This window comes from Odontesthes bonariensis, chromosome 13 (assembly GCF_027942865.1).
Source record: "Odontesthes bonariensis isolate fOdoBon6 chromosome 13, fOdoBon6.hap1, whole genome shotgun sequence".
Taxonomy (NCBI): Eukaryota; Metazoa; Chordata; class Actinopteri; order Atheriniformes; family Atherinopsidae; genus Odontesthes; species Odontesthes bonariensis.
The window spans coordinates 33056667-33128755 of NC_134518.1; the positions used below are offsets into that span (position 1 = coordinate 33056667).

Here is a 72089-nt window from a genome sequence, read left to right on the forward strand (position 1 = left end):
GATGTCAGCAGGACAAAAGCTGCAGCCTTGTGTTTCCTTGAATAGAGCAAACAAAACAAGTGCCAAGGCCAAAATTTCAAAAAGACACTTTTGTCATTTCTCCAGCTCTTGTTTGGTTGCTTGGGTCTTAGCATAAATATAAAGCAGCAACTTCTGTGCTCCCTCACAAATTGTTCAGACGTATCTCCATTTAAATCACAATAATTTACATCTTTCGAAGACGAATGTAAGGTTATTTATTTAAATTCCAGTGTGTAGAAGTTAAGAGTATCTATGGGCAGCAAAGACATTATAACCACGTCTTCATTTTTACAAAATGATGTTAAAAAAAAAATTGTTTTGTTTACTTTGTGAGCCTTTTATATGGTCCTCCTCCTGCTCGCAGGGGACAAACCAAACCCCGGCTCAGGTGGGCGTCTTCTTTGTTTTTCACAGCCACTTTGGTCCTCCAACACCCTGAGAAAAAGAGGATGAGGCCAGAAGCATTTGGTCACATGTGCACAACAACTTTTATTTTGTAAAAGTCTGTTGCTCACAGGCTCTTATTTTGTAAAAGTCTGTTGCTCACAGGCTTTTATTTTGTAAAACTCTGTTGCTGTCTGCTGTGGAACAGGAAAAGAAAGTAATCGGCGGATCCACCAAACCTGGAGAAGGGTACGGAACTTTTACTCGGCCATTTTCATTTTAAAGTTCTTCCAGACGGCGGAGTCGACAGAACCAAAGTCATCTGTAAACACTGCCAAGTTGAATTGTCTTCTCAGCGTAGTAGTTCCAGTCTAAAATATCACTTAAAGGCAAAACACACAACTGATAGCAGCAAGTCATTCAAGGAAACAGACAGTGGAGCGAGGCTTCTACATAAAAACTACAGAAAGATGCTGATGTTAAAAGTGTGTTTGCACAACAAATGTTATGGCACTTTCATTCATATGGCAGCACATTTAAAATAAAACTAAATGCTAAAAGCTATACACTACTTTTGAATTCATTTTTGGATTCTGCGTACAAATGCGATTAATCGTGATTAATCAGGGAAATCATGTGATTAATTAGATTAAAGGTGATAGAGAAAGGTTGAATGGGGCATTAATCCTTGTTCTGTGATGTGATATGTAGCCCAAAAAAAAATGGTTGGGTCTGTAATGGCTCAGAACCTCCCTAAAAGGCTCTCTGAAACAGCTGTTACTATGCTGGGTTTAGAATGCGTCTTTTTCCGTCGTTTCAGAGCTTATCTGGCAACCTCATTATGAAATGCAGGTTGCCGTTGCTTGATTGGCTGCCCTTGCTCTCACTGAAAACAGAGCTATAGAGTAATACACTGACTGAAAAGAAAGCTCATCAGAATCAGAATTCGTTTTATTGCCATTGTTAGTGAACAGTGTTCACTAATTAGGAATTTGCTGCGGCGTAAGGTTCAAACATGTAACATAGGATAAAAAATAAAGAATAAAAATATATGAATATAAAATGTACAAGGTGTGTGCAACAATACACAGTATCCAATATACAGAGCAACAACAGTGCAGCTTCATTAGTGCAATTTTAATGATGGTAAAGTGACTGGGGCAGGTTAGGAGGTGATTATGAAGTGTTCATAAGTCCAACTGCACGGGGGAAAAAACTGTTTTTGTGACGGGAGGTTCTGGTCCGAAAGGACCGAAGCCTCATGCAAATAGTCCATGTGCAGCGTGAGAAGGGTCAGCTGTGATCCGACCTGCTCGCCCCATAGTCAGACACAGACTGCAGTGTCTGTCCCTGTCGGAACTGACCATGAGCTGCTCGGAACGGAGCTTTGTGAGACTGTAGTCCGTGAAATGCGCAGCGCAAAGGAAAAGTCGGCGGTTGGGGATGCTGTTAAAAAATAAATAAAAGCCATTGATCGCGAACATTGCTTTCGGGGGGAAGAATATGTAACGATCGTAGTCCGCTTTCACAGCCTTGGAAGGCACACCTGTTCCTGTTTCTCGCCGAAGGGGCGTGTCTAAAACGGAGTGGCTGTGGACTTGGGTGCGGGGGGGGCGATTTCTGAAAAAGTGACGTCACTTTTTCACAAAAACGGATAGGGGGATATATACTATAAAGGGGAGTACTTGAAACAGAGGTTCTGACACTTGCTGGCACTTCGTGTGTACTCCCCACAGCGGGGAGACTCTAGCCTGACTACGTCATACTCACGATTCTAGTCAGAATGTGAGTCTGATACCGTTCAATAGAGTTTTGGGTATGGGGCGTGTTTCAACCGAACCAGGAGAAAAAAATGCCTCTTCGCTCAATTGGATAGACCTACAACCAATCAGAGCAACGTAGTATGTGACGTAGATTAAGCGACACACACTTGTTGTAGGAAGGACGGCAAAAACATCTTTTCTATCGATAAAAGCCTTTATCGCGTTCCTCTGTTCGTCTTTCAAAATGAATGCAATGTGGAGATCCTGTAGAACAGACTCGATGGCAGAATCTACACGCCCTAGCTCTCCAGCGGCAGCCGTGTTCAGCTCTTTAGTGACGTAGTCGATAATGTCCCTGTTGATCATCTGTCCATCATCGTATAAAGCCCGCCCTGGCAATCTGATTGGTCCGACCAATTCTTGGTCGGGCATAATGATTTCCCAACTGAGCAGAGCCAGACCGAACTTCCCGACCAAAACTTTTATGGCGGGGCTAAGTTCGGCTGGCACCCAGGCTAGGGAGACTCAGGACTAACACCAAAAACGGGAAAAAGACGATTTTGATTCTCTATCCCCTTTAAACATTTTAATCGTTGCCCAGCCCTATTTTTGAACGCATATTGTTTTGAGAAGAAAAACGCTTTATTTTTTAAACCCCAGCCAACTAGCCGGACTACCTTCATCAACGCCAAAATGAGGCTGGAACTCGGCTCACAGGACGCAGCAGGGGGTAAGAAAATGTTCATAAATGATGTTGCTGATATGGGATGTTATACAGCTTCATGTCAAAAGAGGCGAACTATCCCTTTAACATTGTTGCTCTGCTTCTTCTGTTCCTCATCTGATGGATCACAGCTGACTCGTCCCCTGAGGAGGACACTGCATCCTTCCTCCCTCTCCTTGCTGTTCTCAGCTTGATGTTGGCATCCCAGCTGCTCCTTTCTTGCTCTTCTCTTCTGTTTGGTCCTGGCAGCTGTATCGGTCCACTAACTGTTTCTAAAACCGTCACATTGGGGGCTTCCTAGGCTGCCCTTGTGTTTCTCCCACTGCACAAAAACAGCTGCTTTTTTGGGTTTAGCGAGGTTGAGGGGCATCTCACAGCCGATTGGCCCCTCGGAGCGGAGAGAGGAAGGACGATCCCCGCCCTGCTGGAGCTGATGGATCACCTGTATGGGGGACGACCTGCTGTGTTCAGGACGTTGATGCTGGCTGCTGGAGGACAAAAACTCTCTCTGTTCGGATCACACCGCAGCAAATGTTTGGATTTTCAAAAGAAGCACATATTTTCTAACAAATTAAAGAAAATAAACTTTTTAAAAATGGGGGAAAAAATGAAACGAGTGACAGAAGTCCTTCTCCCTGACAGTCTCTGTGATCCTTAGCTGTTGGCATCTCCTCAGAGGTGGGGTAGGGGGAGGTGTGAAGGAGGCGTGAAGTCCAACACTTTAACACTTCGGAGGATTCAGCAGGAGCGAGAGGGGGAGCTTTTCTGACTGGCTTGGACTACAAACTGTGCAGATATCAATAAAATATATATTCAGTTTGGAAAGGTTGGCTAATCTGTGCACATTTTCTGCTCAGGTGGTTCTGCATCTCAGCAGATAGATGGTTCTAAAAGTAGTTGTGAGTTAGTAGTTAGTTGAAGTAAAAGGCAGCGGTTCCACAGAAATACAAAGTGTTCCACCTTTTATGTATAAGTACTAGGGCTGGGCAACGATTAAATTTTTTATCTAATTAATCTTTTTCTGGTTCAATCTAGTTTCCCCCCTCTCTTGGCCATTTTTTTTTTATTTTTAATTAAAAAATATAATTGTAATTTGAAAAAAATAATAATAAAAATTTAAATAAATAAATAAAACCCGCGTTAATGCGCGATAAAATATTTATCGGCGTTAAATAATTAACGAGTTAACACAGCGTTAATCCTGCACCGTAGAATATTTAGATTAATCATAATTGGATTATAATTTTGATGCATTAATGTGGTCAATACTTTGTAGTTTACCAGCTTTGATTCACATGCTGCCACTCAGATACACCCTGGATATAAGCAGTCATCCATAAAATGACATAATGAACTTGTTGACTTGTCTCGCTTCTCCAAAGTAAGTTGCGACAGGTGAGAATGTGTCCTCGGCTTAGTTTGTAATCCTGTCACGTGTCGGAGGGACGTTAATCTGAACATTATTCCTGTTTACACAAGGAATCTGCATCTCATTTCGTGAGATTTAAGGTGAATTTTAAAACCTTGTTGCCTCTTCATTCAGCACTGTGACAAAAGACTCAAGGATGTTTAATGCAAAGCTCTGCACTGACAAACCTGACATGACAGTAAAATGAGCCTTTTCCCGAGCCTCGTCAGCCCTGCAGAGATTTGAATAGAACAAAACAGCAGCCTTGAAACAAACAGGATAATTATGGCCTCAAGTGCCAAGTGCCTCTCTGTCTTCCTGTTGCTTTTATTCCACAAACACCGAACAGGAAAGAGTCGCCTCTTGTTGCAGAGCGGCGCCTCGAAGAGTGAAGCAGATGTTAAGAGCATGATGAATATGAATATTTTGCTGCACTCCTAAAAAAAAGTAAGACAACAGAAGATTGTGAGTTACGTAACTGCCTGTAAACGTTCGAGCTGCCAGAAAAAAACAGGCTTAGATGCTAAAAATCTGCATTTAAATGAGGATTGTTGAGTCGTTTTGTTCAGAGCATGTAATACCAACTTATCTGAAAACTACACACCGTGTGCTGACCCTGACTTTTTTCATTTCTTAGACCATACTTTTACTGATTTGTAATAAATATGTGACTAAAGGAAGTCAGACTTTTCAGTTTATCTGTAATTTTGTAAATGATGAGAACTTTTCACAAATAGAAATAGCAGATTTGCCTGTTTTTTTTTTGGTTCTTTCTTGTTTTTAAGCAGCTCCTCAAGCAGATGTTTTTTATTGATGTAAGTTCTGCCACAAAAACCCAAAGCTTTTATTTTACCCGCTGATATTTTTACCTGAACATCGCAGCTGTTTCATAAACAGTATCACTGGGACTGGGGAAGAACCCCTAATAGAAAGAAAAAAACATCTCCATCAGTGTGGTGGGTTTCTAACAGTAAAAGGCAGGGGAACATTACTGCTGAACCCTTTTTTCCTCTTTTTACAATGGCGGCTTTTTGAGGATTCAGACCCCAAATCCACCAATGAGAGAGACACAATGGCCCTCATTTATCAAACTTGCGTAAGACGAAAAACGTGCGTAGGTCGTGTGTACGTTCTTTTCTGCGCAGGAAAGATGAAATCGCCACGACAGGTCTGAGGCCGTGTACGCACTTTTCCATTTTGACTTGCGGTGACTGCAATAGCATACATAAACAGCAGCGTCACTAGTGCGTGCCTCATGAGTCGCAACAAATCCCTAGGTTAAAATTACAGACTTATCACTTCAAAGAAGGCCCATGTTTTATTTGACTTCAACATAAATATAAACATAAACGCAAATTAAATAAATTAAACAAGTACAACTCCGTAATTGGAAGAGTGATGGCTCATTATTCAACCGCGCACCCTCACACCGAACAGGAGAGGCGCTTTAACACTGCGCACTGTGGAGAGGTTAGGGCTCCTAAAGGGCAGGTGGATCTGTCTCTCGGCTGCGGGGGGAACCCTTCTATATACGCCCGAAAAGGTATGCAATATTATTATTGCATGCGGGGTTCTCCATACATTGCCCAAAAAAATGGAGTGCCATTTCAAGATGTACATCCAGAGGACCCCGTACCCAGAGATCCCTTCCACCAGCCTGCACAGCCAAGAGCGCTCAGGAGGAGAGAAGAACTTATTCAGCGATTCTGACTTTTGGTAAGCATTCTGTTATTCAAGGAAAAAAGACGTAGCTCCGATCAGGCCAGCCACCCTCTCCTCCAAGGCACTCAAATCCAAACCTGGATCAGAGCTACCTCCACTGCTGTTTGCACTACAACATGCAATATTGTATATTGTTAATCTAATGTTTCTAGGTTAGTATAGGTCTTAGATTAGCATAGGCTATTATGTGTATTATATGTTCAGTATAGCTCTAGTAATTAGCGTAAAATGTATATTTTGCAGTATCCATATTGCCTATTTATTGTTATTGTCAGAGTACTTATGTCATGTCAGGTTACGGCATGTTATGTCCTGTTATGGTAGTTGCTGTACGGTGTCCTGTCCGACTCTGTTGTTCTGTGCATCTGACAATAAAAGACTTGACTTGACTTGACTTGAAATCCCGGGGACAGTGACTGCAGAGATTTCATTAAACAGCTGCAGCCTAAACGTCATGCATGAACCATTTAGACAGACGAGTTGAATTAACAGGCCAACCGGTCACCGCCCTGCCAGTCCAAACAGCTGCATGGCCTCCCTGATCCTGGGTCCCCTGGAGGTCCGCTCCTCCTAAAAGGGATTTCTCTCAAAAAGCCCCTCATTCGTGCCCAGGAGCTGGAATTGAATAAAACTGAAGATGATTTGTGATCCACCGGGTTCCCTAACGAGACAACATTTAACAAATTGGTTTTATAGAAACAATTACACTGAACTGGATTGAATTTGATTGCATTCACTTTGACATAAGTAAAACGTGTCTTATTGTCTCTTTAATATGCCCCGAGATGATTTCTGTCATAATTAAATCAAAACACTAAGCCTGTGAAAAAAAGGCACATACATCCTAGCAACCGTTAGGGACTCATGAGAAATACATTTCAATGCCTGTAATAGTCACACGGTATACACCTCTGGTCCATCACTGCTGTTGTTGCAGTTAGGGCTATAAATGCAGTGTGTTTTGTTCTGTTTCCCTTATTTTAGAAGGTCTGCATGTTCTTTTACATTTATGCAAATCCGACAAACTGTTTCCACAACTACTCGATAAATTCAAGTTATACAACATGTTAGTCTCACTGGGGGCCCCACTTAAGCAGATGAACTACCGAGCACAGAGGTCTGAATCCTGGCCTACGGCCCTTTGTTGCATGTCACTCCACCACCTCGAGTGGCCTCAGCAACTGAATAGGAAAGCAGCCTCGTCTTATAAAGTGTAGTTATTGTAGGCCAAGTCATGCCGCTCATTATTAAACGTTTTGTAAAAAAAATAGGGCTGGGCAACGATTAGTATTTATAATCTAATTAATCACATGATGTCCCTGATTAATCACGATTAATCGCATTTGTACGCAAAATCCAAAAATGAATCCAAAAGTAGTGTATAGCTTTTAGCATTTAGTTTTATTTTAAATGTGCTGCCATATGAATGAAAGTGCCATAACATTTGTTGTGCAAACACACTTTTAACATCAGCATCTTTCTGTAGTTTTTATGTAGAAGCCTCGCTCCACTGTCTGTTTCCTTGAATGACTTGCTGCTATCAGTTGTGTGTTTTGCCTTTAAGTGATATTTTAGACTGGAACTACTACGCTGAGAAGACAATTCAACTTGGCAGTGTTTACAGATGACTTTGGTTCTGTCGACTCCGCCGTCTGGAAGAACTTTCAAATGAAAAAGTTCCGTACCCTTCTCCAGGTTTGGTGGATCCGCCGATTACTTCCTTTTCCGGTTCCACAGCAGACTTTTACAAAATAAAAGCCTGTGAGCAACAGACTTTTACAATAATAACATAAATAATAAAACAGGGGTGGTCCGTGGCGTAGTGGGTTGAGCAGGCGCCCCATGTACAGAGGCTACAGTCCTCGCTGCAGCATATTTCTATTTCTAATGTTATTCTTTTATGTTATTGTTGAGTGTTGTACTTTGAGAGTGAAGTTTAACCAGAGTCAAATTCCTTGTTTGTTTCTTCAAACCTGGCCAATAAAGTTGATTCTGGTTCTGTCCCCGGTTCGAGTCCCGCATCGGACAGCCTTGTGCTGCGTGTCGTTCCCCCTCTCTCTGCCCCCTGCTTCCTGTCTCTCTGAACTTTCCTGTCCATTAAAGGCACAAAAGCCCCCAAAAAATAGTTTTTTTTTTAAGTTTAAAAAAAAAAGAAAGAAAGAAAACATGCTTTAATGCTCGATAAAATATTTAACAGCGTTAAATAATCAATGCGTTAGCGCGATAATAACAAGTTAACTCGCCCAGCCCTAAAAAAATTAAAGGGTTTCCAGTGTAAATTTACAGCCCAAAATCTGTGTTGAATAAGGGTATAAATGGACTAACATCCTCCAAAATGTCTGCACAATGATCTGGGATTCCCTCAGAAGTAAAGGGGGAAGGGTTAGGATGGAGGGAGCCGTATATTTCTGCAGAAAGCTTGGGAGTAGCAGTACAGAGGGCCCCTTCCCTGACATTTGTTCTGCTGGTTCAGCAACACCTGAACCCGTGAACACTGTTTCAGTGTTTGACTCGGCTAACACCTGTAGCCGCTGGCGTAGCACTGTTAGCAAACTGTGTTTGTGGCTGCTGCCTGACACGAAACCAAACCAGAGGGGACGTCTTGTTTGAAGAGACAACAAACCTGATTGGAACCTCGCAAGGATGTCGCCACTGTAATTATGAATCCGGCACCGCCTGGCACCCGAGCATTGTGGGAATTATCTGCCCGTGTAGCAGTGCATTAAACATTTAGAAGGTGCTGATTGTCTGGGTAGTCAGCAGCAGATTTGTTGTCGTGGAGACGAAAACAATGGCGACAGGAAACGAAATCAGCGCGTTTGAGGCGGCTGAAGTTCATGTAACTGCAGGAGGAAGGTTAGCCGAGTGTTCAATGAATATTCACAGGAGACGTCCCCCGGGGACGACAGACCCAATTAACAAATCCCATTAATTACCAGGCTATCACAACTGATTAGGACATGGCCGCATGCTCCTGCTCACTGTGGCTCACATTTTCTGCTTCATAGAAAACAGTTACAGAAAATATTTAAAGAAATAAAACTGCCACGCGCAATCAGATGCTGCCTGAGTGGCCTCGCTAACACGAGCCCGTTAATTTAGAAACGCCACAGACTGTGATGAGCGAGAGGACAGCAGGAGATTAAAACAAGAGAAAACTCCGTCAGAGGGGCCCCATTCCTTCACCGGTTCACAGGGTTCCTCCAGTAATAAGGCTGCACGTGAAATTTTATCGAACGCAGTGAAAATTAGTCTTAAAATTGCAATATCTTTACCAAAAAATAAACTTCTTTGCTTTCAGGTAAGCAATTAAAAACTGTGAGCCATGAATATGAACTTGTAAAGCATTCCTTCTCTCGTCCCCCGGGCCTCTGGCAGCTTTATTTCTTTGCCGGGTGTGTGTTTAATCACAAAAAATATTTGCACCGCAGCCTCCAACAGCAAAACATGGAGATTAAAGACGGAAAAGCAAAAACTGAAGGGCTGAGTGTTTGACGGCACGGTGGAGAAGATGCTTACAGAGATAAAAAGAGTTAATGTGCTCACTGCAGTGTGGCTGTCGTGTGCAGACAAGAGAGTTAACATCCTTTTATACAGAGGTGGGTAGTAACGAGTTACATTTACTTGAGTAAGTTTTTGAAAAAATTATACTTCTAGGAGTAGTTTTAAATCCCTATACTTTTTACTTTTACTTGAGTAGATGTGTGCAGCAGAAACTGTCCTCTTACTCCGCTACATTAGGCTACAATGAGCTGGTTACTTTTCTTCTTACCTCTTTGGTATTCTACGCCTCATTATTTTTATCCCCCCGCGTACGCCTCATTTTAATGTTTTATTCTGACAGAGAGAGAGACTTCCGCCAAAGGCTCTACCACCTGACTGTGTTCCACCAATCAGACGCAGCCGTGCAGTCTGGTCACGTGACCATACTCAATCTCAGCGGCGGGACGGGTTAGCTTTAGCATTAGCAGTCATAGCAAACAAACAAAGAAACAGATGAAAAATGTCAGAACCAACGGTGGGAAATGAAGACGCAGACGAGGCCTCATACTGAAAGCATGTTTACCTTACAAAGAGTGAGAAACAGCAGCTACATTATGTGTCTTCTGTGTCAACCAAAACAAACGCACATTTCAGCAGAAACTCAACATCTAACTTGAGGAAACATGTAGCGGTAAGTTTCCTAAACTCGTTTTTTCCCCCATGGATAGGTGAATGTTTGTTTTTTAGGTTACATATGGGTTACATATGTTTTAAACATTTCTCTTTTATTTTTTATTGAAGTTCTTGAATTTACCTGGATTATTTTAATTTAAGCTATTTTGTAATGAATTAATTAATTTTAATTAATTTTATCAATTGAATTAACTCTAATTTGCCTAAAGATGATTATTTAGTATTTTTGTCTGTCTGATTGAATGCTTGTGTTAACAAATAAATCAGACGTTACTCAACAGTTACTCAGTACTTGAGTAGTTTTTTCACCAAGCACTTTTTTACTCTTCCTCAAGTAATTATTTGGATGATTACTTTTTACTTATACTTGAGTCATATTATTCTGAAGTAACAGTACTTTTACTTGAGTACAAATTTTGGCTGCTCTACCCACCTCTGCTTTTATAGCAAAAGTAGCTCCAACTTTCAGCGCGTCCGATGGTCGTCTATGAAAGTTGTGCCGAGTGCGTCTTAATATTTAGTCGCCACAGTTTGAAAAAGCACAAACATAAACCTCAGGTTGTTGTAACTGATTTTACATCCACAAATATTCCTTTTATACATGTTTGGAGCAAGTAATTCTTAAACAGATATATCAAAAGTTCAAATCTAATTTTTAGTCCATATTAAAAATCTGTTTTCCGGCTTATCCATCTGGGCTGGTACTATGTGGTGAGACGTATTTCTCAAAGAAAAAAGAAAAAAGATGACAAAATGTGAGATTTATGTAGATTTATTTTGGTTTATCACCTTAAGTCCAAAGTCGGTGCTTGGGGGCCGCCGTCCTGCAGGTTTTAGATGTTTCCCTGCTTCAACACACCTGATTCAGATGAAATGGATCTCTTCAAAAGATAGTTAAGTTCTGCAGCAGCCTGCTGATGACGCATTGATCTGAATCAGGTGAAGCAGAAACATCTAAAACCTGCAGGACGGCGGCCCCCAAGCACCGACTTTGGACTTAAGGTGATAAACCAAAACAGTATTTCTCTTCATGATTGCCGCAGACATACAAAGCTGAACAACATGGAATTAAAGAAAGTCTCATCCAGTCATGTGTGTCGACGATTTTAAAATGCAGAAATCAGATATAGAAATCCAAATTAAATAAAAGGAAAACAGAACAGAAGTGTTTTTTCATCACTTTTAAATAGGCAAAGTGTCTCCAAATGATAAATCAACAACTATAGAGAGCTTCTGCAGCGTGTCTGTTCACATCTCGCTTGTTTTCAAGCTCTGGCTGCTCGACTTGATGCCACAGGGAGCTTCCCTGCCAGATACAGTGTAATCTTTCAACACTTTTTTAATTACATTTATACAAACTGTGATTTTCCACAACAGATGCGCACAAGTTTCTAGATGAATTTTTAAACTTTACAGATGGAAAACTTTGGCAAAATTACAGCTGACTCATAAAGACGAACACATGCGGCCGGGAAGATGGAGGATGGAGGGTTACTGGTGCTGTAACAAAGCTGAACCTCACACAAACAAGCGCTGATCAGTTTGCTTTGGGAGTTATTCAGGTTCTGTCTGAAAAGAGAGCTTTTTTTCTCTCAGCCATGTGATCTGAGCTGATTGTCTGCAAACCCCAGACAGTCGAGACTGTGTTGGACATGATAACTCTGGACCCATCCCAGCATAAATGAGAAAAAAAGTTCAAAAAGTTCAATCACTTAAGATGCAAAAAATAACTATTAGTACAGAACTTATTACCTGAAAGGTTTTGATCCATAAGTTGTTTGTTTAGAAACTTTTCTTAGAGTTTTCACTGATCAGCTTCTTTATATGTAAAAAAAACAGAACCAAATGTAGAATCTGAAGCAGCAACACTCAGTAAAAGCTGTTCCAGACTCGTGTTTCCCATCGTGTTCCATCAGCTTCCTTTAACGACTCTTTTTAACGCTTTGGGAACTGAGGACTCTGATTGTTGCAGTTTTTCAGAGGAATCTGGGTCCATTCCTGCTGAATCCAGGATTCCAGCTGCTCAGCAGTCCCTGGTTGTTGTTGTCTGGTTCTCCTCTTCATGATGCTCCGTACATGTTCAGCAGGAGACAGATGTGGACAGATGTGGGCTGCAGGCAGGAGCTCACACACTCTGTGTGCATGAAGCTGCTGGAGGTCCTGCAGAATGAGGTCTGGCGTCGTCCTGCTGAAATAACCACAGAGCTCCCGGGAACAGACGTCACCTGGATGGCAGCATCTGTCTCTCCAGAACTCCAACATCCAGCTCTGCATCACTGGCACCTTCACACAGATGAAGCCCTCCCTGCCATGGACCCTGAGGCAGCCCCACACCATCACAGACGCTGGCTTTAAACCTTTCTCTGAGAACAGCCTGGATGCTCTTTCTCAGCAGTTTTTCCCAGAAGCAGCTGAAACGTGGACTCGTCTGCCCACAGAACACGTGTCCACTGTCTTTCTGTCCACCTGAGACGAGCTGGTGTCCAGAGAACTGGGCAGTGTTCCATAAACTAAAAGAAAACTCCAGAACTCAAAGAAAACTCCAGAAAACTCAAAGAAAACTCAAAGAAAACTCCAGAAAACTCCAGAAGCACTGTCTTTCTGTCCATCTGAGCTGAGCTGGTGTCCAGAGAACTGGGCCATGTTCCTGCACAGAGCTGATATATGGCTTCCTGCTGGTGTGGTGCAGCTTCAGCTCACATTGGACCGTGTTGAGTGGAAATGGTTCTCCCAGCTCCTCCTGAGTCCATGTGGCTGTATGGATCATGGTGGCCGTATGGATCATGGTGGCCGCATGGATCATGGTGGCCGCATGGATCATGGTGGCCGTATGGATCATGGTGGCCGTATGGATCATGGTGGCCGTATGGATCATGGTGGCCGCATGGATCATGGTGGTTGTATGTATCATGGTGGCCGTATGGATCATGGTGGTTGTATGGATCATGGTGGCCGCATGGATCATGGTGGCCGCATGGATCATGGTGGCCGCATGGATCATGGTGGCCGTATGGATCATGGTGGCCGTATGGATCATGGTGGCCGCATGGATCATGGTGGTTGTATGTATCATGGTGGCCGTATGGATCATGGTGGTTGTATGGATCATGGTGGTTGTATGGATCATGGTGGCCGCATGGATCATGGTGGCCGTATGGATCATGGTGGCCGCATGGATCATGGTGGCCGCATGGATCATGGTGGTTGTATGTATCATGGTGGCCGTATGGATCATGGTGGCCACATGGATCATGGCTGTATGGATCATGGTGGCTGTATGGATCATGGCTGTATGGATCATGGTGGCTGTATGGATCATGGTGGCCGTATGGATCATGGTGGCCGTATGGATCATGGTGGCCGCATGGATCATGGTGGCCGCATGGATCATGGTGGCCGTATGGATCATGGTGGCCGTATGGATCATGGTGGCTGCATGGATCATGGTGGCCGCATGGATCATGGTGGCCGTATGGATCATGGTGGCCGTATGGATCATGGTGGTTGTATGTATCATGGTGGCCGTATGGATCATGGTGGCCGTATGGATCATGGTGGCTGTATGGATCATGGTGGTTGTATGGATCATGGTGGCCGTATGGATCATGGTGGCCGTATGGATCATGGTGGCCGTATGGATCATGGTGGCTGTATGGATCATGGTGGTTGTATGGATCATGGTGGCCGTATGGATCATGGTGGCCGTATGGATCATGGTGGCCGTATGGATCATGGTGGCCGTATGGATCATGGTGGCCACATGGATCATGGCTGTATGGATCATGGTGGCCGTATGGATCATGGTGGCCGCATGGATCATGGTGGCCGCATGGATCATGGTGGCCGTATGGATCATGGTGGCCGTATGGATCATGGTGGCCGCATGGATCATGGTGGTTGTATGTATCATGGTGGCCGTATGGATCATGGTGGCCGCATGGATCATGGTGGCCGTATGGATCATGGTGGCCGCATGGATCATGGTGGCCGCATGGATCATGGTGGCCGTATGGATCATGGTGGCCGTATGGATCATGGTGGCCGCATGGATCATGGTGGCCGCATGGATCATGGTGGCCGCATGGATCATGGTGGCCGTATGGATCATGGTGGCCGCATGGATCATGGTGGCCGTATGGATCATGGTGGCCGTATGGATCATGGTGGTTGTATGTATCATGGTGGCCGTATGGATCATGGTGGCCGTATGGATCATGGTGGCCGTATGGATCATGGTGGCCGCATGGATCATGGTGGCCGTATGGATCATGGTGGCCGTATGGATCATGGTGGCCGCATGGATCATGGTGGTTGTATGGATCATGGTGGCTGTATGGATCATGGTGGCCGCATGGATCATGGTGGTTGTATGGATCATGGCCGTATGGATCATGGTGGCCGTATGGATCATGGTGGCTGTATGGATCATGGTGGCCGTATGGATCATGGTGGCCGTATGGATCATGGTGGCCGTATGGATCATGGTGGCATGATGACGGTTCCTCATGCAGTGATGCCTGAGGGCTCCCAGCTCATCCAGCAGAGGTTTCTGTCCATTTTAAATTTGTTTATATTTTCTAATTGCTCCACTTGGGGAAGGAGCTCATCTTTATCCACTAGATTTAATGGTTACATTCGCCATTTTGTCATATTAACTTCACATCTTCATCTTTTGTTCAGGTCACAGAGCTGCATGGTAACAAGTTCCATCAGTGAAACATGAAAGATAAACTGACAGACATCATCTCTTAAGTATCATTATGTTGAGCACTGTGTATTTAAACAGTCAGGGTTGAAAACAGGCTCATCTCTCACCTTCTTCTCTCTACGGTTTGGGGGCTGATGGAAGCTGATGACCATGATCCAATAGAAATCTCAGCAGCAGGCCTCAGTCGTCACATTTCAGGCCCAGCAGAAACCGTCTGTGCACCAGGGGAGAATATTGGAGGCAGGAAGGGCGTCTTCATACAACAGAACACACAATAATTATCACGTCGGTGAGCCAATAAAAGTCAGAGTGTTTCTTTACTGAAGCTAAATCATTTTCATTATGAAGACACTGGAAATCAATATGTTGTCTGTACACGCACTCACGCGCTGCTGGAAGTCAAATATCCAATTATGCTTATCTTATTGCAGTGATTAACAGAGAGCAGTTTGACCACAGAGAGACTACTGCGCAGTCTGATGAGGCTCGTTCACTGATATGAAAACTCCAGTCAGTCAACAAGACTCAAACAATACGAACAAAACAATGTTATGGATTCACTCGTTTTTCTAACTGACCCGCTGAACTGCTGATATGAAGACTGCTTAAGAAGAAATTAGCTTTAAACGGGGTACTAAAAGTATATTTTCTGGCTTGGAAATGTAATAAAAAGCTGGATTTTTCCCGGTCTGAAACAAAACAAGCAGTAACTGTGTGAATGGTTTTATTCGTTATTAGTTAGAGAACATTTTTTATGAGCAGAGTCCAAGCTTATGAACAACTTAAGAACATATCCAGAATGAAGGGTTTCATGTCCCAAACAGATCAGGAGAATTCAATTCAATTCAATTCAATTCAAAAATACTTTATTTATCCCAGAGGGAAATTAAATGTTGATGTAACTCAATTAAATCAAAGAGTTATCATAGATGCTGATGGCTGTGGGCAGGAAAGATTTCCTGTAGCGGTCCGTTTTGCATCCAAACTGAAGAAGCCTTTGACTGAAGAGACTCTGTTTTCCGATAACAGTCTCGTGGAGAGGATGTTCAGGGTTGTCCATAATTCTCTTGATTTTATGCAAAATCCTTCATTGCATTATCGTCTCCAGAGGTTCCACAGTCGTCCCCAGAACAGAACCAGCCTTCCTTATCAGGTTGTTGAGTCTTTTTAGGTCCCTGGTTCTGATGCTGCTGCCCCAACAGATGACGCCAGAGGAAATGACACTCTCAACAACAGACTTTAGTTTAGTTTAAATCAGTGAAGCTGATTCATGCTACTGTAACGGTCTTCTGACTGGACTCCCCCAAAAGAGTCTCAAACAGCTGCAGCTCATTCAGAACGCTGCAGCCCGAATTTTAACCAGAACAAAGAGATCACATCACATCACCCCAGTTCTCAAGTCTTCACATCGGCTCCTGGTCAGATACAGAATAGATTTTAAAGTTCTGCTACTCTTAGGTCCAGAATACATGAATGACATGCTGGTAGAGTATAAACCCAGCAGAGCTCTGAGATCTGCTGACTCAGGTCAGATAATGGAGCCCAGAGTTCAAACTGGACCCGGTGAAGCAGCTTTTAGCTGTTATGCTGCACACAACTGGAACAAACTACCAGCAGAACCAAAATCAGCCCCAACTGTAAGCACTTTTAAATCCAGGTTAAAAACATTTCTCTTTCTGTGTGCTTGTGGTTGAGTTCCTTTAATTCATTTTAAAGCATAATGTTATTGTTGGAGCTATTTATTCCTTATCTTTCTTTACTTTGAATTTTGTTCAAATTTATTCTTGGGTTACTTTGTATTTTGGGGGGTTATTTACAGAATTTATTTGTAGGTTAATAATTGTTTGTTTTTTGTTTCTTTGTTTTAAGTTAGACAGGAAGAACTGTGGGTTCATTCCCTATAAATATAGGGACTGGTATAGGACCAGGGTGGATTGGGGTGGGGGGCTATGTTTTTTTTACCAGAGCAGGAGAAGCAGCAGAGGACAAATAAAAGTTGTACCTGTATTATTTGCCTGCCAGCTGGAAAATAAACCGTCAAAACGCAATCTTCATGTATTGGACATTGGACTTCTTTTTTGCCTGCGTACGAAACCCAACCCCAGTTCAGTAGTGGCTGGTTTCAACTTGTAGGATGTTTGATTTGAAAACAATCGCAACTACAGCTACAAATAATTGTTTTATATTTTTCTTTTCCCCCTCTTCTTTGATCGCTTTTAACTGTGCTTTAATTTGTATTCTTTTTTTTTCTCTTTAAATTGCTTGTTTTTATGCTGCTTTATGCTGTTCTTTTAAATGCCTTGTCTTTATGTAAAGCACATTGAGTTGCCTGTGGTATGAAATGAGCTATATAAATAAAGATGCCTTGCATTGCATTGCCTTATATCATATATATAGTCACATATGGTTGGAAACTTTCAGAGCGTTTATCTGGGCCTGATAGGAGTTAGTGATTGTACAGTTTTCTCTTAATGAGGATCTTTAAAGGCGACATTAGAAGAAAAAAATATTTTGTGTGTGTGTTTGAGAGCATGTTTGGGTGTCTGAAGTAACTAAAAACTAAAAAAAAAAAAAACGCCAGCATTACACAACCCTGTCAGTTTGTTTGGGGCCACCTGAGTCTGAAGATGTGTAAATCATCGATTCGCCGTTGGATTTGCATTAATCTGCCAAATCACTGCAGCATCTCTGGGTTTAATTACCCAGCCTCCCCATCTTTAACTCCAACCACAACTTCACATCAGGCTGCAGAAGTGGGAAGTCGAAGCTCTTGTTATCAGCATTTATGAGCTTCACTTAGAGCAGTGGTTCCCAACCTTTTTTCTCCCAGGCCCCCCTAATTCACTTCTGATGGAATTCGCGACCCCCCCCCAAAAAAAAGCTATTAAAGGAAAATCATATATTTCTATTTTTGAACACATTTTATTTAACAAATTTTTGAACACATTTTATTTAACAAATTTTTGAACACATTTTATTTAACAAATTTTTGAACACATTTTTTTTCATATCTTACAGTGCATGGCATTAATAGGCCTACATTCATTAATGAGAACCTTGGGCTTGCACAGCCACAGCCAGGGCTGGAATATCAGGAGTGATTTGAGTGACAGCCAGTCTAAAGTCATTGTGCACCTCCAGTCTGTTGCGCGCTTTAGTTTTGATTGCGACAAGAGCGCTGAAGGCCGTCTCTGAAAGATATGTGGTACTGAACGGGAGTATGATCCTTGTTGTGGCATGTAGTGTGAGTCTTGGAGCAATGCTGGGTGCCTTCACAATCCAAAACTTTTTAAATCCGTGTTCCTTGAATGAAATAAATAAAGAATGAATTGAATTATGCTTAAATATGTCCAACACCCCAAGTAGCGCGAGCACAGAGGCTTATTAGACATCGCAAGTGATACAATGTTAAATGCAATACCGTGGGCCTACCTGGAAATATCTCTTTGACAGAGAGTTGGCCTGGATGTCGGTGAGCTCGTCTTCACAATCAAGTATATCGCACATCCTCGACTTTTGCAATAAAGGGATCCAACACCCACGATTCCTTCGATACGTATTCATCTGTGTCGGCAAACCGTGATTTAATCTCCTCTTGCAATGCGTTCATGTGTCTGGTAAACTCACGACGGACAGATACAGGGATCGTTTCAGGATCATTTCTGCATTGTTTCAGCAGTAGTGGGAACTGTTGTAGCTCTCCCCTTTCCATCTTCCCGACCCTATACTCAAGTTTACGCACGAATGCGTCAAGCGCCTCTTTACATTCCATGATGTTGGACTCCGCGCCTTGGAGACGCTTGTTCGTTTCATTGTACAGACTGACGATGTCGGCTAGGTATGCAGTTTTAACCCAGAATGACTCAGTTATCTTCTCTAACAGTGAGGGGCTGTGAGTTTTGAGAAATTCACCTACTTTTTCACCCAATTCCACAAAACGCGCCAGCACTCGGCCCCGTGAGAGCCAGCGCACGTCTGTGTGCAGGAGGAGTGTTTGGTGCGCTTCATCTTCGCATAAATCTGCGAACAGACGCTGTCTGGTGGCGCGACCTTTGATGAAATTCACGACTTTAACTACAGTCGCGAGTGTTTCACTGAGGTCGTCAGACAGTTTTTTGCTGGCCAGTGCCTGGCGGTGTATCATACAGTGAAATATTATACAGTGTGGGGCCTTTTCTTTCAAGCGACTGTTAAAGCCCTTGTTTTTACCCATCATCGAGGCAGCGCCATCTGAACAACATGCAACTAGATTCTCATAGGGAAGCTTTTGGGACGAGAAGTAAGAATCCACTGCTGTAAAAATATCCTCACCCCTGGTAGTGGTGGTAAGGTTGACAGACATAAGAATGTCCTGCTTCAGATCTTCCCCCTCAATAAATTGTACATAAACAATGAGCACAGCCTCGTTTGCTACAGTTGTAGTTTCATCAAGCTGTATGGCGAACTGCCCCTTTCTAAGCTTTTCTACCAGCTGTTGCTCGCAGTTATTTGCCATCTTATCGATTCGGTCCTTCACTGTGTTATTCGAGAGTGGCACAGTTTTTAGTTTCTCTGCCACCTGTGGGCCACACAGTTTCTCAACTAATTTAATGCAAGCTGGTTTGATGAGCTGTTCGCCAATGCTGTGAGGTTTTTTTGCTTTTGCAATTAAAAGCGAACACTCAAAAGAGGCTTCAGTAGCCTTCTGCATATCACTGCCAGCCCTATTAAACGCGGCTCTGATATCCATTGGCTTGTTTGCCTTAAGAAGCTGTTCTTTCCGTAGAAAAAAACTACGATCATTCCCAACCGTTTCAGGATGCTTTGTCGTCTGGTGCCGCTTCATTTTGCTGGGTTTCATGCTATCATTAGCTAACCTTTCACCGCATATCACGCACTCCGGTCGGTTGTCTGTTCCCAGGGTAAACCCCATCATAATATAGCTCTCATTGTAGGTCCTTATTTTCTTTTTCACCCCAGCTGTGCTGTCGGTGTCATTTTTGCGTTTGTCAGCCATAGTTTCAAAAGTATGTCATTTCTTTTACTAACATTAACTTAACGTTAACTGTGCGGGAACAAGTGTGGGTGGGCTCAGTCAGGATTCGAACGTTCTAACTACGGAGGCTGATACAGATAAAAAAATAGTTAAGGTTTTCGTAGCTATTATGATTTGCTTTGATGGGACTGGATTATACAATACGACGTCATGTGTATTACATCGTTTATTAGAGGCTGTGAGATGCAAAACAGGCTTTACGATCTCGAATGATTTGAACCATCGGCAGATAATAGATATGAGCGTATCATTACACAATCCGGCCGTTTAAATGCCTCTAACCCGAAGAGGTCTCGCGCACCCCCTGACCTCTCTGGCGCACCCCCAGGGGGGGCGCGCACCCCAGGTTGGGAATCGCTGACTTAGAGGATACACATGCTAATAATGCTCTATGATAATAATACTGCCAGACATAAAATGTTAATGTTGGAGTGGAAAAACTCTATCAGAGTTTTTACTGACTCTTCCCAGTGGGAAATTTCAAATCTTGAGTACTAATTTGTAATCAAATGAATCATTAAAAGGCAGGTATGTGTGTAACGCTGGAATCCTCCATAACAGAAACAAACTAGTAAACATCGATGAAACATCCCTCCATAGAGGCATCAGTTTTTAATGTTTGCCTCTTAAAAACACAGAGGATCGGAGCTATTGTTAAGCCCAGAGTTTATTGAGTTGATGGGATTTTGACTAAGCTGGCCAACATGTTACTTTATATGTTAGGTCTGTGGTGTTTATACAACTTGGGTCAGCACCAACTGTCCAAGTTCGAACTGTAGATGAGGGAAATGCAATTATATGAGTTTGGTGTGTGCTAGTGTGAGCTCTCAGTCTTAGAACTGTATGTTCTCTCATAGTATAATGAGGTTATAAATAAATAAAGGTTATTGAGTTAAATTGTGGACAAGTTGCATTTACATGGTGGTATAGAGCTGTTCAAACAAAAACAATAAGGAAAGCTTAAAGTGAAAGATTAAACGTTTGGAATGAGGTTTGATGAATAAGATTAAAATCAAGTTTTTGGCAGCGAGACTCTGGTGAACCTTAAAAGCCGACGTGATGTGAAGTATGACAGAGAAGCCTGAAGTCTATGCTGGTGGTGGTCATCGGATGAAGCTCCATCTTGGGCTGAAGACGAGGTTGAAGTTGAGGAGGAGGCGGGATGCACGACAGCAGAACTGAGATTTAAAAAGGAAAGTAAAATGAATGTCAGGGAGGGAAAGGAAGTGGGAAGACTATTGGAGGAAATTGGTGACATCATAATCAATGTGTAAAGTTTGCCCGAGTGAGAAAAAGGGGAGTGGCCAGAGGAAACCTGAGAGATAAGGAGTGAATGAAACGTATCGGATCTTCTTTATTGAACTTTTGCCATAGTTTAATTTGAAAAGCCTGACCAATCTTTATTCTTGCTTTTTGCTTTCATCTTTCCGTAATTCTCTTCATGTTTCCTCATTTTTGACCAGATTGATTCACACGCTCTTCGCCATTCCAACATCACGTGATAAGTAGGGCTGAGCGAGTTAACTCGTTATTATCGCGTTAACTTGTTAATTATTTAACGCCGATAAATATTTTATCGTGCATTAAAGGTGGGGTAGGGGTTCTTTTTCTGGAGCATTTTTTTTACATATTGCTTGAAATACTCTTCACACCCCCATTGCAACCAATTAATTAAAAGTTTTGACACAAAAATGAAAAGTTTTAGTGGCCTCTAGAACGTACAATCCAGGAAAAACACTATCCAATCATACTGAACGGACCGTTAACGATAATTGGATTCTGATGCGTCTATCAAACTGCAATCTGCTCCTCCCTCCCCCTCCTTCCCCCTGTGCGCGTACCCTTCTTCGTGAACGAATTGCGTGTGTCCAGAAGCTTGGCAGGAAGCTAAACTAAAGCCAGCTTGGCTAGCACCTAGCATTATTAAACGGTTCATTATGATGTTGAAAGGTATTTTCTTACCTGTGAATCCGTCATGAGAAAAAGTTAACAAAAGTTAGCCAAACCAATCGATGCTTGCTGTGAGAACAGCGCTCGTGCACCTTCGTGCTCGTGAACAAGCATTGCGCGTTCATGTACTCTAGAGGCGTGGCTTCGGGGGGAATCTGAATAAAAGGGTTGGGACTTTTGACCTGTGTATTTTCAAAATGCAGCTTCGCTGGACTCAAAATCCAGGATCTCCTACCCTACCTTTAACACAGGTTTTATCGTAAAAGTCTGTTGCATTCTGCTGCGGATCCACCAAACATGGAGAAGGGTACGGAACTTTTACTCGGCCATTTTCATTTTAAAGTTGGACATCACCGCTAAAAGGTGCTCCTCGGTCTCTGTGTGAAGCTCTCGGAGCTAACCAGCGCTACTTCCTGTTTTACTTGTTTCAACATTAAAGCACGTATTTCAAAATAAATTTTAAAAAAAACTCCTGCATTTACAGCCAAGTTGAATTGTCTTCTCAGCGTAGTAGCTCCAGTCTAAAATATCACTTAAAGGTCCCATGGCATGAAATTTTCACTTTCAGAGGTTTTTGAGCCTTAAAATGAGTTTCTCTAGCCTCCTTAAGTCACCCCAGTGAGTAGAAATTGCGAAATGTATTCACAGAGCAGTACAGCATTTCCTCCGTGTTTTGAACAGAGCGCCTCGAATTGTCTCGTTGACTCAAGGCTCCTGGTATGACGTCATGCCAGGATAGAGCTCATCAAAATTTCCCACCCCCTCTCTCCGCCACGCCCTCTGTCTCCACCCACTGCTGGTAAACTACCTGTATCTTACCCGCCCAACTCATGTGGCGTAGACCGAGACTCGCCACGACTGAAGACAGTCACAGAAGATACAGCAGTGGCTTCCAAACGACGTTACCATGCGAAATGTACAGTGCCAGGATGTGAAGATGAAGAGAAGAGTCTGTTTGCGCTTCCATCCGCTGTCCCTTTGAAAACGGAATGGCTAATTTCATTTAGAGGGACGGGTGCCCATGCATGTTCCAAAGAGCGTCAGTGTTTGCGCGACACATTTCAGAGGAATGTTTTCACAACCCTACACCTGAAGTTGAAGCCTGGATCAGTGCCAAGCCTTGCCGGTCCATCAGCTACCCACACCGATCAAGTAAGTCATAATTATTTGCTAGCCGCTAGCACTTTATGGGTGACAGGCAGCTAACTAGCCAACATTAGCTGTGGAGGTATTTATCCATGAAACCTACACTGCGCTACAAAACCAATACTCTGTTAAACTGGTTAGATTTGGAAAATTGGTTGTAAAACAAGACATTTGTCTTTTGACCAAGTATCTTACGTGTAGGGGACTACATACAGCATGAATACTTAGGTAAGCAAGTCTAGTTCTGTTCTGCGGCTAGATACGTCTGTTACACGGAAAATGACGCCCGACGATAACAATTCATATTTTGTAAGCCTTTCTTTAGATTGGTGACTTTATATTTTGTAAGCATTTGTTACGGTTTGGTGACTTTTTTTTTTAAACGTCGAGTCGTTTCTGCGTCTTTCGTGTGTGATACGCGATCGGGTGTTGTGGCTGGGTGAAGGATGTTTAGCAAACGTTTGCTGACTTCCCTCGAACATACACCATTACGTATCTGTCAATTCGAACACAATTTTACTTCAAATCTGTCGTGACACGTCAGTTTATCATGAGTGTAATGCTCGGCTTTCGAACCATAGATGTGTGCTCTCTGTCTGCATCAGGTTCACTCTTCACTGGCCAGCACATCAAGTGCTCACGTCCAGACATCCCGGACCAGGGATGCTGCCTGCCAGACTGACCCCATTGTCACTAGGACTGCAGCCACACCGAAGAATGTTGTCTTTCTCTATAGTGGAATGCTTTGCAGGTGAGATGTTTTACCTTGTAGTTGTTGAAAGTTTTTGTTGTCTGAAATGTCATTATTGAGCCGGGTTTCTCCAGCACTATAAGGCACGAAACACCTAGACCAGGTCCCCTGAAAAGATTGTCTTGTGAATGTAATTTATATTTGATTTACCAAAAAATGTATACTTTTAGGGGGTTTTCAGATCATAGTTCCTATGAAACTTCACAATATATGAAAAGCTTTTTCCAAAATGTTTTATACCTACTTTCAAAAATATTGTTTTATTTGTTACTACCATTAAAAGCAGCATTTAAATGTTTCAAATGCTATCTCAGCTGATATCACTTTCCTGATGCTTGAAATCAGATTAAAAAAAAAAAGTAATGAGAACAGCTTCTATAGCATTTTGGAAAAGAGCTTTTCATATGCTCTCCCATGATGATACATGTGTCTCTACCAGCTAACCCCCACCACCATGACAAATGAAAATTCTGTGAGAAACACCGTTTACATTGTTTCTTGTACTTTCAGACTGTACTTGGCAGCGATCCACTTTAATGAAAATGCGAACCGACCACAGGCCCAGACAGCTGACGGTGTACCTCTCTTCAAAATCTCCTTTCCCAAATCCAAGAAGGGAGAGTGCAGTCAAACGTCAAAAGACTAAGCCAACCTTTGGTAAGACCTCAAAAGTTCAAGAATTCAAGTCCAACTACTTTTGCCTGTATCAAATTTACTGAGGTTAATTCCAACAAATAGGAATACAAAAAATGTGAGAAATAGAAATCTAAACAAACATAAATATATATAGAACAAATATAAATATATAAATAAACATTGAAATGTACAAATGACTAACTGAAATATACAAATGTTGTGTGTGTACAGTGTGTATGAATGTTCTGTGTGAAAAGGGAATGTGGATGTCCTGATGGACCTAATTTTTCACACGCGAGGCAGTCTAAACCCGGTGCAGTGTCCTTCATCATCGGGGTAGTCGGCACGGATACGCAGGACCACACAGGCAGGAATGACCACTCTGATCCGGCGACCCAAAAAGCCCCAGCACCACGCCACGAGCTGCCTGTAGGCCAAATACCTGAAGCGCCTGGAAGAACAGATAGAAAAAATGACACTTGCAGAGAATGTTGTTGTTCTTCTGTTATTGCTATGTTGTACATATTTACATATTCCTATGGATTATTCTTGATTGTGTTTTAATAATGTCTTGTAAATAAATCTACAAACACTCTTCATACTGTCTGCATAGTTGAATTATCAGGCTCTGTTGGGTGGGTGTACTGTAAACTCTATGTATGTGGCTATGAGTGATTATTTTACAACGCTTACCGATGCGTTCTTCTCAGGCGTAAACTGCCAAACAGGTAGATCCAAATGTTTACAGTGTTACCTGAGGGATCTCCATGCAGCATCTATTCTCCCTTTCTGTGGGCATTATCTCGCAAATTCCACATTGACACCTATTTTTTAAAAAAAAGGCAGTGTAATGATATTCTGTTTTCAGGTAATGCCGGCAAATATAACAATGAAACATCTTTAGTGGCAAGTAAATGAGTTAACAGGTGAGCATGAGAATAATTACATGCTGGTCAGACTACTATCATGTTTTTTGCATGCCATAGGCTACTGTATAACTACATGGGCAACGCACAGCTGGCTGTTCCCAGTGAAGATAGGCTACTAAAAAGGTGTACACAGAAATATGTGGCATAAGTTTCACTTCGTGTAGTTACACTTTGGATCCAGCACCTGGTCAGGATATGATGAGGTATGTTTTTTTTTTTTTGTATATTACAGCATGTAAACCTTTTTGTCTAGAAGACTTGGTTATAAATCGCTCCCCTTATGTCAACACTGGGTGGAGAATCATTTGCATGTTGGCAATGTGTACTATGGGAAATACTTTGGCAGTGTTACTGTTGTACAATGCAAGGCGACATTGAGAAAGTTACTTGGTGTAGAGACTGGAGATGCCAGCAGCCATACTCACTAATGTTAGCACTGCAAATACGTGCCCACATTGCAAAATAAGTTGGGAACTTATATGTTTTGTAAGCAAAAATAATATTTTAGGTAGTCCTGACGTAGTGACTACAATTTCTGCTCTAATTAGGCTACCGTAGGCTAAGCGACTGCTAGTATCTGCGCACCTCAGTGGTTCGGACCGACCCAACTATAAACGTTTCCAGACATAACATTTCAAACTCACCATTCTGAGACGTTTTGCTGAAGGCGCTGCTGATCTGCAGTTTGTTGCTGAACTGCCTGCGCCTCGCTTCAGGGTCCGATTCCGGGTTGAAGGCGAAAGGTACGATGGTTTGCTCACCTGCCATTTCTATTTTTTTTCCTACTAGCAGGCAGCTAACATGCGCGGAGCCAAAACAGAGAATCAGACACGCCCCCCTTCAGCCATGACACACCCCTCGCGCTCCTCCTTGCTTCTCATTAGGAAAACAGGGCACTGGAGAGAGCTCTGAAATGCGGCTTTCTTCTAAGTGGCCAAATCTGCGTTTTTCGGGTGAATTTTGAGAACGGCTGGGGGTATAACATCCTGAAGCCTCCGAAAGCCCATTTAAAGCGCCGCTACTATACCATGCCATGGGAACTTTAAAGGCAAAACACACAACTGATAGCAGCAAGTCATTCAAGGAAACAGACAGTGGAGCGAGGCTTCTACATAAAAACTACAGAAAGATGCTGATGCTAAAAGTGTGTTTGCACAACAAATGTTATGGCACTTTCATTCATATGGCAGCACATTTAAAATAAAACTAAATGCTAAAGGCTGTACACTACTTTTGAATTAATTTTTGGATTTTGCATACAAATGCGATTAATCGTGATTAACTCGTGTTTATCTGTTCAACAGTCGCCTCAGGCACGCTCAGGCCGGGAGATTGGACCGAAAAAGAAAAAGTTTTCAGTGCGATCTGTTGGTTTCCTTAGCTAAGAAATTGTTTTTGAATTGGCTTTGTATGAACGAATTGGATTATTTTATGAATAATTATGATTACAATTTATTGAATTCCAATTGGCTTGAATTGGACATTATTATCTAAGTGCCTTGAGATGACATTTGTTGTATTTGGCGCCAAATAAATAAAAATGAATTGAATTGAATTAATCAGGGAAATCATGTGATTAATAAGATTAAAAATTTTAATCATTGCCCAGCCCTAGTGATAAGTGATTGTACAGTTGCCAAATGCCTCCAACTAATCACAAAGTAGCATCCACAACCGCTGATTCCTCCCCTTTCTTGACAGCATGAAGCCCTTGAAGAACTGAAGTGGTGGAGAACAGGAAATGTAATCTGTTGATTTAAGTAAGTGGAATTAGCTGGCAGCAAAACAGGAGAACTGGCCGCCCGTGAAAAAAAAAACCTAATGAGGTAACAGAAAAGTCTGGAAACAGGGAAACAGAGCGAGCAGCATATTAGCAGGCTAATGAGAAAACGCAGACAGGACAGTTGCAGTTGCACTTAGAAGAGGCCAACACGGAGCTGGTGGAGCCTCCCACTCTAACATGGTGGTCAGAGGATTATTTCTGGGTCCGATGATGAGGAAAATTCCAGAAACAAACCCCCTGAAGACTGAGTATGAACCTCAGCTACATGCTCAGGTGTATTTCTTTCAGCTTTTCCAGCTAAAAAGGCTTCTGCTCTGGAAACCATGCCGTCTGACCTCCGTTCATGAGCCTGAAGAGGGAATCTGCTCTGTTTTTGATTTTATTTTTCATACAGTTCATTTGCATGTTGGCGGGGGGGTGTTGGACCTGGCTTCTGGCGCGCTTGTGGGGTAAATGGGTAAAATAATGCTAATCAGGCTGGCCAGGATGACCAGCGATCCGGCAGCTCGCTCCAGCCTAACAGGCAGAGAGGTAATACATTTAAATTGCAAGTGTGATTATATGGCGTGAGGAACCTGCACCAGCTGATTAAATGCATTTAGGTTAAGACTGGGGGGCCAATCATTCCCGGTGACAAAGCCTCTGGAGGAGGAAAGGTAATTGCAGCAGGACAATTATAATCCCTCATATTGTAATAACAGAAAATAATGTCCTCCAGGAGGTTTCTTTTTTACTGAGCGAGACAAAAGATAAATGATTGGCTGGGTACTCGTGAGAAAACTGCTGGCAGGAAAAAAAGGCGAGATTCACTGGGAACAATGATTGGATATCTATGAAGTGTGCGCGCACGGTGGTCGTGGCCAACAAATAGTGGGTTAAAGCTGCGTTTGGTTCCAGTTTTTCTGCCTCATGATCAGGTATGTTTCAGCCAAAAGGTTGTGATATGTTCTGTGTTTTAGAAATGAAGGAGTAACGCCTCCTTTAGTTCTCACACAGCTTCTTGCAGGTGGTGCATCGACCAGCTCGAACGGTTCAGACTTCATTGCACATGTAAATACAGGCCAGGGGGGGTCACATATCTGAGAAAAAGGTGACACAGACCATCTCTTTGTGTAATGACTGAAGAGTTGGATCATTTGTTTCAAGCTTAATTCAACACAACCTGTTTTCCTGAACTGGTTAACAATCGGCTTATCAGTTTCCCTCTCAGCCAACGTCTGGCTGTGACTCACTGTTGGACCATCCGGCTCTGTGCTGATCCAGTTCGGTTGGTTAGGCTTCTTTTTTAATTTTTTTAAAGTATTTTTTTGGCCTTTTTATGCCTTTAATGGATAGGAAAGTTCAGAGAGACAGGAAGCAGGGGGCAGAGAGAGGGGGAACAACATGCAGCACAGGGATATTTGATGCGGGACTCTTGTACATGGGGTGCCTGCTCAACCAACTACACCACCGACCATCCCTGGTTACGCTTCTAAAGTAACATGACAAATTATTTGAATGTTGTTGGATGGACCAACTCCACCTTCTCACTAGGGATGGGCGATTCGGTTCCTTATCGATTCTCATCCAGTTATATAGAACAAATGGCTTTGGTTGTAGTAACACTTTAATTCAAGTATGCACCAACATTTTGCACTTAACTTCAACTAAATCAAAGCTGGTTTAAGCTGAAAAAAGGGAACTTTTTTTGAACATTAACATCAACTTTTGCACTTTAACAGTTTAGTGCAGAAAAATTAGTATGTTTTCCTTTTCAGGACTTATCATTATTATTCATACAGTATGTCTCTAACATTATTACAATCAACAGGACTTGGAGGTTTTTACGTTACCTGGGACTTTTGAGACGTTAGACGCTGTGCTCCCTCACGATAGTCGCTTCCATCTCATGGCAGCGTGTCAAAGACTTTACATTCGTGCAAAGAAGCTGCATGCTGTGTGGTCAAATGTTTCAGCATGTTGGAGGTATTTCCCCCTTTGATGTGATCACAGCTCTGCACGTGTTGCAGAGCTGGCCCTAGTTTTGTCCTTTTTGGTGAAATATAACCGAACTTTGGAGCGCTTCTGCCTCGACGCCATGTTGGAAACATTCTGAGCCAAAATACGAAGCGTGCACATGACGTCATCTTTAGCAGAACCTATAAACGGGATCGTTAGACAGGCGGATTAACGATTCCACGGGATCAAACTACTGGGAGCTCGATTCCCATCCCTGCTTCCCACAGATCGCAGTCAGAAGCTACTCGTGGGTTGAAAGCGTGTCCTTATCGATGTAAAATTGCTCTCATATTTCATCTGATAGTGAAAGTAAATCCATCTTAGTGTCGTTCAGGGAGAGTCACTGAATGTTTTCAATGTAAAGGGATGTGAATCAAACGCTGCAGCCTTACAGTCACCACTCTCAGTCGGGTTAAACAACGGTGGGAGATGTTACCTGTTAAAACTCTTCACTGCTTCCATCAGGACACCAAATGAGGGAATATATACTGAAAGAATGGTGTTCAACTCACTGAAAATGTCCAATTCCTTAGTAAAGCCATTTTCAGACTGAAGGCTGTGTGGAGAATTGGTTCTGGATTTCCTTCAGTTCACACATGAACTTCACAGCAGGAGACTCTCTGCTGGAGACGTGTTTTCACAGAAGGAAACATCCCAGGGTGGAACACACAGGAGGCAGGAAAGGATGCAAAAAGTAAACTGTTGAAATCTCAGCGTTCATAAAGTGTTGAGAGGCTCACTACTCATCTGAATTAACCCATCTGAGGGGCCAGGTGTTTCCGGATGAAGCAGCACGGAGCCAAAAGTGCTCCAGAAGATTCTGTATTGACTCATTGGGTTACGATGCGTGGAAGGACACGAATGCGGACTTCAAAAACAAGACTTGATTTATTTTCAAAAAGAGAACAAGGTTAACATAAAGCGCGGCTGAGCCGGATAACAAAAACTAAACCATGAAAACAAAAAATGACTAAGACTAAACAAACCAAACAACATGGCTTGGCAATACATGAAAACACTTGGCGTGGCGTGGCGTGGCGTGGCGGATGAATGGTGAAGGTGCAAGGATCTCACAATGGCTGTGTTCGAAACTGCATACTATATACTGCATACTCATTGATCAGACAGTATGCAGAGCGTTTACCCACAATGCATTTCGCTCCTGCCCGAGCCGAAATCAGTCGGCCTGAAGCTGATTTCTCTTAAGCTCTAAACTCTGTAAACTTTAGCAACATTTGAAACATTTTCAGGCGAGAAAGTAGTCGTTTAGATCCCCAACGTGTTGAAAACCTGACAAAATACCGGCTATTTACAATTTTGTTCCCACAAATTCGGCGCTACTAAAGCTAGCCGCAGTGAGCAACGCACTTCCGGTTATTTTCACAAAATAAAATACCCGTTGCCTTTTATCATAGGGAAAGCCATTACGATACAATTGGTGCTTTTGTTTTGAAAACAGGAAGTGAACCTACCCTCGTTGTAGCTAGCTTGAAACTGCCGTTTTGACAGGAAATGACGATCGGCGACGTCACGTTACGTTGCATCTTGGGTAGTTTGAGTATGAGTAGTAACCTCATGATGCATACCCAACATTTCGGCGAATCTAGTATGCATCCGGGAACTTCTCGCTTACTCAAACTCGCATACTAACTCAAAAAGTTAGTATGAGTAGTAGGGGAAGTATGCGGTTTTGAACACAGCCAATGACTGTGAGAAACCAGAGAGACTAAATACGGTGGGAAGTGATGAGTAAATGGATGCAGCTGGAAGAATCAACAGGTGAAGTGAATGAACTAATGACCTGAACACGGGGACAGAGGAAACAGAAACTGTGGGGTAAACAAAGGCAAAACTAAAAAACTAAACATGAACCTAAAAACTAAGACAAGACATAAACTAAAACACGATAAAACTAAGGACTAAAAACATGGTGAAAAACCCCATGTTCGTGACACATTGGGTCATTTTCAGGATCTTTTTTATAAGGCAGCTGGTGGTAAAAACTCTGCATTAAGTCCAGAGTGAACGTCTCAGACTTTTGTGCGCCTCCTTCTGTGAGTGTTTGCAAGCTGTTGACTCTTCCGTGGGAATACAAACCCGTGTTTGTTTCCTCTCCAGCTGCTGGCTGCTGCATACAGAGGTGGCTTCCTCAGAGACGATTAGCTGATTACACATCCCTAATCCTCTCCCCCACAGATAAGTCCTTCTCTCATCCTTCTTTTTTAAGAGCGAGAGTACTTAAAAAGCATGTAAAAGCCAGGTTACCGCTGTCCACCACCTTACTTTCAGGAACAGGTCATCAGTCCCCTCCTCTGCATGGAGGCAAGGCTCTCTGACCTTGCAGGTCCAGCTGCCTGTATAAAGAAGGAAATCAACTATCCAGCCCATCAGTATTTTACTTATTGAGCCTGAATAATCAGTAGCAGAGCTGAAAGGGTGATCTCCGCTCTGACATCTCCCATTGGCATGGTTCATCTCACACGCATACACAGAAAAGTATTCATTATTAAAGACTAAACTTAAATTAAACAAGGCCCAGCGTGCGGATGATTCCTTCGCTTAATCCTCGGTGTGCCGCCTTTCATCATATGAAAGGAAAAAAAGCCTTTTTCTTCCTGGCATAACATCTTCGCTTTCTTCAGAAGTCGCTGAACATGGAATTCAGGAAATAAAAGACATCCAATTGTAAAATCTTTACAGTATTCACCAGAAGACGTATGTGTAGTATATTTGCCTTGGCCGGCAGTAAAGGTAAAATAACACAGAGACCACATCTGTAACTCGTAGTTCTCATTTTTCACGACTCAGAAAGTAGTTTAAAAGCTTCAAAATGAATAATACATACTGCTTTAATGTTCTGCCATCATTCAAAAGATTGTTGAAGACAGTCAGAAATCATTCAAAAGATTTTTCCTATGAAACAAGATGGTCAGTTATAGTGTTTAGACCAGAAGAAGACAGGAAGGTTATAATAAGATATAACTGTGTAATATAATAAATTACATCTTTACTGGTGGGGTCCACATCATAACATGTATGTGAGCTGTGATATATGCACTTTTTCTTTTAAATGTTACATGTGTTAATAAAAACAAGCCCACTAATTCTTAAATAAGAGCTATTTCTAGTTAAAGGGGGACACTGTCATTATGTTGCCTGATATGCAGCATCATGGGCTCATTTGTTGTGTCCAGCAGTCTAATAACATGTGACGTGACTATCACTCAGTGGGGTTACATGGCACTGAAAGGATCGGATTATTGGCTAAATTACAATAAGAATGAGCTGAGCAAGGGTAATTCTCCTTGGATATATGGCGGTGAATGAATCAAATCAGAGGCACAAAGCGTGTCATACCTCGGTATGATAGGTGGCGCTGTACCCATTCCAGCTGTTGCTAATAGAGCCACTTCCTGTTGACCTCTTCACCACCAACAACAACAACAAACTCAGGTATTGGAGAAAGATGGAGAACGCAGAGCAAGATGAAGCTACGTTCCTCTACATTTGGTCTGTGATGAGCTGCTTGTTGCACAAACTCGATGCCCAACGGAGCATTCTCCATCGCGTTGTTTGTTTCTTTCTGACGGCAACAACAACAGGAATATCGTCTCCTTTCACTTCCGGTTCACGACCCCGGGAAAAAAATCTCGAGCATGCGCAGAACGCAAAGTCTAATTCACCACGTGCTTCACCGTCTACAAGCAGGTTTAATTTGACTTTCAACCGAGTCTCGGGGTCTTAATCCGATCCGATCCAATTTCTTGTCAGATTAAGGTGTCTACGTGCACTTAATAACTCAATCTGATTGTAATTTAGCCAATAATCCGATCCTTTCAGTGCCATGTGACCTCACTGAGTGTTATTAACATGCTATTTCATGAGAGCGGATTGAGGTTTTCTTCTTTGCATAAACATCTTTGGACTTTCTCCTTTTTGTTTTTTTTCAGAAACAAACTTTTTCCATATGTCGCTGTATCTTTTGTACTGTTTTTGAGCCCGATCTATGTGAAAATATTTATGTGTAACATGTGGCAACCAAGCCCACTGACTGGTATGTGATCTAATGAGGATTATCACAAGATTGCAGCTTTAGTGTTCCTTCTGCTCAGGAGGAAAACACAACTATGAACAAGTTTTATTACATAAAATGTTCACCACAGAAGGAAACTGACCACAGAATATGCTGTTACACTTACTCTTGAGCAGGACTGTCAGAACTCCACATGTTAAAGTAAAATCTAACACAGTGACTTGGGCTTGTTTGCTCCAGCTGAGGCGTGTTTGATGATTCAAACATTCAGAAAACACACAGAGAAAACAAAGAAAGCCCTTTCTTTGTCTCTGATGTGATGAGGAGGAGCAGATCTTTCCTCTTCATGTTGAGTAGACAACAGGAGGTTTCTCAGAAGGCGATCGACTTGATGCAGCAACAGCAACGCTGTTGACCTGCGACTCTCTGAAGTCCCATCCGCCGACCCTGTGGTTCGTAGCAACGGTTGCTTAGGAACGGAACCCTGAGACCCGTTGCACGCTCAGCTGAAGGCAGAAAGGTAGCACAGGAAGGAGGCCTCCATCAGCATGTGGAATATCATGCTTCTGTCATAATTGGGCTGCGGGATCGATAACGTCCACAGTTAAACTTTTCCCCGTAATCATCGGGGAGCATCTGGTGCTGATGGGAGTGGCTGCAGTCAAAGCCATTTGAACCTTTTTTCCCCCCCACCTCTGTGTTTTCTGGTCCAATTGTTAATTCAGAACAGATGACAGCCAGCTCTTTTATTCCTGAAGCTCCTGGGAGGTCATTTTAGCAGGAAACATCTTCTTCTGCCTGCTGATCGGGGGAACAGTACAACAACAAACCAGAAAAAAGTCCCGTTAACTTTTACTTTATATTGATTACAGACGGTATGAACTCAGCATATCTAATGTTTTTGTTCTTCAGCTTCATTTCATTTGATAACGTGCATCGATTTTTACATTTAAGACATTTCATGTTTCCATTCCCTCTCACAGCAGGTGATATTTTATATTTTGTCCCATTCCTGAAGACAACACTGAAGATACTGTAAGTACAGGGTCATTGGTGTTGAGTTCTCCATCATTCTCTGTTGGGGACAGGCCAGCACTGCAGGCAGGCAGGCCAGTCCAGTCCAGTCCAGTTGATGCAGCGCCGTCTGAGTGATCAGATATCACAGGTGTCCAGCTTAGGCTTGCTGTAGTATGCGGTTTCAAACACAGACAGGGCTTAATTTGTGCAGGATTCTGCCGGAACAGGATCCGGAACCTCTTGGTTTTGGCCTGCCCCTGTTCCGGGACTTATTGGGCTGATCCGGTAACTCTCGTATAGAAAAAATATTAATATTAAAAAAAAGTTTAAAAAAATGTATAAAATAAAACATATTCCGAACAAATCCCATGATTTTCATGTTGTTTATGAAAATAAAACGACGTCATTTGAAAGACTCGGAGAGCTGTTGTTGATGCACTGAAAACTACTGGTCATCAAACCCCGCTTCGCAGACAAAAACTTTTGAAATTTGCGGCATCTGGGGAGCAAGCAGCAGAGAGGAACAAAGAGTTACCTTCAAACTGTCAAATAGACAGTTGAATTTACTGTCTTTTTTCAAAAAGAAGGAAGAGTTGCATGACGCTTCGAAACGAGTCAGAAAAGCCACGACAAGTGCAGTTGCAGCGGTCATGCTGACGAGCAAAACCGGCTACAGCGCCGCAGCCGCTAGCCAACTTCACCGACAGCTAGCCAAGCCAGGGCAGGAGGCCCGCCAGCCTGTGCTGTGCAGTATAGCCTAAAATAATTGCAAATTATTGTCATAACATTTATACCATGGATATTATTTGAAATTGGGACCTGTGCCCATCTCGTCATCCCTGCGCTGTCACATGTGCTTTGCGTTCCGGCACCTTGTGATTGGTGAGGAGGTGTAAGGTAGGGAGGTGGACCCAGAGAGCCTGGTCTGCATAAGCAGCAGAAGATTGATGGATGGATCTTCAAAGCCTGCTCTGCTTGTGATAATATTAATGAATGTGGGTAAAAAAGGTCAGGGAATTAGAGAGATGGATAATGGGCGAGGAAAAGAAAATCCACATTATAATTGACAACGTCAGCTACCTATAGCAGGGAAGCTCATTTATCGTAACATTAACCTAATTGACTTCAGTTCTTTAGCATCTCTCACATCTCTGTTGGCTCACATGATCCATGAGTTTCTACAATGAATATGTGTATATTCCTAAGTGAATAACAGGAGTTATTAACGGCCCCTTGCTGTTTTACAACGTCTTCTGCCTTCATTTAAATGAGGTGTAAAATACAAGTGAAGGCGACCGCGGTTTCATAAACGAGGCAGAAAGCCTCGCAGCTCTGAGAGGACACGTCACCTCCGAGCCCAGAGCTGCTGATCCGAGCATCCACGCTGTAACTTTAGCAAGTGTTACTCCTACTTTATCGATTTAGATCTTTGACAAATTCATTGGAAACACAATGAAGTGACTGATACTTACCAGCTGTGTAGGGGGTTTGGGGCTAAATTAGGACATTTGGAGAATAACACACTCCGCGGTTAGTGTGTCCAGAAGAGGCTCAATAGATACGCTCACACCATTTCTGGGCTTTGTGCCTGTTGATGGGAAACATGCAGCATCTTCAAGGCCGCCGAAAACAGGCAGATTCTACTTAATGGAAAGCACACCCACAGAAAGGCAGAGATTCGGGCATGAAGGATCCCTCCATCATTCTGTAATTCTGATACAGACAATAAAAGTTTCGGTGTCAGCAGAGTTCTTCCTGCATCATCTGCACATCGGCTGTTTGAAAGCGACCGTCCCCAATACACCACAACAACTGCATGTGAATCTGTCTACTTCCAACAAGATTATCATCTTAAATACCATTACATTCAAGTCAAGTCAACCTCCGCCAAGGAGGTTATGTGATCGCCCGAGTTTGTCTGTTGCTTTGTCTGGATGTTCATTCGTCTGTTCGTTCGTCTGTTCGTTGGTCTGTTCGTGCTGCAATCTTGCGACCTGCCACAAGGTGGCATGACCGCCACAAGGTGGCGCGACCTCAAGGTGCCAAAGCCAAACAGAGCCAAAGCCAGACAGAATGCATAGTGCGCGGATTTACTTGCACGGCAAGCCAGTGTGCATAACTGCATATAGCGTAATAATAATAACGGCGAACACTGCTTCCCGACAAAACATTATAATAATAATAATATTAATAATAATAATAATAATTAATAATAATAACGGCGAACACTGCTGTTCAATAATGAATAGGGAGAAGGGAATGCCTCTTCTGCTGACAGCGCCAAAGAACAAGTAGCCAACATCAGGAACGTATGTCCATACATGGCTCGCTATCCACAGGTAGGCCACACCTTCGCAGCCATCTGTGATTGTTTCAGACCATTCACTACAATATATGGGTGGATAAAAAAAATGCGCTTATAAAACAAAGCTTCCTTGGTGGAGGTCTGCACTCTCTGAGTGCATTTCTAGTTGTCAATGCTGCCATATGTGCAGGACATACACAGAATTGAAATAGTGTTTCCCTCTTATCCCTGGTGCAAAACAGCAGTAAACATGAAGTAAAATAATATATATATATATATATAAAGTAGGAGGTAAAAAAAACATATATATTAAAAAAATACATATACAAGCTAAAAGTTATATAAAAACAGCAGTGGAAAATCTGTATATATATATATATATATATATATATATATATACATACACACCATGGCCAGCGCATTCTAGTGATGGGAAGTTCGTCTCTTTTCCGAGAACAGGCTCCCAAAGAAGAGCCGGCTCTATATTCAGGATCTTTTGTAGCCTAAATTTTACCTTAACTTTGCAAACCAAAAAAATCATGGTTTATGTGTTGAAAACCCTTTGCTTTCAGTGTTTTTATGAGATACCTTATAATTGCCTAATTCTTTGCATTTATTCTGTGACAAAACCACCACCACACACATTTGTTTATTTCAACTAAACTTTTTTATTGCACAAATTAACAATAAACTTCAAACAAATCCACAGAACAGAACCAAACTCAAGCTAACATTAATAATGTCCTCAATTAAACTTTTTTTATTGGACAAATGGACAAAAAAAATTCAAACAAATCCACAGAACAGAACCAAAACCCAGAACCAAACTTCTTAAATCTAAGCAGCGAATGGAAAAAAACTGGGATGCTTGTGCGCATGACCCATCCCCAGCGCATTCCCATGAGTATACATCTGATTGGAGTCGCTCTTTGCCTGTAATATCCACCCGTTTGTTGCCGCGTGTCTCACTGAGCAGATCTGCGTTTTGTCAAACAAATCAGTCCACACACCGACTCTGAAACAGAAGCCCGTAACAGATGCCATCTTTCCATCTCCTGCAATTTTTGAGGCAATCAGCTTTTATTTTCCTCCGCTGCACCGACTGAGGCGTAATCTCCACAAACTGCTGCTCAAATCAGGCAAATCTCCTGCAACGTTTGAATGTATCTGCAGAGCTTGATCAGGACCTTTGTGTCACTGTGTGCTCTGCAGCTTCACCAAATCAATAAGATAATTAAATCTGTACATAAAAGCGAAGGCTTTTTTTTCTGCTGAGACATTTTATTTCAGGTGCTTAGAGAGATTTTTTATTCTATTTATGATTTTACACCGAAAAAGATGGAGAATTTGCTGCATATATCTTTAATTCTATTCATAGCACGGCAGCTAATTTACCAGAAATGACCTTCGTGTTGTGTCCAGCAGATGAACTCAACAGTAGGGTAACTTGATGATTTAAGAAGGTAAAGAGTTTCCAGGGTCAGAGTTTGAATACACATCCCACACTTTGACAGAAGCTGACAGTATGGTCGCGGGCACGGGTGTCCTTGGAGGACGAAAAACCTGTTTGGCCTGCAGAGCAGCTCTGTAAAAGTGACAAAGGGAGAGAGGCGCGCTCTGACACGGGCCGGCTGACCATGCGTGACGCTCACACTCCTCAAGTTGCCAAGGCAGGGAATAATTGGACAAAGTCTTCATGTAAATTTCGCCAGAATTTAAGGTGCGATATGTGCATTCATGCAGGTGACAAGCTGAGCTCCGGGTTTCTCTGGACTCTGCATAATCTGAAGGAGAATGAGACCACGCAGGAAACAGGAAGGTGACAAGAATTAGGGAGCCACATGTTCGGCTGAGAGATAACAGCAAACAGACGGCTTTAGAGGAGAAGCAACTCGAAGACGAGCATTTTTCCAAGCAAATCCGCGTTCAGCCAATAAAAGTCAGACGTGTCCCTGCTGTCTGCGGCAGGCTGACAGGCAGAACAGAGGCGAGGGCTCCCGGAGACGAAAAAGATGAAGGAATAATGTTGAATAAGATATGCAACATAAATGAAAGGGAATAATTAGGCAATCTTCACAAACGGATGATTGAAGATGATTGTTTTGTGAGCCGTGGAAGCTGTGAGACACAGGAAGATGAGAGACTGAAAATGGAAATGTTTGTGACGATCAGATGGAGGCTCGCATGTTGCTGTTCATAATTCACTCTGTCAGAACTCTGCGGTCCACAAAAGAGACTGATTTCTGAGAGTGAAACTGGTTCAAAGTCTTCTGATTTCTTTATTCTCTTAAACGCTCCTCGGAGACAGCAGCCCGCAAAGCGTTAGCAAACCAAAGAGCTACAGCTGTCTGATTCTCCAGCATTAATACACCTGTTTGGCTCTTAATGGAGGCATCCAGTTTGTTACAGCAGGACTCTTATCTGCATAGTTTTATCTATCTGCAGGTGCCAAAAGCATTAAAAAATAAGAGCCAAGTCGAGCAATGTGAGCAGATAACAGTTAAACAATGTTAATTCTTTAGGATGAAATGTCTAAAAATACAGTTTTTAGACAAAAAAAAAGGCTTTAAATGTAACTTCAGATGAATATATTATATTACACTCTATACCTCTATAAAAGCAGAAGTTCTGCAGCATCCAGGTGTGTGTTAACATGATGCCAAGGAGGAAAGACATCAGCAGCTGCTGCTGCCCATCAACCTGGGAAGGGTTATAAGGCCATTTCCAAACTATCTGGAGTCCATCGTTCTACAGAGAGAAAGATTATATACAGGTGGAAAACATTCAGGACAGCTGTCAATCTTCCCAGGAGTGGACGTCCCAGCAAGGTCACCCCAAGGTCAGAAACCCAAAGAGCTACATCTCAGACTCTGCAGGCCTCAGTTAGCATGTTAAAGGTTAAAGGTCACCCCAAGGTCAGAAACCCAAAGAGCTACATCTCAGACTCTGCGGGCCTCAGTTAGCATGTTAAAGGTTAAAGGTCATGACAGCACAGTTAGAAACAGACTGAACAGGTATGGCTTGTGTGGAAGGGCTGCAGGAGAAAGCCTCTTCTCTCTAAAAAGAACATGGCAGCACAGCTTAGGTTTGCAAAGCTGCATCTGAACAAACCACAAGACTTCTGGAACAATGTCCTTTGGACAGAGCAGACCAAAGTGGAGATGTTTGCTCATAATGCACAGCAGCACGTTTGGAGGAAACCAAACATTAGTGCTGCTAAAGGTGGTTTTACAAGCTGTTTCACACACTGCTTCTGTGTTTTGTTTCAGTTTACCTCCTCATTGTTCATATAAAGTTGGATTTACCTCATTTTGAGAGCGGATTGTTTTAACTATGAAACCAGAAAACAGAAGAATTTTTTACTCTTTTGTCCAGCTGCTGCTTTACAAGCTCAAACTGTTCCTTAACTAATGAATCTTGCAGGTGCCCAACTTTTCAGTCGTGTAATGGATAGCTGTCTGCTGTAGGACTCTTGTTGATGCTGTTTCTTGATTCCCTTTGTAATGTTCTCTCTTTGCTTACATTCTTTATTCTGTTTCCCTGTCAGATCTGGACTCACCACCAGGCCCAAGTGAACAGTAAATGCTTCACATATTTGCATGAGCCACATTTCTTGACAATCCAGAGGTGTTTGCTGCCATGTGTAATCTCCCCTTGCGTGCTGAATTTTATCTTTAACATTATCTAAGTCTTTGCCTTAACGAGTGGACAGAGCGGCTCAGGCCTTGTAAACATGAGAACTGGTTTGCTGAGAAACAGCTTTCCCTGGTTCAGTGATGGATTATTTATGGATCTCCATTGGCCTCCGCAGCATATTTTGATTCCATTGTTCCTTCATCTAGTGAGACAGTAACTATAAATGTTTGAGCAGACCTTTAAAAAATCCTGTTAGCTCGTTTGGAACCAGATCTGTCTCCAATTAAAATCAAAATTGATCAGATAGCATACTCTGCTGTCAATCCAACCAGCAGCGTTCCTAAACATCTTCAGCCTGTTGGAGGCTTCTGTGACATGAAAAGCTTTGTTTTTACTGATGCTGGTGGATGAGACACAACAAGTTAACAAGACCATAAAGATGTAACATATAACATTTATATGTTAGCTTACAGCTCTTGTCTCTTTCCATAATTCGTATTGTAAGTGGTGCAAGTGGTGCTTTAGCTTTTCCTGCTGTGTTAAACCACGTTCTTTAGTTACAGACTCCCTGAAAAAGAGAGATAAGATTAGGCTCATAGTCAACCTGTTTCATCAAAGATTTAAGTGTTCTGTTCTTAAAGCGACACAATAGAATGAGACGGAGCGGACGTCCACCTTTTGTTTCGCCTGAAAGCCATCGGCCAATCCCTGGCATCAGTTTCTGTTAAAAGAAAATCATGATGACTTTACTTGGGCTGCTTCACTTTGAGTAAACACAGAATAGATCAGGGGTCGGCAACCTTTAACACTCAAAGAGCTGTTTGGACCCGGTTTCCACAGAAAAGAAAGCACTGGGAGTTTTAAGAAAATACTTTAAATGAAGATATTGTTTATTTTACCTTTCTGCTTTTTATAAACAACTACAGTGTGTTGCTAATGAAATCCAGGAAGTGCTACAGAGAAAATTAAATTTGATTTATGTAATGAACACATTTTGAACTCTCGTCAGAGGAAAATGCAAATGAATCTGCCCAGGCATCATTAAATGTTCCATATTTTTCTTTCCTTACATTTCTCCATACCTGAGAAATGTAAAAAAAATGCCCCTCCAAAAATAAGTAAAAAAAACAACAAATACAAGATGTTTTTGCTTGAAATAAGCAAAAATACATTTCCATACATTTCTCTATACCTGGGGTTGAAAGTCTCAATAAATGCACAGAGTTTTGGCGGGTGTGACGCATAGTTTGAGCAATGAAAAATAATAAAATATCATTTTATTTTAATATTTCAAGACCACAATAATCTTTCAAATTAGAAATACAATAAAAAAAAAAGAACTAACAGAAATAAAATACAATTGGATAGTTTTAAATTTCTTTTTCCACGCGGAGCCGCATCATCAGGATGAAAGAGCCGCGGGTTGCCGACCCCTGGAATAGAACAACAGCAAACCAATGTGCAGATTGTTATTGTAACAAAGAAAGAAAGTAACTCACGGAGGTGGAAAAGATAAAAAGCAGCTGAAAGATAACAAAGCACAGAGTAAATTGAATTGAGAGACGACCTCTGTGTGTTAGGCAGATGAGATGGAAGCCCCAAAGACAGAAGTGGAAGATAATGGCTGGACATAGCTGCAGGACACACAACTAATTGGAGCTCTCTTGTAAATATTGTGTCAGCAGCCAAGAATGTGAAATGAAATGCGCCCCAAGAATTTTTACAGCTGCTGGACGGACAGAGAGGAGGAGGCGGAGCTACGTCCTGCTGCTGTTTTCAGATAAAAAACTGGCCTGCAGGCCGAGACCTGGAGCCTCATCAGGATGATGCACCAAACCGGCCTGCATTTCATCAGGAAAGTAGAGGAGAGAAATGACCCCTGCAGGTGGAGTCCAAACAGCAACTTTGTTCAGGAGGAATTGGCTGTTCAGATTGTAAAAGCAGCAGCTGTTGTTGGACGGAACTCATCTTTGATTTTTATATTTTCCGGTTTTCCCAGGAGATGAATAAACTTTTTTTTTAGGGAGCTCTAAAGAATGAGAATGGTTGATGTAGCTTACAGATATTTCACGGTCACGTGTCTGTATTTCAGCTGCAGGGACGGCTTTAAAGACATGTGGAGATAAGATTTTCTGCAGTTCATCTCACTCATTTTGATGAGTTGTGTTCCTCGTCCTCTGCAGCTCCTCCCGTCTGAGGAGAGCTCAGCTTCATTTCCTGGGTCAACAAAGATAAACACAACATCACTCGATGACAGGTAACAGTGGACGCCGGAGAACGAAAGAATAAACAAAAGTATTTTTCTGTCAGACATCTTCTTTGGGCTGCGTGACACAGATGAAAAAAAGGAGGTTTAATGAGCTGCTCTGATTCAAGTGCTCTGCCTCCAGCTGGGCAGAAACATGGCTTTTTGTTTTAAGACCTCGTGTTCGCCAGCGTTTCTCCACCTGCGTTTCTCCACCTGCGCTTCTCCACCTGCGTTTCTCCCCCAGCGTTTCTCCACCTGCGTTTCTCCACCAGCGTTTCTCCACCTGCGTTTCTCCACCTGCGCTTCTCCACCAGCGTTTCTCCACCTGCGTTTCTCCACCTGCGCTTCTCCACCTGCGTTTCTCCACCAGCGTTTCTCCACCTGCGCTTCTCCACCAGCGTTTCTCCACCAGCGTTTCTCCACCTGCGCTTCTCCACCAGCGTTTCTCCCCCAGCGTTTCTCCACCTGCGTTTCTCCACCTGCGCTTCTCCACCTGCGTTTCTCCCCCAGCGTTTCTCCACCTGCGCTTCTCCACCTGCGTTTCTCCACCAGCGTTTCTCCACCTGCGCTTCTCCACCAGCGTTTCTCCACCAGCGTTTCTCCACCTGCGTTTCTCCACCTGCGTTTCTCCACCTGCGCTTCTCCACCAGCGTTTCTCCACCTGCGTTTCTCCACCTGCGCTTCTCCACCAGCGTTTCTCCACCTGCGTTTCTCCACCTGCGTTTCTCCACCTGCGTTTCTCCACCTGCTCTCTTCCATTGGTGTGCGTTGCTGTGGGGACTTTTGTTTCAGCTCCCTGAAGAGTCGAGGCATTAATGCCAAAACACGGCGACTATCTTTTCCTTCATTTTCCTCCCGCTCCTTAAAGTCCACTGTTGAGATGAGGCAGACTGAGCCCCATTGTTGTTTTTTTCTGCATATTTTCTGTCCTGCATTTTAGGCATTTTATTCCAGCCCAAAAACATTCTCATCATAACCCCATGAAACACTTTAGTGAACCCACTGTGATCATTTGTGTTTTCTCTCAGAGGACTTCACGTTTCTGGAAGTCTGCCTCGTCACGCCGCGTGATTCTGAGCCAGATTACTTCTGTTCTTTCTCTCCATCTTCTTCCTAAACACAGTTGAGTGTATTTTACTTTTAATCTTCTTTAAAGACGGGTCAGGTTTAATGCTGTCGAGGTTTGAAGGGGAACAGATGAGATTTGCAGATGGATGTGGAGCCGAGAGAGGACTGACTCATCAAACGGCAACCTTCATGTAAATGTGGGAATCAAAAAGTAAGGGATTACAGTAAGAAGTCAAAAAGCATTAAGCCCATACAGAGGGGATTTGGCATACAGAGAGGAAGAGAAAGAGATTCAAGTGGTGGTAAAGGAGCGAAAAATGTGAGCGAAGTCAGCAAAAGAAAAAGAATGAAGGTAAAGAAATGACTTTTTAAACATTTTAGAAGAGAAACATAAAGAGTAAAAAAGCCACGACAGCAACGGTTAGAAAATGAGGAAGATGGGAGAAATGAAAAGGCAAAGAGTTTACAGTACTGTGCAGTTCTTTATACAAAAGAGGAAATAGATGCAAAAAAAGGCAACACGGTCAGATATAAATGTAAATACAGTAAATAAAGTTTTAAAGTGAATATCTGCTCTGAGCTCCTTTCTCCTCCAGCACAGCCTGAACCCTCTCAGACGAGCTTTCTGTCCTTTCTTTAAGGAGTCTTCAGGAATAGTTCTCCAGGCTTCTTGAAGGACATCCCAAAGCTCTTCTTTGGATGTGGGCTGCCTTTTGTTGCGTTCTCTGCCAACATGATCCCACACTGCTTCAGTAATGTTGAGCTCCGGGCTCTGGGGAGGATTCATCCCTCCATCAGACCTGCTGCCACTGATTTTCAGCCCACTTCTTGTGTCCTTTGGCACAGCTCAGCCTTTTCTCCCTGTTTCCCTTCCTTAAGAACGGCTTCCTGACAGCCACCCTTCCATGGAGCCCATTTCTGATGAGGCTTGGGCCAACAGCAGGTGGATCAGCTGAAGGTCCAGATGCATCTCTCAGCTCCTGTGTCAGGTCTTTGCTGGATTTTTTCCTCTTTCTTAAGGACATCACTTTCAGATCCTGTTCATCTGCTGTAGATAGTTCTTTAGGCCTGACACTTCTTCTTTTGTCCTCCACTTGTCCAGTTTCCTCAAATGTTTTAAGGACACACTGCACACCATGCTGAGATATGCCAAGTTTTCAGCTAACAGCTCTTTGGGAATCACCTTGTTGCTGCAGAAATCCTGTTTTCTGTCTGTCAGACTGTGTGTATTTTTAATGCTTCTTCCACTCCCTGCTGCAATGCATTTATTTTATGTAAAGCACTTTGAATTGTTCTGTAAATGAAATGTGCTATACAAATAAACTTGATTTGATTTGATTTGATTATCTTTGCTGTTTTTCATAGATGCAGCTAAAGAAATGGGAACAATTTGATGTGTCTCTGTGACAGGCTGCTGGGAACAAAGTGCCTAAAGATCCAGTTTAAAACGGCTTCTTTGCTAAGTTGACACAACACTGGTTAATCCCTTGAGTTAGGAGCCTTTTTTCTGCCTGGATGAGTCAGAGTTCTAAAAAAACATTTTATTCTGAAAATGGTACAAAGACTGGACTGAGTGAAAAAGCAGCCAATGTCCAAAGAAAAACTCTGAAAGACCTTCAGAAAGAACTGTTGCTCAACACCACTTTAAAAGATTAAAAGAAAGTCTGTCTGCTTGGAAGGAATCAGGGCGACGGCACAGTACCTGGTAAGAAAATGAGCACTTAGTCTCTGGAGCTTTTAGCGACGGCACAAGGCTTTCATCAGCAGAGGATTGTGATCAGCGTTAATGTGACTGCAGGTGTTCGAACATCTGTAACGTCACATGGAGGAAGCAGAGACGGCGTGCTGTCTTGATCTGCTGGTGACACCAAATGGCTCTCTGTTCTTTTACCGGCCTCCCTGTCTGAGTCACTGAATCTGAATAAGGTCTTCAGCCCTTTACCATGTCACAATTTAATTTTATTAAAAAAAAAAAAAAAAAAAAAAAAAAATTTTATTCAAGTCACAGAAAGGTTTGATAATGGATATTTTCTGACATCTGACACCCAGTTGGCTGAAGAAGAGAAGAAACTCCACACTCATCCCTCATTTTCGGAGTATATTTGACTTATATTCCCTGCATATTGAAAGAGATGCACAAAACAACAGCAGCAGAGTAGTTTTCTTTCAGCCAAAGGGTGCTTAGTTACTTGTGAATGGCTGCTAGTTGCTAATGTGTTAGAAGTATTCTCTGTGGCTTTGCAGCGCTCGCTGTGGCTTTCTGACTGTTTGCTGGGAAATCAGTAAGTGGTTGCCAGGGAGCTGCTATGGTGTTTAGGGTGGTTGCTAAGATGTTTGTTGTCTTGCTTTTCCAGGCAGCTGCTAAGTGGTTGTTGTTGCTCTCTGGCTGGTTGCCATGTGTTTTCTATGGTATTCAAAATGTTTGCAGCGGTTACCAGTACACCAGCAAATACAATTTTTAATGTTTTAAACACATGAGACATGGACACCATTTTTTTTTTGGCTTCTACAATTTATTTAAAGCAGACCAATAAAGACTGGCAGCATCTTGCAAGCAGTTTTCAAGTCCAGTTCTTTCTAAGTGCCAAAATCCCTTTGCCCATCCCTTAATTTGGAGTGACCATTTGCCTCTTTAAAATAGAGGTACAGAGCATAGTTGATGAGATATATCCATGTTAAACGGGGCATTTCAGGTCTGTATGATAGACTTTAAACAAATGTTGTTGTTCGCCACAGGCTATATAACAGTGATACTCACTATTTTTTTCACAAGAGCCACATTGGCAGAGCAAAATCAAGGGAAGAGAAACTTTTACGCCAACATACTAAAGTCCCCTTTTGCAAATATGCATTTCTACATATAAAACATCCCACAAAAAAACAAACAACACAGCCAATACATTTTAATTAAGACCACATTTATCTTAATACTGGGATGAGCGGAAGCTGGCGTGCATGTCCTTGACTTTCTTCATGTTGTATTTGTAGTTTGTTGTTGTAATCATAGTGAGACATTCAAAATGAGCATGGTTTTTGTGCTGGTTTTTGCCCTTTTTTTAATTAAAAACCGATTCATTGCTCCTGCATCTAGCGGTACACCCGACGTTTGCCTGCTCGTCCCCTCTCTGGCGTCTTCATGCTGATTTTTGTTTGGTTGTTGTGCTGGTTTTTGCCCTTTTTTAATTAAAAACCGATCCATTGTGCCTGCATCTCGCGCTGGCTAAAAGAGCTAGCGTGCTCTGCGGTCAAGTGTGACGGTGGTTTAAGCGGGCTGTGTTGCCAGGTTTAACAGTGCCCCCTTTAGGAAACACCATTAAGCCTTAATAAATACTTAATAAAAATACTTAATACTGTGCAGTATTCGCTGTGTGTTATTTGAAAAAATGTAGTGTTATTGTTACCATATTGTTATAAGCTACTATGCGAGTGCGAGCCACCAATTAAAGCTTGAGGAGCCGCGCAATGGATATCTCTGCTATATAGGCAATTTTACGCGACAAACCCTGGGCGGCACCGTTACCCTCCACAAATGCACTTCATTTCTGCCGGAAGTAGTTTGCGCAGCGTTTGCCAATGTAAACAAATGATGCTAGCTTTGACACTCGCAGATCGTATAGCTAATAATGTCCTTACAATGGGAACAGAGTTTAAATGCGTTAACTGGAGATGGAGTTACTATCCCCCACCAGAATTTGGTGCAGGACTGGGAGGATAACGTGACGACGTGGCCCAACATAACATAGAAGTACCCTACGACCAAGGCTTTGTTCAGGAGTTTATCACAAGGCTGAATACATTTTACTTTTCCCACATGCTCCCGAAAATCGTTGATGATTTTGTTGAGGGAAGGTTACAGTTCTGCAGTAAATATCTCAGCATTTTAAAACCAAAATAAACTGCCCTATGTAGGTGCCCAACGGTGCCAACAGATGTCTGTTGTTTACATAATGTAATATAATGTTGAATATATTGTTGTACAAAATTGAAAATAAAGGTTGATGTAATTTGATTTCATTATTGCACTGAACTATGATCATGAGTGCCCTATCTTCCTTGCTCTAACTCATACTTTACATTAATAACACTGGATTAATTAATTGTTTTGAGGAAATGAAACAAATGGCTTCAACTAGAAAGATCATGTATTTAATCCTAACAAGTACAAAAGTGAAATACAAAACCACCCCACACAATTACATCACTATAATAATAATTTACAATATTAACTGTTAAACATATACTATGCACACAGGGACACAAGGCAAGATTCTAAACCTCATGAAGCATTCTGATCAGTGGACTTCTCAGTCCTCTTTGAGAACAGTTACGTTCACAATCTGGACAGAGAAAAAAGACGGTTTCAGAGTAAAGTTAAGGGAGCAATTTGTGTTAAAAGGGAAAAAACAACCTTAAACAGAGGAGCTGGCCTCGGTTATCGCCTCCCCAGCACTTACAATGCAGCCTTGACTCTCCTATCCAGATTGTTTAATGACCAATCACACCTTTGATCATGTGATTGATTAAAAACTTGCAGGTTACAATGACCTAAATGACCCACAGAATGGGCGGATGGGTCAGTGACCTCAACAACTCCCGTACAACCTTATAAACTCTCCTTATGTCCCAGCTACAGCTTATAAGCCTAAAAAAAAGTGTGAATGGAATGAGTCTTTGGATGAGGGGTGAAAACTCTTCCAGAATTACTCAATCTCTTAGGATCTTGTGAGGAACTGTGTGGAGATGTCTTATAACATTAACTCTAGAAACACGTTAAAAAATGGCGAATGTTTCTGACTTTGACTCCACACTGCTGTCCTTGAAGAAGAGGCTTTTCCTCCTCTAACCAATCAGTGGAGCCCAACGTGTTTCCTTGAATTTAAGGTAGTTTTACAAGTATGTAACCATGCCAACACATCCGTTCTGCCAGGATTATAGGAGCGAAGTATAGCAAAGTAAAACAGTTCAGAATATTCTTTCATTTGTTGTCCAGTAGCCTGTGGGATGCCAAAACAAAAGGCAGCGCCATCCACGTACAATATGTCCCTGTTGCAGTGCCAGCGCAGTCTTCCTAGAATATTTTGGCCATTTTACATTTTTTGGTAACCACAAATTGGAATATTGTGGTCATTTTACATTTTTTGGTAACCACAAATAATCATACAATGTACGTCTGTCAGCCTCCTGAGCCTGGTACCTCTGCCATTAAGAGTCCGACAGCGATGGGTTGTTGGGAACATTTGTTTTTAACACCAAACAGTGTTAAGTTATCCACTTTCTAAGCCTAAAAAGTGGATTTGTAACATAGATGTAAACAAAGTTGATAAAAAAAAGGGGGAAAATTTCCAGTGAATTCACCTTTTTTTCTTGATTGATAAATTGTCCCAAAGGAATAAAGAACATTATTTAAAGAATGATGTGCATTTAGGAGTGTTGTGGCGATTGTTTGTCAAATCAAACATCCTATAAGTTGAAACCAGCCACTACTGAACTGGGGTTGGGTTTCGTACGCAGGCAAAAAAGAAGTCCAATGACCAATACCTGAAGATTGAGTTTTGACGGTTTATTTTTCCAGCTGGCAAGCAAATAATACAGATACAACTTTTATTTGTCCTCTGCTGCTTCTCCTGCTCTGGTAAAAAACCATAGCCCCCCACCCCAATCCATCCTGGTCCTATATCAGTCCCTATATTTATAGGGAATGGACCCACAGTTCTTCCTGTCTAACTTAAAACAAGAAACAAAAAACAAATAATTATAATTACCTGCAATTAATAATTACTCTGTAAATAACCCCCCAAAATATAAAGTAACCCAAGAATAAATTTAAACAAAAATCAAAGTAATGAAGATAAGGAATAAATAGCTTCAACAAGGAGTATGATGGGTTTATTATAAGATGCATTATAGATGCAGCAGTTGCGCTATAGAGAAACCAAATGATGATGATGACTGAGGCTTTGATCTGTGGCTGTGGAAGCGTTTGTGTGTGTATGTGTGTGTGTGTGTGTGTGTGTGTGTGTGTGTGTGTGTGTGTGGGGGGGGGGGGGGGGGGCTCAAAATGTTTCCTGTTGGGTTTCTAATGTTCTACACTTGTTTGGAAATGTTATCACCTGGGTGCAAAACGTTTCCTCTCTTCTAACCATTCTAATGACGAACAGATGAGAAGGCAACAGCTTCATTTGCAGTGTTAAATGTGTCTGTGGGCGGGGTCGCTGACCTTTAAAAGCCCCTTTATAGTTGATATTTTTAAATGAGATCAGATCATCACAATTTGCATATTAAACTTGGCCCAATTAAACGTCTTCAAACAGAAAGCAGCGTGTTGCCTGTGTGTTTCTGTTTGCCTGCAGATGTGTGTGTGTGTGTTTGAGTGGTTGCAGACAGCTGTTAATGCAGATTATTGCCACTGTGAAGCACCGAGAGCGCGGCTACACTGCAGGAGCCAACAGATGCAACTGTGTCTGACCTGCTGAGAGCTGCTGTTCTGGGAACCATCATCACAAAACCAGCAGTCCTGACTGGCAACAGCAAACAAGCTAGTTATTCTGGGTTCAGTGTGTGTGTGTGTGTGTGTGTGTGTGTGTGTGTGTGTGTGTGGTGGCCATAGTGCTGACTGACTGGTGAGTAAGGGACTAAAAGATGGACTGTGTGTGTAAATGACTGTTTTTAATTTGCCTCTGCTTCTGCTTAGCCAGCAGTCAGAGCTACTGCCTGTTTGAATACACAGTGATGGATGAGGGGCTGCTGCTACACACACACACACACACACACACACACACACACACACACACACACACACACACAGAGGAAAATGCACTGAACTTATGAGGACGCTCACTCACAATGCTTAGCTCCCGTGTGGATCATTTTGACCATCTGAGCTCCGCCGCGACCGAAAGCTAATTCGGATATTAAGCTTATTATCGAGTCTTACTCGTCACACAATCTTGTGGGTACTTAAGGAACAGCCACAGGTCAATAGCTCAAGCCGGTCCTCTCAAACACGGAACAAAAATACAGTCTGTTCTCTTATTGTTCAGGCCCTGCACTGCATCGCTTTTTTCAAGGCTACTTTACTGACACACTGGCTCCTATTTGACAATAAACTTAAAGACGCAGCAACTGATTATTTGTATGAATGGGGGCCGATATTTATGTAATTCAGATTTTCTATTTTTCCTTTTCTTCACAGACAAACAGACTCAACTACACAGGTTGCTATGTATTATTATTATCATCTCAAAATGATCGGGGAAAAAGATCGAGCTCCATGAACTTAAACTGGTAAAGGAGCGCAGTTAGTTACAACTTCATCACTTGGTTTCTTCGCTAACTGAAACCTACCTTATCAAACAGCTGGTAAAAGCCCTGCAGCCTGAGGTGACTCATCACTAGTTCTTTCATGTAGTAATGAATAGTACAATAAATGCTAATGCTAATAAATTATCTTCAAAAGTAAGATGCAAGAAAATGAGGAGAAGATGTGTACAACAACACAATAAAAATAAAAATAAAAAGATGTTAATTATAAAACAAGTAAGCTAACGGTCACTTTGATAGCTTATTTAGCTCATATACAGACAATGGGGCGTTTAGCTGTTCATTTTGATGCTAACACAGTTATCTGGAGGTTCTGCTGAGTAGAATCTGCTCAGAAAACTTCACAGTTTTGTGTTATATCAGACACCTGAACTCAACATGAGTCTCATTGGTAGACTAACCAGTTCTGACCATTTTAAACTGTGTCTTTAGTGTAAATTGATCATTTGGTCTTTTCTAAGGAATCATGATTTATCAGGTCAAATGTGATTTTTTATGTCTTGATAAGCAAATTTATCTTTATTCACTGATTAAAAAGGTATCTGTAACTCTAGTCTTATTTTGCTTTATTTAGATTTAACAAAATTACTTATTTCAAGGCTTAATGTGCCATGAAGACAATTTAATAGCCTGATACATCATCTTAGTAAAACTGCGCTGGAAGCTAAATATCTAATATTTGTGGTTGTAATCATAATTACGCTTTCATTTAAAAGATTTGACCATACACAGGACACTAACTTTGCAGTCTGAGTGCAAATTTATGAGGTTCTACTTCGGAATCCATTCATGCATTCATTCGTTTTTCATGTCCGCTTCATCCTATCCCAGCTGCCATTGGGCAAGAGGTACGGTACAGAGACCCTGAACAAGTCTCCAGTCTATCACAGGGCCCATACAGAGAGAAATGGGATAACCAACCATCACTCCTACATTTAAGGAAGAATGTCTTCATCAGTCCCTTTTAGATATTGAAATCATGAGGAAGAACAGTGGTGGATTCACAAGAGCATCTTTTATTTCCTCTTTAAGGTGCAAATGTGAGACAGGCTTTAGGCTATAACAAGCCTTAACTTAGAATCTTAGTCTTACTCTAGTTGGCTCTGGTTCAAACATTGATGCTTGATCAATTTTATTATGGCCTCCTTTGGTTAAGGTGGTAAGGTTATAATACCTGATTATCCCAAGATTTCACCTGCTATCCTCAACCAAATAAAGTTTATCCAACTACTGAATCTAACAAGGGCTAACACTAAAATAGGCATTTAAAAAGCAATTAATATTAAACAAAGACACTTCATTCTCCAGATTCTTATACATACTTACTTCCTCCTATTCTATAATTAATGATTCTAGATCCTCACCTTCTCTTAAAGGGATAGTTTGCCTCTTTTGACATGAAGCTGTATGACATCCCATCTTAGCAATATCATTTATTAAATTTGACTTACCACCCACTGCGTCCTGTGAGCCGAGTTCTGGCCTCGTTTTGGCGTAGATGAAGATAGTCCGGCTAGTTGGCTGGGGTTTAAAAAATAAAGCGTTTTGCTTCTCAAAACAATATGCGTTCAAAAGAGTAATACATTTACATCACAAAATCGTTCATCCAGGAAAAAGTCAGACCTCACAATCGGCATCATGTCAAAAGAGGCGAACTATCCCTTTAATTCTCTTATTATAGGTTACAGATCATCTTTAAGTCCAAACTCTAAGGTTTAAGTGCCCCCTTCCAACGACACAAAAACTAGGGCAATGTATAATATGGGAATAGGGAGCTGAAGCCTTAAGCTAAACCTGACCTCAGTTAGCAACTTAGCTTTAAGAACCATGTGTTCAGAAATTACATTCTGCCATATTCGGACAGGTTTTTGCCCCTGTAAAGACTACAGGTCCCCAGAGGGCAGGTAATTGTAACAGATCGGGTCCTCTAAAGGCCACAAAAAGCAGAACACGCACTCTCAATGATGTTGCTGTCCATGGTGCTGAAGCTCAGACTGCAGCTGAGTCTGAACCACCACAGAAAAACAACACAGCAGATCCGACACAGAGCGGCATCTCTGTGTGGTTATGCTGATGAAGACAATCAAGGTGCTGATGATCATTATGAAGATGATGACAAAGGTGACATTAAAGATAAGAAGTGGTGATGATAGCTGCAGTTCTCATTCAATAATAAAGACAACCACAAAGATAATGATAAACATGGTTGTGTGGTTTGTATTTCATTCAAATATATATTTTCTACCTTTGAACTATTAAGCTTTTACACTTAGTTTTGTTTTTATTTAACTGAATATTCTTTATTTTTCTATTCTCAGAATATGTTTGAAAAAAAGGGAAAACTAAGACCTTTAATCATCTTTTTCCTTTATGAACCATGAGCTGATGAGCACGATTATCAGACTTGTGGTATCGGGGAAAATGGAAGTCTTCTGTGTTTTAGCGAGTGATTATTGTAATCTTGTCAACTTTGTTGCTTTAGTTATTATTGTATATTTTATTCTCTTAAGAAGATTGTGATGAGAACGACACTCATGAATATGATAGTAATGAATAATGATATTTAAATCTCAGATGAGTTATTTCCTCAGCCCTCAGCTGTTGGTGTCAGTTTTCTTCCTCTCTGCTCTCTCACAGGCTTAAATTTCCATCTGACCCCTGACTGAGTTGAGTTGGGCTTCCTGTCGATGCCTTTCCTCCTCCACATTCATCATGGTTTTAATATTAAATTCTCCGACGTGGTTTCCTTTCTGTCAAATCCATTTAGAGCCAACACTTAATATCAGTGGCTCATCCATTCTTAATGTGATCAAATCCAAACAAGGCTGTGCTGAGGAGGAGAACTCTGGTTTCAGCTGGAGAAACTGGGCACTGCAGGTTGGAATGAGGGTTCTTCCTCATTCCTTTGCTTCTTCTTCTGGGCTGAAGACAGCTGTTACACGCAGATGCTGTGTCATCCGGTGCTGGTTGACATGAATGGCAGATAAACTGTGAGGTCAGGGGAGTAGGTTTTTTATTATTATATCTAATTATTTATTAATTATATATTATTATACAATATTATTATTATTATTATATTAAATATATATATAAATATTTATTTATTTATTTATTATTATATTTAATTTATAGTTTACATTATTCTGAATGTACTCATGTTTGTTTACGGGTGGAAAAAAGCTTTCCTGATAGTCCAGCAGTCACAGTGGATCATTAGAATTTAAGAGAAATTATTAAGCAACTCTTAGCAGAAGTAAATTACGTGTGAGTATATTTTTAATTAGCACTGAGACAGCTCTCCTAAGAGTTATTAAGTATTTTCTTATATTCTTAGATTGTGGTAAAATTTCCATTTTAGTTCTGTCAGATTTGTCGGCAGCATTTGATAAAGTTTATAGCACTAAAACGGTTTATAGTTTTTTCCTCTTTCATGCCTCTGACTCACGGGCTTCCTCAGGGATCTATACCTGGGCCTGTTTTATTCTCTTTATTCTCTTTATCTAATGCACCTGAGCTAAGGATTCTTTCTTACTCATGTTGACAACAGCTTAAACATGTATTTAACATTTATTTATTTAATTAAACATTTAACACGATTATCCTCTCAGCGACTACAGCTCCCCTTTGCCTGTCCAAGCTAAAATGCTCGTCTGTTTCAGGGTTCTGCTTTATCCTGTTTTTCTTTTTGTTTTTCTTGCTTCAGATCTTGTATTTTACCCGTTCCTTTTTGCCTGTACTTTCATGTTAACTTTGCACCCATGTTTTAAAAAGACGTGCTATAAATATAAATGTACATACATACACACAGTTTTTGAAATTCCCACCGGAGAAAACATCTAAAAAGTTATCAGTAACAGCCAACAGAAAAAATGTATTTTTACTTCCATTTTTATTCCATTATCAGTTGTCACTGGTTACCATCACTGAATAATATGTCTCTGTGTGGCCCTGAAATGGACTGGTGATCTGTTCAGGGTGTACCCCGCCTCTCGCCCAATGACTACTGCGATAGGCTCCAGCCCCCCCGCGGCCCGACCGACGGATTAAACGGGTATAGAAAATGGATGGAAGGATGGAATAAAGTTTCAAGGCAAGTTTATTTGTACGGCACAATTCAACAACAAGCTGATTCAAAGTGCTTTACAGATACTTTAAAAGAGTAGAAATAAAAAGCACGATTTAAATTTGAAACAAAAAATAAATAAATAAGAACAATAGATAAAATCAGGAGTTAAAATGTGATTAAGTTTTGAAACTCAAGCTTCAGATTTGGAGCTTTATTCAAACGCAGCTGAAAATAGGTGTGTCTTAAACACACTGAGTGTTTCAGCTGATCTGAGGCTTTCTGGGAGTTTGTTCCAGACATGTGGAGCATAGAAGCTGAATGCAGCTTCTCCATGTCTGGTTCTGACTCTGGGAACTGATAGAAGACCGGATCCAGATGACCTGAGGGGTCTGGAAGGTTCATACTGGGTCAGGAGGTCACTGATGCATTCTGGTCCTGGACCATTCAGAGCTTTATAGAGCTGCATCAGAACTTTAAAGTCCAAGTTTATATAACCTCCTATAAGTTGTACTTGTTACACGTCAAGTGTCTCGTGTTTTCTACGTGTTTTCCTTCCTGTTGTGGTCTGGGAAAAAAAAGCTGAAAGTAACATTCGATAAAAGCACTTTATTTGGAAACGTCACAAAGCCATCACTTTAACTGTTTGAAGAAGACAGATTTCCTGAATTAGGACTGAAAGAGGCTTCTGTTGAAGTGGTCATTGAGTTTGACATGAGACATGGGGCTGATTGCTGGTGATCAATGAATCAAGGCCTTCCTTTTGAAAAGGCTTTAAAACCTTCTGCCTCATTTTCCATCCTTTCTTCTGTAGTTCTTCCTCCTCCTCTCACCTGTTTACTCCCCTCCATCATCCTTCACATCAACAGGCCCCTCATCTGCCTCCCCCTCCCCCTCCTCTCCTCCCGATCCTGCGGATAATCATTGAAGCTTTTCTTAGGAACGCCACACAAACACAGTTTAAACGTACACTCCCACACTGCCCAATTACATATTGCCATCTCTACCAAGTGCACACAGCCTGAGGATTAATGATAAGTGTTTAAAGCAGCTAGTGTGGCTGTCTAAACACACTTTTTTACAAAAACACTCTTCGCTCTGCATTTTCTGCAGTTTCTGCCTGGTAAAAACACTTAATTCTCCAAAAAAAAGTAGTGATTAAATAAACACTTAACCACTATGCTGGTGAAGAAAGATCACTTTGAATCTGCTCCTTACCGGTTTACCTGAGTGAGTCTTAATGTTCCCGTTGTGGGAAATCACAGAGCAGCCAAACTAAAGCAGCTTTGTGTTTTCAGTCAAAAACTTCAAAAAAAGAAAAATAAAAATAAATGATGCATGTGAGTGAACGACTGAAGATTAAAACAGCATCCGACAAAAAGGGAGAAAACAAATCAAAAGTAATAATGACTGTGTCACGCGAGAAAAAGCCGAAAAATAAAATATAAGTTATTTATTCCTGTCGCCACATCCACACTCATCTCCCTGCAACACATCACAGGATTCTCAGTGGGAAGTAATGATATATCCTCCGTTTCATATTCAAATTCAGTCTTGTGTATGGTTTAACCAACCTTAGTTGCTGTGATTATCCGTGAAATTGTAAGAATAACTTTCACAGCTGAGATCCGATTAAAGCTTTGTCTGCATCCATCCTGATGGGTTCAACGTGTGTCCCTGAAGTGGACATCCAGTGGACATTTGTCTTCTCACTTAACACCCGTTCCTTGGTTTTGATTTTCACTGGGGCTGAAAAATCAGACGCTAACTTTAAGCATGGCGCGCATGTCTGTCTGCTAAACCCGACACTTTATTTGAATAGAAACCGCTGACCAGTGGCGTCTGACTTTATTGGAAATTTGTGCTAATTTGGATGAGCGTAAAGTTTTAGGAAAATGTTGGTTGTGGGGATTTAGTATGGGGGAAAGTTTTCACTTGCCTTCTTTTAATGTAGCTATAAGTCTTTTTATATTTTTTAAATCTCCTCTAAGAGTCTAGCATCTGTCTGATGACAGAACAGCACATCAGTCGGGCTGTGTTTGATGTAACAGTGATGTTGAAAGCTGCCACAAACACCTCTGGAGTTTCAGACTCTCCACCAACCTGTGTTACATAATGTCTTCATGTAAAAGAATGAGTGATATTTCTGTCTGGTTTGAGTTTTTAAAAAAGTACTGTGAAACAGCTAAATGTGAAGCTTCAGAGCCGGAGAACAAAGAGGAAGTATGTGACCCTGAAGAAGAGCTGCAGTTCAGTCGTACACAGATTATAATGCAGCGTCTGAGCATTAAAACTACAGCAAGCACAAGAAAAAATGTGCCAAAACATGACCAATTATCTGAAAACCAGGTCGCACGTTCAAAACAATCAAAGTTTCAACTAAACCCAACTGCAGTAATGATCCCAACAGATTACATTACATGTAAGATAATATTGTAGATTTATTTTCTGTTATGTAATACATTTTTTTCTTGTGTTTTTGAAATACGGGAGAAAAGAAGATTACAGAAATACTGTGAATTTACTGTGAAATAACATGAAAATACATACAATCCCCCTTTTTAAAGACATTTGAGTTAAAAGATGAATGATATATTTTTGGATTCATCATGATTTCCCTAAAATTTATTTTCTATTTAATAGTTCAACTGTTAAATTTGATGTTAATACCCTTCTAAAATTAAATACAATTAGTGAGACACTGAACTCATCACCCAAAGTGGAAACCAAAGAGAGCAATCACTGGCCACGCCCACCAACCAAAATGCAAACCCAAAGTAACCCCACAAACAAAATCAAAACAAGTAAGACATGACCTTCTCTCTATTTAGATCATGGTGTAATGGTTTCCTGGGTCCAGATGTTTGATTGTACGCTTAAGTCTGCCAGATGTCATCCAAGAGCAGTGGATCAGTTAAACTCCCTCTTGTGGCAGAGAAGAGTATTACAACAACAAACACAAACGAGTGCTACTTTTACATTTTTATTTTATTTTGCCTTTTCAAAAGATATTAATCAGACTTAGAAAACTGATAGCCATGATGTTTTTGTTCCCATCCGATACAGTATACGCTTTTACAATCCAGAATCCTCATCACTGGACACCATTGGATATCATCGATGGCCATGCTGTCACATTGTTTTACAAGTGATGTCATAGCTTCACTGGTCACTTTATATTTTTAAACTGTTTTTTAAATTGTTTTTTAAATTCTTAGATTGTTTTTAAAGTGTTTATAATTGTATAAACATTTTTATTGCATTATTATGTCTTGCAACTGGATGCTTGAATTTCCTTCGGGATCAATAAACTATCTATCTATCATTGAGAGCTCTTTTAATGACGAATGTCACACTAAGAATCAACTTCAGATCCTGTACTTGCTTAAGTGATGGAGAAACAATGAGCATTTGTCAATGAAAAAACTTCTGAGTCAGAATAGATAACCTCCTCCTCCAACTTGGATGTAAATATCTGGGAATGAAAGCTCAGAGGCAGCTTGCATTTATCATATAAGGTTGAGTTTGTTTAAGTCAACAGCTAAAATGAATATTGTGTCACTTTTCAAATATTTCCACAACCAACAACAGCAACTTGGGGGAAAAAAAGTCTTTTTTACACGAGCTATGTTTGAGTCAAACCTAAAGATGTTTGCCTGACAGACTTCTGCTGCCTTTTAGGGAGCACATTCCATTCTGCAGCAGAAATTCAGCTTCATCATCCTTGCTAAATGAGCCAATAAAGATGGTTGATGCAGCAAAAATGGATGTGTAGTTTGTTCTAAAGGCTCCTGCGGCTGAACATGGTAAGGAAAGCATTCACAGTGACTCACACACTGTTGACATTACAAAAAAAACGTCAGAATGTGTGTGATTGTGATTTATGGATGCGAGGCACTCTGAATGTGACTGCTTACATAGCAGATGTATCAGTGTGTGTGGCGGGTAATACATAAGGAGATGTATGAATCTGTGAATATCTGTTGGTGTGTTTGTTCGGCCGCTCTGTGAGCACGACGTGTGTGTGAATAAGATGGTGTGTGTGTCGGAGCGGCACAGCGCCGGGCTGCATTTCAGTGATAAGCGGTGATGAGTGAGTGCAGAGAAAGTGAGGGGGGGTGGCTGAAGTGTGACATCCAGCCAGGGGCTTCCATCTTGGCCCCTTTCAGCCCAACACCCACTGCACCCCCCAACCTCAAACCTCCACCAACCCCACCCTCTCTCTCCATGTCTAAATGGGGAGATGGGAGCTTCTGCACGGTGGCTGACTCTGGCTGATGCCTCACGGCTCGTCGTCGTTGTTGCCGCCGCTGTCGCTCTCCGGCTCCAACAGCACGAGGCTCGCAGAGTCGAACCCGTCATCAGATACGCCTTTTGGCCCCTCTCCGCGCTGGAATTGAACACCTCACGTCTTTGCAGATTGCAGGAGTCTAACTGGAAGGCTGCACGCGTGGCTGGGCCGTCGCTGGATGGATCCACCGTTCGGATTAAGGCGTTAACCTGGTTCCCGCTCCAACGCCACCGCCGAGCCGAGCTGACAGGCCGCAGGCCGGAGCGGCCAGGCGTGTTAGCGCTCCGGACCACCGCCGCCATGTGGATATGGAGTTTAACAGATGGCCGTGTGTCAGCGGCAGCATCTGCGCTCCAGTGGGCTGACGGACTGAGCCTGAGACCAGAACAGGACAGTGGACACAGGTTTAATACTAATAAAGATTAAAGTTGATTCTCTGCAGTTGAATGAGCAGAAACGAACTTTTTTGGAACAGCAGACTTTATACTACTGGTGTTCGATATCAGAAAAGTTGAAAGTAGAAAAGTTGCGTGTCTCTCTTTGACGCTGGTTCATCTGCTGGGTCTGAATAAAATGATGCACATTTCTCATTTCTTTCAAAGGTTTCAGCAGAAGTATAGACATTAGTGGGACATCTACTAACTTAGTACTTAATATGACTTGGTGGATACAAACTTTTTAATGTTTTAAAACATCCTTTGATGCTCTAAAATTAAGTAAAAAAAGTTCAAATAACCCCTTTGACCTTCATCAAGCAAACAGCTACAATGTGACAGATCTCTAATGGAACCGACGGCTTTGTTTTGTATGCACGAGGATAAGCTGTCCTGTTTCAGGAACACTTATCTCCTTTTCTTCTTTCACACAGGTCTGATAGTCTTTAAATCAGATGCTCCATGAGTGAGACTGTAATCTGCATACATTAAAACAGTGTGTCAGCTGGCTGCACCATATATATCCACCTTACAGCTGAGACCAACGTAAAAGGTTTTGTATTCATGCCAAGCTCAATTTCAGTCTTAAAGGGATAGTTCGCCTCTTTTGACATGAAGCTGTATAACATCCCATATTAGCAAAATCATTTATGAACATCTTCTTACCCCCTGCTGCGTCCTGTGAGCAGAGTTCCAGCCTCGTTTTGGTGTTGATGAAGGTAGTCCGGCTAGTTGGCTGGAGTTTAAAAAATAAAGCGTTTTGCTTCTCAGAACAATATACGTTCAAAAGAGTAATACATTTGCATCCTCACAATCGCTTTGCGCTTTTTCTCTTCCTTCATATCATTGCGTGCTGCCGCCTGCCGACAGCTGCGCCTGTTACGGTGTAGACCGTGCAGTTCCCTGCTTCCGAGCTGTAAACACCGGCGAACTATCCCTTTAAATAGGTGGATGAAATCTGTGAATCTGCTGGATGAGTCACATTCCAGGCTGTGCATTGACCAACTGACTATTCCTGGCACATGTTACATACGGTTAATAGTTCATATTCTTAAATGAAACCCGAGTGAGTGTCCACTAAACTAGCGCCCCTACAGGCGGTGAGGGGAATTGCAAATCTCCGAACTTTGTTTTTGTTCCATCAAATGACTCTCATCATTTTTTCCACATCAAAGCAAACTCCGTTCACAAATGTTTTGCTAACAATCCACAGAGTGCTCCTAAGTAGGATTCACACAGACACAATGCTTTTACGCTCAACTGTAGGAGAGCTTGAGACTTGGGCTGTGTTCGAAACCGCATACTACATACTACATACTGCATACTACATACGACATACTTCCATACTGCATACTGCATACTACATACGGCATACTTCCATACTGCATACTTCCATACTGCATACTACATACTTCCATACTGCATACTACATACTTCCATACTGCATACTGCATACTACATACTACATACTGCATACTACATACGACATATTTCCATACTGCATACTTCATACGGCATACTTCCATACTGCATACTTCCATACTGCATACTACATACTTCCATACTGCATACTACATACTGCATACTTCCATACTGCATACTACATACTACATACTTCCATACTGCATACTACATACGGCATACTTCCATACTGCATACTACATACTACATACTGCATACTTCCATACTGCATACTACATACTGCATACTTCCATACTGCATAATACATACTTCCATACTACATACTGCATACTTCCATACTGCATACTACATACTTCCATACTGCATACTACATACTTCCATACTACATACTGCATACTTCCATACTGCATACTGCATCCTTCCATACTGCATACTGCATACTACATACTACATACTGCATACTTCCATACTGCATACTGCATACTTCCGTACTGCATACTGCATACTACATACTACATACTACATACTTCCATACTGCATACTGCATACTGCATACTGCATACTTCCATACTGCATACTGCATACTACATACTGCATATTGCATACTTCCATACTGCATACTTCCATACTGCATACTACATACTTCCATACTGCATACTACATACTACATACTTCCATACTGCATACTCATCGATCAGACAGTATGCAGAGCGTTTACCCACAATGCATTTCGCTCCTGCCCGAGCCGAAATCAGCCGGCCTGAAGCTGATTTCGCTTAAGCTCTAAACTCTGTAAACTTTAGCAACATTTGAAACATTTTCAGGTGAGAAAGTAGTCGTTTAGATCCCCAACGTGTTGAAAACCTGACAAAATACCGGCTATTTACAATTTTGTTCCCACGAATTCAGCACTACTAAAGCTAGCCGTAGTGAGCAACGCACTTCTGATTATTTTCACAAAATAAAATACCCGTTGCCTTTTATCATAGGGAAAGCCATTACCATACAATTGGTGCTTTTGTTTTGAAAACAGGAAGTGAACCTACCCTCGTTGTAGCTAGCTTGAAACTGCCATTTTGACAGGAAATTACGATCGGCGACGTCCCGTTACGTTGCATCTTGGGTAGTTTGAGTATGAGTAGTAACCTCATGATGCATACCCAACATTTCGGAGAATCTAGTATGCATCCGGGAACTTCTCGCTTACTCAAGCTCGCATACTAACTCAAAAAGTTAGTAGGAGTAGTAGGAGAAGTATGCGGTTTCGAACACAGATCTGGAGTCATGACACAGATGGGTTCGTGCCTTCTCTGCCACATGAAAAAGTTTAACTGTTCCCAACTTCCACCGAAAGCTACGCCAGGAACAAGAAGCAAAACTGTCCATAACATCCCTTGGTTAGGCTTATAAAACTATCATCAGGTGAATTCTGATGCTGATCCCCATAAGTTGGAGAACAATAAACCAACAGACTTGCATGTCATCTGAAAATGACAGAGGTGAGATAAATGTTCCTGATCTTATAGGGATATAGGGACATGTTTCATCTGTAGGCCCAAATATTAATGGACTAGAAGATATCAGCTTTGTTGATGTTGCTTGAGTTGTCTTTCCGTTCTCAGAGTGAGGAAATGATTTGGCTTCAGATCTGAATGAAGGTGGCTCTGCCCTCTCTCAGCTCTGAGCTAAAAGGCTTCAGTTTCTTCTGCACTGAGCTCCATCTGTCTGATTTTCTGACCCACAGGGTGGAACTTCACTGTTATCGCTGATTTCTGCGGGGAAGCTTCACTGCTTTCTGACTGCTTCTCCTCCCACGTTTACAAAATAAAGTCAAACGAGGGGATTTCGTGTTTGGAGTTTCCCAAAAACAATCAATCTGGACTGGATCGAACTTCCAAATGTAGGAAGAGACATCTCACCTGAGGAATTCCCCTTTTTTTGTCATATTCAAAACTCGGAAATCTCTCAGAGTCTTAATTCTAACAATTTAAAATGACACAAAAACTACCTAAAATGGGAATAAATGACACATCAAAAGTACCAAAGAAGGTAAGGTTTGTTTACAGGCGTTGCCATGGAAATAGCAAAAGCAAAAGCAGTGTAGAACAAAAAAATTTGGCAGAAAAGTACACCGACTGAGAGAGCTCAACACTCTGAGACTTAATGGTGACACAAGATAAACCTGGCTCCCTCAGCTTGAAAGTATCCCATTTAGTGACCCTTTCAGATGTTCTTTGTACAGTTATGTCACTTATCACGTTCACTCTGCCTCTTCTGTTCAGCCTCACCCCCATTTTCTCGCTCACATTCAGTCTACTTGAATGATGAAGCCGAAAATTGAGAACATAGCTGTAATGATCAGTTCGTTCATGTTAAAATAAAAATAAAAAACTTACATTAAAACTCATTTTCATGTGGCATTGATGAGAAGTCAACTTTATGACCTGAAGGACTCAGAGAGTACTGAAAAACGAGCCTTTCACCACTGTAAAACAGCCCTGGTCATAAAGGTATATCAGTTTTATTATCATATTATCAGTGGCATCTTCAATGGGAAACATCTTAATTTGGCAGCTGGTCACAGTGAAGCTGATATTAAACTTGTTTATATCTTGTCGGGTCATGTAATGCATTACATTTTAATGGCTGATCGTTATAAAGTTTTAATCAGCAAATAAATTGCAGTTCGATAAAGTTAGTGAACCAAAATTCACAAGAATTCCTGCAGGTTCATAGTGAAGCCTGTCCCCCAAAAAACTACATTGATATAAACCTCATTTAAATTCCAATTCCTGAAAATATTTTGGGAATTGCACTAAGATTTTCTGCTAATAAACAACTTTTTCAAGCAAAATTAAAAGTAATTTTTGTTGACACTTCTTTGTTTATGTTTGTTTTTCTTGTCTGATCTGAAATGATGGTGGAAAATTGTTGTGTTCACCCCTTCCACTCCACCAGGGAGGTTCTACATTTTGTCTAGATTACATCGATTTGGGTCTCGACGAAAACCGGAAGTGATTTTAGTTAAGAACATAAAACAGGGAAAAACTGGAACTTCTTAACTGACATTAAAAGAAGCATGCAGGCTACATGAAACTTAAGAACACTTCTCCCTTATATTCTGATACATTGCCCATTGAAAACAATGGGGAAATGTGTTTTTCCTACATGGGTTGTTTGGCAGATTAGCATTAAGCTATTGAAATATGCTAACGGTTTCTATGGGTTCTGTACATTAGCGGCTAATTAGCGCTATGCTAGTACTTGTTAGCAGATTGAGGATGATGTGTTATATACTCTGATGTGATCAAAGGGAAATTATATGTGACTATTAATGTTATACGAGTTAATGCCAGCTCAACTTTGGCTGTGATACGCTCATATGTTTTACGGTGAAGCTTTAAATGTATGGTTTAAAATATGTTGTTTATTTGAATGTTATAAAATACTTAATATTGTAAATTCATTTGTTTACAGCTGGCCGGCTTGACTGTGTAATTTACCAGGCAATAAACAACAACAACAAAGAGTAGTTTATGTTATTTTGTAACAACAATATCTTCAGACATCACCAGACCTACAGAACTTGTTTTTCCTGCTCTCATTATTTTCCAGTTTTTCTGAGTCGGTTGGTTTGGGCCTCTGCAGGAGTCCAGTGTTGTTCTTCTGGCTATCGTGACCGTGTCAGTGTTTATGTTCTTTGAGTGCTGATGTGACTTTGGTTTAAACGGCGATGGCCTCAGAGCAGTTATGTACGACGCAGCGTGAGGCCACAGCCTTCATTTTCTCTCAAACGAGAGAATCTCGAACTGTTGAGAACCGAGAACTCTTCGGTGAAGAATTTTAAAAGTGGGCTCTGCTTTTGTAACATTTTACAACATAAATCAAACTTTCACACAGAAGTTTTGCACAGTCAGAAGAGACCTCAAACAGCTTCAGATTTCAAATCACATCATAAGAAAAAGTTCAGGAATGTCGGAGTCGCGTGATAAAAGAAATTAACAGAGCTCAAAGAACAAGTTTGATCTTTTGGGTGTACTTATCAGCCATCTTGCATATGTGTCTGTGTCAGTAAATATCAAAACCAAACAAGAAATAAAAGTTGATGAAATCTAAAGCGTCACCTAAAGTAACATCTGATATGAACATCCAATCACAGGTGGAGAACTCTGCATTCAAAGATCCCTAAAAGCCCCAAACTAAAAGTAAGACCCAGACAGCTGTGACTGCTGCTGTTTGAGCCTCAGCAGGTCTGCAGAAAGCCTCCCTGGAGAAACGAAGGTGTAAAACAGCTGGATGGAGCTATTGCAGCTGTGGTTGATGGAGCTCTGCTGGTGTTATACATCACTCGCCCCACTGCTCCCAATTAAAGCCTGGAGGCAGATTGGTGTGGAGCTCTGCAGAGACTGACCTTTGAGTGACAAAGCTTTTGACTCTCATTAGCCAACCGAGCAGCTCGTACTAAACACAGTCCAGCATTGATTTTGGACCCGACATGATCTCTCCTGCTCACTCGTTATCCGCTCTGTACGTTGCATATAGATGCATTCCTGTTCGCTCTTCACTTAGTCTCGACAAATGAGTCATTTGAGGGCTTCTATTCTCACTGCCTGCACGGGGAGGCCTTTCACGTCGGAGCTGGATCGTAGGAGGAACCTGCAGTTTCATTCAGCCTGCTCAATAATGGAGGCTTTCTATTATTTACAGTAAGTTAGTTGCTTGTAAAGCTCTTTGAATCGTCTAACCTTTGGAGGACCTTGCACATGTGTAGTCTGATTGATTGATGTGCTGACTGTGAAGCTGGGATCTAACTTTGGGACCCCTGGACAAATCTGTGAGCAATTTGCATTGATCTGAGGACAGAACTTACTTTGAAACTTAATGTTTTTCAGTTGCTGGCTGGTTAACAATGAAAATTAAAGGTGGTTGAGCCGAGACCGTACGAATACACTGACTGGCAGGTAGTTACACCACACAGCTGGCAGGTCTTTACACATATAGTGATCGGTTCCATACACTGGAAAAAATGCCCCTCCAAAAATAAGTTAAAAAACAAACAAATACAAGACGTTTTTTGTTTGAAATAAGCAAAAAAATCTGCCAATGGAACTAGTGAAAATCGGCTTGTCAAGATTTCTTGAAATAAGATGTGATATTTGGGACTTTTGAGATAAAAGTGATCTTGAAATTAGCTTAAAAACCTCTTCAAATGTAAAAAAAAAAAGCTTGTGTCGTATGATATGTGACTTAAAACAATTTGTTTTCAAGACTTTTTCATTTAACAAGATATTCCAGATGTATTGTCTTCCAACAAGTCCCTATATCTGGCTGAAATAGTACTTGTTAGGCAGTTGTGCCTTATATTAAGTGTAATGAGATATTTTGACTAGAAATGAGACAAATATACTTGGTAAGACTTTGATTTTTTCCAGTGTAAACCCTGCACTGTTGCTCTGTTCCTACATCAGTGGAACACAACCTGAACGTTAAGGTCTTATTTCTGCTTTCTGGTGATTTTTGTCTCATCGCAACTCAAAACTCTGTAAGTAAAATTTGAGCCAAGAGGACCTGATGACACCAGTTGGTGAACTAAAAATACTGCACACCTGACATCCAGCAGGGTGGATGCTGAGAAGAAAGTCTGCAGAATGAGAAGGGCTTTTATCTCAGTGATGTAACAAACTGCTGTTCTGCTCCATAAAGATACTTTCTTGTGGTTCGAGAGGCCTTCTGGGAAAACAGATTTCATCCTGCTAAAAAAAACAGGAGAGCAGGTTAAACTGAACCGCTCACACACACATATATATCCAAACACACGAACTGAGTGTTTATGCTGTTTGATACAAGTCCTGATTGGGTTTAATTTTTAATGAGCAGCTCAACCTGCTGCTGCTGGCCGTCTGTCCATCCGCTGATGTTTCTCTGTTTTCAGAACTCTAAAACTTCATCATCGAGCGCCTCCTTCAGTCCAAGGAGCTGAACAGATGAACTCCATGATTTCGTCAGATTACCTCTCTGATTTCACATTTAAGCAAGATTAAAAAGCTCCAGTTTTACTGTTCAGTGCTTATATCTGTGGAACAAAACACCATTTCACTGGCATTAAAGATGCTACAATTATCATGTGACAATAAAGACCCTTTCAATAAAGGGTGAACCTTGTTTTCTGACCATTTAAAGTCATTTTAAACTCTGTAGAAATGGTTTAAAATGCAGCCTGAAAGCCTTGGCTTGCGTATGAATGACTCTCATCGGCATAAAGATGTATTTTTGTTAACCGAGACACAGAAAAGTAGCTTAGAAACAGAGTAGGTTATCTGATTTATATAGAATATGAGAGTCAGATCAGGAAAGGTCATGTCAAAAGTAGGGCTGGGCGAGTTAACTCGTCATTATCGCGTTAATTATTTAACGCCGATAAATATTTTATCACACATTAACGCAGGTTTTATCATTAATTTTAGTATTGTAAAAGTCTGTTGCTCACAGGCTTTTATTTTGTAAAAGTCTGCTGCTGTCTGCTGTGGAACAGGAAAAGAAAGTAATCGGCGGATCCACCAAACATGGAGAAGGGTACGGAACTTTTACTCGGCCATTTTCATTTTAAAGTTCTTCCAGACGGCGGAGTCGACAGAACCAAAGTCATCTGTAAACACTGCCAAGTTGAATTGTCTTCTCAGCGTAGTAGTTCCAGTCTAAAATATCACTTAAAGGCAAAACACACAACTGATAGCAGCAAGTCATTCAAGGAAACAGACAGTGGAGCGAGGCTTCTACATAAAAACTACAGAAAGATGCTGATGTTAAAAGTGTGTTTGCACAACAAATGTTATGGCACTTTCATTCATATGGCAGCACATTTAAAATAAAACTAAATGCTAAAAGCTATACGCTACTTTTGGATTCATTTTTTGGATTTTGCATACAAATGCGATTAATCGTGATTAATCAGGGAAATCATGTGATTAATTAGATTAAAATTTTAATCGTTGCCCAGCCCTAGTCAAAAGAAAGCTGAGGAGCATCTCCTCTCAGGAGGAAAATCAGGAGATTTTATCAGGAATATATCAGGAGACCAACAGCGGGTGAAAGAAACAGTGGAACATATTCACGGCTGTGCAGCTGCAGTGGAGCGACTCCACCCTGATGGAGGAATATCCTTCAGAAGCAAGCGCCGCCCTCTGGTACTGCAGCGGGATGATGAGCCCGAACACACCTGAAAGCTTTGACTCGACTGATGAACGCTGACAGTTCTGGGCTTTGCTCCACAAACACCTGCAGTCAGGTTCTTTTCCCGGTATTTTACTATGATGTCTCTCTTTTAACTTGTTTTTTCTCTGCCTTTGAGCTTCTTCTCAGTTGAAAATTCAGCCCAGTCATTGTGAAAGTTGACATTTCTTTAACTTAAATATGAAGATGAAGGTTTTCTTTTGTCTGTCATACATGTTTTAGATCAATTACATGCTTAGACTGTTAAAGTCTTGGTAGAAACACTTTACTCTGAAAAGTTTTTTCTTTCTTTGAGAGAGATCCGAACATGAGGCTGAGTGTCTCTGTCTCCTTTTTTTTTTTTTAAATTAAAAGCTGGACTCCAATCTTAAAGGGACTGAACATCAAAGAAACTTATGACTTTGACTCCAGATACGATCTCGCTCCGTTGGGAAGTGATTATCAGCTCTTTCTGCTTCGCTTTCATGTGTTAATATCATGTTAATTCTCTTTTAATATTCCAAATTCACTCAGATTTGACTAACAGTCTGTTAAGAGTTTAATTCAATTTCACCAGTTGTGTATGTGGTTGAACTGGTGACCCTGGCAGTCGGCTCATCTACACTCACACATACATCAACACTGTAATTAGATTTGAACCAGATTAAACAGTCTCACAGTCTCACAGTGAAGCTGTGCGAAGACTTTAATCTGATTATCTTAATTTCATAGAGGTTATAGTCAGATTAACATGGTGACAGATCTCAGCTCAGAGCTTTCCACTGAGACTGCGGGTCAGAGCCACTGAGGGTTTGAGGATTTTTTTCCGAATGCTGAATGGAAGCAGTGAAGTACAGACTTTGACTGAGGATGGATTTCACGGTTGGCAGGTGCTTCCTGTATTCTGTAACTGTCAGAAAAACCGGGTTCTTCTGTGAAAGACAATCAAAGTTGGTTGAGAAGAAGAGCTGGGAACTGTTTTGAGCAGTTTGAACTGGTTGTTTTGTTTCCTGTCAGCTTCTTAGCGACAACAAAGATGGAAGGAAGTCGGTGCACTCGACCGACTGTACAGTTTCATGTTGACACTCGACCATCCCCATATGAAGACTTACAACTCTGACTCTGACGATTTGGCCAGTAATGCTCAGGAGCAGGAAGCGTGGTGGAAACCTTTGCCAGAAATACATATAAACACATATAAACAGGGGCGGACTGGGGAGAAAAAGTGGCCTCGAAAAGCATCGGTAAATTAACTCTTTATCTCGAGAAAACCATAAAAAAAAAAGTACCACGTCCGCTCTGGGCTTCCGTAATATCTAGACCTTCATACCTGTTACAAATTTTCTGTTTAAACATCGGTTCTGCTTTCAATTGCAATACTAAGCCAATTACAAGTCTACGTATCTCATCTCTGAACGAGTCTGCCGTTGTGTCCGGTGAGATGTGGAAGCTCTGCGCTCTGACTGCACTCAACTGTGCAGCATATGCAGGTAAAAGCACTGTAACAACAAATATCTGTGAAATAAAGCACTCGTGGTCAATAGAAACCGATTCAGAGACTCTATAAACACTGCATGGGTGACAAATTCCCATCAGTGTGTCCTCCGCTAAGCAAAAAAACAAACGCTCAGTCCCAGAGAATGCCAGAACGAAGAAAATCCACGCAACACAACGCCATGCACGGGTCAAATGGTTGTCAAACTGTCTGCTTTCAGCACATTCTTAAAGGGACACTCCACCCATTTGCATTAGGCTTTGCATTGTTAGAAACCCAGTCATACTTTTGAATGGTCATGCAACACTCTCTCATTTCCCCCTGAGACGGGAGAAATCCGTATTCACCTCTTTACACTTCCTCCTACAATGATGCAAAAATCGTCATTTTGTGTCATTGCAGAAGGAAGAGTAAGAGGGGTGGATTTCTGTTGAGACTACAAGCGCTAGTTCCCACCCTTCAACACCGCCCATAGGGGGTTGGACCTAATGCGCTAACAGACCTATCACAGATCAGTGCCAGTGCCCCGAGTTTCGCACACCATATGGATAGTGGCGTCCTGGAAACCTACTTTAGAATACCTAAAGTCAACTGGAAACGACAGCCAAAGCCTACAGGGCCAAATGGACGTCTTTCTGTAAAGTAAGTTTGTTTTCTTTGTTACTATGTCAAGGAGTAGTCTTGCTAACACGCTAACGTTCATTGCAGACGTCCACGTCGTTTTAGTCTGAAATGTCATACGTTCAATAACGTTAAAAACATTTGAATGACGTCAGACTAACACAGTAAAACATGGTGGATTTACATCGCTAATAACGAACTTATTTAGATCTACATAGCAAAGTGTCTAACGTTACATTGCTAACTTTGCTGACGAGTGGAGTTAGCGAGGCAGACACACTAGAACAGCAAGCGACCAAAACATACAAGATATTTACTTTGTAAACAGCCAAATCATATGAGATGTGCTGCTTTACAGCAGACGACTATATCAGTGTGTGTTCTCAGTAGCCGCTAGAGTCGAGTTAGAAAAAACCTTACCTCCGGGCAAATGCGTTTAGCACTGCTAGCAGGTCCAGAAGTTCCTGGCTGTTCGTCGACATTATCTGGCAATATCAACGGAATTGCGGTTTTCACAAGCGCGGGTCTCTTCACTCCTAAGGGGTTGGGTTCGAAGTCTTCTGGCTTGAAATGTAGACTGCACACATCAGATTTTTTAGTGCTTCAATGGCCGTGTCCTCTCCGAACTTCGGGTTATTGATGGCCCGTAGCCACTTTTTGCACAAGTCCAACTCTTTGGGTAATCTATGAAAACTTACTCCGTGTATTTTCCTTGTGCTGGCTGAACATCCCGGTACCGTGCAAGTGCACACCATTTCGAAACACAAACGAGGAGTAATTCACTAATGATTTCGCAAACTTCACTAGAAATTGTGTGACATGATTTCCAGGTAGCGTAGAGTCGGGTGGAGCTAGTACACTCTCGGGGGAGTGGCCTGCGGATCTTGAGCATTGCAATGCACTATGGGCATTGTTGTCTGCAACCCACAAGCACAAAAAAGTCATTTTCTGCCTTTTCTCGGTCAAAAAGGCACCAAATTAGAAATTTATGCTACTATTCTACTACATATATGGCCCACTTTCAATACATATTCATGTCTCCACTGGTGGAATGTCCCTTTAAGTGTGAGTGAGCAGGAACTATCTGACCCACTGTTTGTGTGTCAGCTCTTTTCTCTATGGAGAGGACAGGCGACTCCCGTCCACCGACAGTCCTGTTATTCCTTCCGTCCTTGCCCCGGTGTCAATCATCCCATCAGAGCTGCTCGTTTTTCTCAGGTTAGTTAAGAGTTCCGTGTTTTTGTCACTTTCTGTCCATGAATAAAACACATCAGCATCAGCGCCGTGGCAAATGGGTAATTTGTTCCCTCAGGCTGCCATCTCAGGAGAGAAGGAGACTCGTCCTCCATCTCCCCTATCTTTACCTTCAAAGTTTAACGATTTGATTTTGAAAGCACATTCAGTCAAGAGAATGAGGAAAATATAGTAATTTCAGTCATGACGCTGCTGAATATGTTCAGATTTTTATCTGTAACCTCAAATTTCTCCGATAATTTGAATGATGAATGAGAAGGAATGGCGCCTGTAATCAGCCCGCCTGTGTTTACAGCCTCTTCCTGCACAGAGCGAACTGTATCTAAGAGTGTTTTTATAGCTGCGAGACTTTCTCTCCCAGTGGTGTACGGGGGGGGGGAGAAAAATGAGAAACTATTTCATTACTTTGCTTTCCTCTCTGCCAATTTAAATGGATAAAATGGGAAATTAAATCTTGTTTATGGGATAGTGATGATGGCGACTGTAAAGTGTCAGCGTGAGTATTCCCAGTCGGCAGCAACAGACCGCTCCAGAAGTGT

At 41.7% G+C, this 72089-nt stretch overlaps 2 long non-coding RNA genes across 2 annotated transcripts; one reads left to right on the plus strand and one right to left on the minus strand.

Annotated features, from left to right (window-relative positions):
• Positions 1–23627: 23627 nt before the first annotated feature.
• LOC142397412 (uncharacterized) lies at positions 23628–24741 on the plus strand. The gene is made up of 3 exons (XR_012772702.1): positions 23628–23788; positions 24299–24445; positions 24656–24741. It is a non-coding gene; the product is annotated as an uncharacterized LOC142397412 (long non-coding RNA).
• A 52-nt stretch (positions 24742–24793) lies between these two features.
• LOC142397413 (uncharacterized) lies at positions 24794–26082 on the minus strand. The gene is made up of 3 exons (XR_012772703.1): positions 25998–26082; positions 25118–25248; positions 24794–24875 (listed from the first exon to the last, which is right to left on the minus strand). It is a non-coding gene; the product is annotated as an uncharacterized LOC142397413 (long non-coding RNA).
• Positions 26083–72089: the final 46007 nt, after the last annotated feature.